The 72089-nt window shown below is 42.2% G+C and overlaps 1 protein-coding gene across 3 annotated transcripts; it reads right to left on the reverse strand.

Moving 5' to 3' along the window:
- Positions 1–10366: 10366 nt before the first annotated feature.
- On the reverse strand, positions 10367–37293 carry RBPJ (recombination signal binding protein for immunoglobulin kappa J region). Of its 3 annotated transcripts, none has more exons than XM_026699873.2 (11): positions 37240–37293; positions 23257–23295; positions 22503–22598; positions 20081–20246; positions 17917–18091; positions 17350–17487; positions 17099–17211; positions 15699–15839; positions 15112–15267; positions 13913–14016; positions 10367–10820 (listed from the first exon to the last, which is right to left on the reverse strand). In XM_026699873.2, the coding sequence occupies exons 3-11, from the start codon at positions 22589–22591 to the stop codon at positions 10505–10507; spliced, it is 1398 nt and encodes a 465-aa protein (XP_026555658.1). In that variant the 5' UTR covers positions 22592–22598; positions 23257–23295; positions 37240–37293; the 3' UTR covers positions 10367–10504. The 3 variants fall into 3 exon arrangements, with proteins under 3 accessions (XP_026555658.1, XP_026555659.1, XP_087792718.1); XM_026699874.2 differs by lacking the exon at positions 37240–37293 and adding an exon at positions 36934–37013; XM_087936592.1 differs by lacking the exon at positions 37240–37293 and adding an exon at positions 36666–36925.
- Positions 37294–72089: the final 34796 nt, after the last annotated feature.

The raw sequence follows: 72089 nt of genomic DNA on the forward strand, positions 1-72089 counted from the left end.
TGGGAGGGGCACAAGGCCAATTTTTGCAAAATGATAACCTGAAGATGCTACCTTACTATGATAAGTGAAGACAAAAGACAGACAAGCTGTGAAAAAGCTTTGTGATAAATCTACAGCATTAGAATTGGATAAATGTTTAGAATTTTTTTAAAAAAAACAATCCATTTATTTATTTATTTTATGTGAACAATTTAATGCAGAGGTCTCCAAACTTAGCGACTTTAAGACTTGTGGACTTCAACTCCCAGAATTCCCCAGCCAGCATGGGGAATTCAACATGGCTGGTTGGGGAATTGTGGGAGTTGAAGTCCACAAGTCTTAAAGTTGCCAAGTTTGGAAACTCCTGAATGTGTCCCAACATACATAACACTCCTTCCTCTTCCTCTTTTCCCTAGAGCAACAACCCTGAGTTGAATTGAGCTTAGGGAAGAAGATTGGCCCAAAGTCATCCAACCAGCTTTCATGCTTAATGCAGAACTGGAACTCACAGCGTCTCGATGATTAGTGCAAAGTCACCCATCTGCTTTCATATCTAAAGTGTCTCCTGTTTTTTAGCCTGGTGCCTTCGCTATCAGACTAAGCTGACGTTAGAAGGAAATTCAGCAAAAATCTTCGAAATTAACTTGGTTTGCTAAACACATCATGCCTTAGCAGAATACCCTTTTAATCTATCTATCTATCTATCTATCTATCTATCTATCTATCTATCTATCTATCTATCTATCTATCATCTATAATCTAATCACCTATCCTATCATATCTATATGTCTGTATATCATCTTATCATATATCATATCTTTCTATCAATCATCCATATCTATCTATCTATCTATCTATCTATCTATCTATCTATCTATCTATCTATCATCTATAATCTAATCACCTATCCTATCATATCTATATGTCTGTATATCATCTTATCATATATCATATCTTTCTATCAATCATCCATATCTATCTATCTATCTATCTATCTATCTATCTATCTATCTATCTATCTATCTATCTATCTATCTATCTATCTATCTATCTATCTTCCATATCCCTATATCTATCTTAATATCTATCCATCCATCCTTCTATCATCCATCCATCCATCCATCCATCCATCCATCCATCCATCCATCTCTATCTATCTATCTATCTATCTATCTATCTATCTATCTATCACAGATAGTCCTCAACTCCCAAGTTCATTTAGTGACTGTTTGAGCTTACAATATGTGACTTGTGACCATTCCTAACACTTATGACCGTTGCAGCATCCCCCCCACCCCCAATGGTCACTTGATCAAATCCAAACTCTTGGCAACGGACTCGTATTTATGACGGTTGATCTCATTTTGCGACCTTCTGACAGGCGGAGTCCAATAGGGGAAGCCAGATCCGCTGAACAACCATCTTACTAACTTCACATCTGCAGGGATTCTCTTAAACAACGGTGGTGAGAAAGGTCATAAAATGGGGCAACATTTATTTTAACCGGCTGCCTCACTTAGCAACAGAAACACTGGGCTCTACTGTGGCTGTAAGTCAAGGATTACCCATATTTGGTCTTTTGTAATGTTCTCTGAGAAAAACCAGGCATTTGCGTACAAGGAGTGAACTCCTGCTATGTGCCAATTAAGGAAAGACACACTGCCCCCTTGTGGCTAAGCAATGGATGAGCACTCTTATCAAATCTATTCTATAAGCCCAGAGCCGCATGGAAAATAGCTTGACGTTAGCCTGATGCTTCTAGCTACCGTGTTTCTCATATAATAAGGCCAGGTCTTATTTTTTTTTGAGCCCCGAATAACCGGCTAGGCCGTCTTTTCAGGGGTAACTTAATTTCCCTCCCCCCTTGCATCCTCGGGCAAGTGGGCGGCGACGGCTTGGATGTTGACCTCGGCCGTTGGTGGGGCACTTTGTATCGGGAGACCTTCCGCAACCGTTGCTTTGCCTTCTCCCCGTGCTGCCGCGGCATTTAGAGCAACGCTGTGGTGTTTGGCGCAGCCACGCAGCATTTGGCGCAGCCACGCGGGGCCGGCCAAGGGTCCTTCCTGCAAATGGAGCCCAGCGGAGACACTCGGCTTCAGGCGCTCCTGTTGCCGCCTTCCCGGGCATCGTTCGAAGGCAAAGCCCATTCTTTTAAAAATGACACCCTACTACCGGTATGACAAAGCCTGCCCTGCCAAAGAGGGCAGCCCAACCCCACATGGGGAGGTGAATCTCCCGAGGCCACAGCGCAGGATCAGCCCACCCCGCTGGGCAGAGCATGAAGAGCTTTGCCTGGGGCGCCCAGCGCAGCTGACAGGCGGGCCCTCCTGCCCGGCGGTGAAGCTCTGGCCAAAACAGTGAGCGCCTCCCCACCGGACCCTCCATTCATCCCGCCAGGAGCCGGGCGGGGTTGGCAGAGCCAGGAAAGCGAGCCACTGGTGCACACCCGCCTGCCAAGCGAAAGAACTGGGCTGACTTGAGCTTGGCTTCCTTCCCAAGTCCGTCCAGCCCGACCCGGAAGGGGCTACTGGGAGAGGCCGCCCGAGGCAGTGATAGTGCTCACCCATCTGTGGACAGGGAGGCAAGGCGACAGCCAGCTGAGCCCCGCCGAGTGAGCGCCTCTGCGCGATGCCCATGCCGCTGCAGCATTTGGAGCTGCCGGTGAGTTTGGAGGTGCGTGGGGACAGGGACAGGCTGGGTGAGGGGTGGAAAGGATGGGCGGCTTCGAGCTCTCTCCGCTGGACCTGCCGGCCAGGGAAGCAGCACCTGAAGCTGAGTGTCTTCACCAGGCTCGCAGGGAGGAGCCCTGGCTGGCCGCGAATGGCTATGCCAAACACCGCGTGGCTGTGCCAAACTCCGCAAGCCCCCCGCCATTCCCCCCCATTTCGCATGTTTTAATATAGGTCTTAATTTGGGGGGAGGGGCTTAATTTCATTTCATGCCAAGAAAACATGCTGGGACTTCCTACCGGGGGGGTGGGGTATTGCTGGAGAAACAGGGTAGCATACTAAAACAGGGGCAGTTTTGACCTGTAATGGACTCTCAACAAACTCCTAAGAATCAGAATCCAATCTTACTTAATTTTGAAGCGTGCTTAAGCAGCCTCCGTTACCTCTCACTGGTCTTTTGTCATCCCCACCTTCAGTGATGGAGAGACCTGATTAAACAGTTTTCTATCTTTTCTGAAGTTCAGCAGAACATTGTAAATAAAAGCTGGCAGAGAGCTCTGTCAAATGAAGTGTTTTTTCCAACTGCATCTCGGATCCTCTTCTCAGTTATGAAGGGGATGTTTTATTCAGTGGTGGGATTCATTTTTTTTTACTACCAGTTCTGTGGGCATGGCTTGGTGGGCATGGCAGGGAAAGGCTACCGCAAAATCCCCATTCCCTCCCCACTCCAGGGGAAGGATATTCCATTTCCACCTCACTTCTGGGAGGAGGTTACTGCAAAATCCCATTCCCTCCCCACCCAACTAACCTGCTTTCCAGCTCTGTTCTCCTGTGCAGGGCAACCAAAGAAGACCCAGCCAATCAACCAATGGAACAGAAGTTGCCTTTGGAAGTTGTGGGAGCGCCATCACTTGAGGCTTTCAAGATGAGATTGGACTGCCATTTGTCAGAAATGGTGTAGGGTCTCCCGCTTGGGCGGGGGGTTGGACTAGATGACCTACAAGGTCCCTTCCAACTCTGATTATCTGTTAAATCTGTTAAATGAGATTAAAAGCAATTCTTTCTTTTTATCTTATTTAATAATACCAAAAAAGGAGGGGGAGGGGAAGAGGATAAGAAGATGGGGAGGGGAGAGGGAGGAGGAAGAGGAGGAGGAGAAGAAGGAGAAGGAGGAGGAAGAGGAGGAGGAGGAGGAGGAGGAGGAGAAGGAGAAGGAGAAGGAGAAGGAGAAGAAGGACCCTGAACCTTATTTCTCGGACATGAAGCTGCCACTCAGCCCTGTTTACAGTCTGCTGAAGAAAAAAGTAAAATATCTGAACTAGGCTGCCAATTCAAACTTCGGCCTACCATTTCACACAAAACTAACTGCACTGGATTTAAATGAGATTAAAAGCACTTCTTTCTTTTTTTTTCTTATTTAATAAATAATATCAAAAAAGTGAACTAGTTCATATTTACAATATAGGAATTAAAAACAATTTTGTCTAGCGTATGCATGTTTCTCTTTACAAGTGGGAGGGGGGTTTTCAGATCCAGTTTACTGAAGCCCAGATCTTCAGGGACCGTTCTTGAATTCTGGCATAGATTTCATCTCTTCTCTTCTGCTTTTGCACCTGGATTGACTTGTTCCCTGTCAGGAAAAAGCAACTGGCTCCTTATACGGAGAATAATACAACAACATTTCAGCAAGTTTGCATCATTTCAAAACCACTTTTTCCCCCCCTTTTCTTTTTGACGAATCAAGTCACAGGAAGAGTAACAGAACATTTAATTCATTCTTAACAAACTTCAGTGAATCTTATTTTTTTTCCTTTAAAAACAATCAAGTATTCAATGTGCTGATTACACACTGTACACGTGACAAACACACATCTTGGTTTACATTTCATTTTTATTCATTGCTTGCAAACCGCTCTCAGGTTGCGAACTTTTTAATTTTTATTTTTTGAGGAAACAGGTCACCGAGTAGATTGGTTTTGCGTTTTTTTTTTTTTTTTTGTATAAAAATTACGGCCTTCTTCGGTCTTCTTATTGCTACGAAACTTTACAGGTTTGCAAAATAAAACTCTTTTTTTTTTTTTTTAAAGGACTGAATGACCATGGACACGGACGAAATATGGAATAATTGGAGCCTGCGAAGGATAGCAAAACGACAGGCGATTTCCTAACTGTCCCCGGTTACGTTACGGTTGCTTGGAAGTACATCCTATGGAGCTCAGCAAGGCCTACTGCCATTTATACCGCAGCCTATTTACCTACGCAAGCGCGCGCGCACACACACACACACACACACACACACACACACACACCCATCCATTACTAGCCATAAGGGAAAAATCCTCTCCTTCATCATGTCTGGAGCTCTACAGAGCAGCTGTATGCCCACCAAATCAGACAGCAGCCAACTGAATGGAAAGTTTTTCCGGGATTACTGATAGCTATCCATGCCCAATTGGCCAGGACAGTTAGCATCACTGGGATAAAGAATGGAGGGTTATCAGCAACAGCTTTTTTCTTTTTTTTGGCTTCCGAGAGCACAGGTATGTAATAAAATCACTGTGAATATATCCCTCCATGCTGCATGTGAATATTTCCAAGTTAGCACTCAAGAGACAGGGCTATAGATATTTCTCTCTTCCTCCTCCTTCTCCTCTATACCCAGACCCCGGGACTCATTATTACTGGAAACATACTGGGAGGGCCCAGACACGACGATGAAGCAGTTGTGCCTATTGCAGTTTCAATGGAACGGGAAAAAAACTGTGTTCCAGAGAAGAGGAGGGAGGAGGAGGAGGAGGGAGGAGAAGGAAAAGAAGAGGAGGAGGAGGAAGAGGATGAAGAAGAGAAGAGGAAGGAGGAGGAGAGAGGAGGGGAAGAAAGAAGAAAAGGAGGAGGAGGAGGAGGGGGGAGAAGGAAAAGAGGAGGAGGAGGAGGAAGAGGATGAAGAAGAGAAGAGGAAGGAGGAGGAGAGAGGAGGGGAAGAAAGAAGAAAAGGAGGAGGAGAGAGGAAGGGAAGAAAGAAGAAGAGGAGGAGGAGGAGGAGGAGGAGGAGGAGGAGGAGGAGGAGGAAGAGGAGGAGGAGGAAGAAGAGGAAGAAGAGGAAGAAGAAGAGGAGGAGAAAAAGATGAAGAAGGCAAAGAGGAAGAGGAGGAGGAGGAGAAAAAGACGAAGACAAAGAAGATGAAGACGAAGGAGGAGGAGGAGGAGGAGGAGGAGGAGATGAAGAAGATGAAGAAGAAGAAGAAGAAGAAGAAGAAGAAGAAGAAGAAGAAGAAGAAGAAGAAGAAGAAGAAGAAGAAGAAGAAGAAGAAGAAGAAGAAGAAACAACAACAACAACAACAACAACAACAAAAATCCCGAATCTTATTTCTAGGACACAAAGCTGCCCCTCCCTCAACCCTATATTTAGTGTCTGCAGAAGAAAAAGGTAAAAACAAAAGAAACAAGCAAACGCTGGACGCAAAGAAGAACACAATTCTCAGTGCCATCATATACACAGCTTTCCAAAAGTGGAAGTAAACAGCAAGGTTGATCCATGGAACGGGTTATTTCATTCTGCAATGAAGGACACCACCCCCCTCAAGCTCTTTGGTCCGAACTGGACTGCACCGCATGATAAGGGTGCGTATTTGAAGGCTTATTTGAAAAACCTTGACAAGTAGAGGGCTATCAACTGGGGAAAAAAATATTCAGGCTTTTCTCAAAATGTAACTGCCATGCTCAGAGTTTTGCCGTTCCCAGGCAGAATGAAGCAAGCTCGCTTGTTTTTAGGTTATCAAGAAAAAAAAACATGCTTCAAACAACAATCCCAGTCAATTCCTCACTCGGCGACCATGGAAACATCTGGACCGCAAGTTAGAAGGATTGATTCAAGGGGTCACAAGACTGGGCTGTTAAAAGGTGAGCGGGGAGATTCTTGAGCCACGGTAGAGAAAAGTGGGGCCTCTTCATCAGACATGCGGCTTCATTATGGGCCTGATGGATTTAATATCCACAGCCATACTCTCCCCCCACCACCAGGAAAACAGGACTGAATGGGTGCTGCAAAATTTGACTGCCGATTCCAAGCAGGAAGTGATAGTTCTGCCTTTATTCCGAGATAGCTCGCGAGTTTGCCAGCTGACTCATAAGGGAACAGAGGATGGCAGTTTTATTCTTATACAAATAATGGTGGAGGAACAAAATGCAACACTGGCTTATTTGACCGTTTGCTGATCTAAGAACTGAACAAATACTCCAGTGATGTCAAAATGCAGCTGATAAAGAGATAAGACTGACTCGGAAAGTAAAAACTGGGCCACGTAAGTTCTTCTCGGCTCTGGAGACTCTTCCCAAATCTACAGTATCAACAAGGACAAATTATTCCTCCATCCAGCCCCTCCGATAAATCTGTAAAAGCCAAGGTTAAAAGATGCTGTGAAAAATACACTAATCTTCCCTCCCTCTCCAATAATCTCACAGTTATTACAGGTAGATTAAAAAAAAAGAGAGAGAACATTAAGTTTGTCTTCTGCCAGTCTTTCAAGGATGCAAAATACCAAATATATTCTGTTCAACGAGGGCTGAACAGAACTAAACAGATCAGCTGGCAAGCAAGTTGGAAAGAGGTTAATGCTGAACTATGGTAGAGGTCTGAATGTTTGCCAAAACTTCAGTCTGTGAAGGCCGAGAAGCTTATAGCAGTTTTAATCAACTCTGTATGAGACAATTAAGTCAGGAAAACCTAAGATGCCACCAGTTTTTGATCCTCAAAACAGTTTGCTAAAGATTGTAGCCTATTCCATAAAAAGTGCAGCATTGAACTCTGTAGAACTCTTAACCTATACTACACAGGGATGTCCTGTCACATCACAACAAGGAACAACGAAACAGAAAAAATATAAAGGCTCCTGGGAGGAGGTTCAGCAAGTGATAAGGCCACAATAAATCCTTGCCTTTGGTCATTGCCGAGAATGAGATGAGGCAAGGTAGAAATTGGTTATGATTAAGAACCAAAAATTAGCAAGCATATTATTTGGAAATGATTAAATGGCATGAAAAAAAACAGCATGCCGGGAAATCTGGGTTGGAGATAAAGGCCTATTTTTTTCGATAGTGGCACTGAGTTGATCAACTGTGCTTAGCAGCTGCAGTTTTCAACTCAACAACTAAAACTGTACATTATGTGGAAATGGTTCGTGTTGTTTGCCTTTGCACACAACGGCTGCTTTTGAAGAAGTTCAACATTGGCTACTGTACTTCAGTTTTCCGTTTATGGAACAATGAAGAATTATAATGAACGAAGGATGCCACCTTTACGACAGGGGGAAAAAATAAATCCCATTGGGATTAAACTACGATAATCCTAATTCTTTGCTTGCAAATAAATTTACAATTTATTTAAAGTCAATTATCTAAAGGAGGGAAGGATAAAGACAGCACGTGGCAAATTCCTAATTAAGTACCAAAACTGACGCATCGTAAGTGCAAGACAAGGCGCAATTAATGACTCTCCCTCCCCGTTATGGTGTTTCGAGAATCCGCCAATACATTAGATAGGATCCATGTAACTAGGTCAGTACGTGAACATCTGGATCACCGACTTATCCATCAAACCCAAACCACTAGATTTCTAAAACACAGAGTTTCAGGAGACTCCACTCAATGGAACCTAAACCAACCTAATCCTTGATCCATGTTTTGGAATTCTTCAGATACTCGTTCCAACAGCTTCAGTCCCCGGAAAAGAACCTTTAGAGTACCAAGGAATCCTCCTTAACCATATTCTGAAACGATACAAGCCATTACACCGAGATTGGAAATTAACTGCCTTCTCCGCACGAATGCACAGGTTTTAAATATGGCAGTCGCACTGGGCCCATTCGCAGCACGCCTCTCTGCTGTTTTAACCTCAATGACGGTAGAAGAAAAGGGTGGCGTAATTGGCACTTATTTAACATGCAACTGAGAGACGATTTGCAAAACAGAACGACAATCTCTTTACATGACAGGAAGTAGAAATATATATATGCAGGTCTTGGCGTGTTCGGGTCTTTTCCCATGTAAGATTGAGAGCATCTTGGCAACGTTTCGATGAGATCCCACTCGCCATCTTCAGGCTGGTGCTTTTGGCTTCGTGCTTGTGCGCATGTTTATTGGTCTTGGAGTTCGCTGTGTTCTGCTTGATTGGCACCAGCCAATCAAGACAAAAAAATGCTACAAAACAGACAGAAGATATTAGAAACACCAATCAAGCAGAACACAGCAAACTCCAAGACCAATAAACACAGACCAAGACTCCCAACCAATCAGGATGAAGAAAAAACCATTCTGGCACAGCAGTAGGCTAGCCCCAAATTTAAAACAGAAACGGCTGTGAAAGTCTGACTCACAGACGAACACAATATAGAAGCCTGATGATGGCAGATGAGATTCTGCCGAAACGTTGCTACAACTTTAAAAGCACAACTACTATGACGTGGGAAAATACCCGAGCAAAGCTGAATACCACACACACACACACACACAGTTTTGACAGACACTAGTTCATTAAAATGATGTAACATGGGAGGACAGCGAGGGTCATTTCTCACAATTCCCAATATAAAATAAAGAGGAGTATCCAACAATTGTGACCCATGTTTGAAGTAAATGCTGACATTTGCGTATGACAGAAAACATGCAGCCAGACGTTATTGGGAGCAGATTGGGTGTTTTTTTTTTTTTTTAAAAAAAATCAAATTATGCATACGCATACACACACACACATACACACACTTAACTTACAATTAATAGCAAATTATGTACAGGGGTAGCCAAATAAAAATAAAAATAAAGCCACCCTGACAAAATCCTGAAAATATATTTTTTTTCTGAGGCATGTATTGATGGTGAAAGGGAAGAACAATTCCTTTTAAAACACGTACATTAAACACAAGGGGCAGTTCAAATAACTGCACAAGAGGCCACATTTCTAATGTTAAAAACCTCAGGAATCAACATTATAAATATTTTTTTAAAAACAAATTAAGAACGATGCACAACGATGGGAAAAGGGAGCTGTAGAGTCAACATACGTTGCGTGTATGTATATTGCAGGCAAGGCAGAGGCATTGTTTTTAAAGCTTTTTGCACAAACTTCATATAACTCTTAAAAAAAATATGCTGGCCTTTACAAGGTTCTACTTGCTGAAAAAAAAAAATTCAGAATTCAGTTCATAAAAAGTCACAAGACTTCAGTTTTAAAAAAATGCAACGGTTCCAGCCACAGACCGCGCAAATATATGGAAGAATATGGTAATTAGATTATACGAGCATGGTCAGGCTTGGAACCTGAATATACTTCAGAGCAAATGCTCAGAGGAGGAACAATAATAATAATAATAATAATAATATATAAACTATTTGGTAACAAAAGCGTACTATATGTTGTGATACAAAAGGCATGGTGAAAATGTACCTTTTCTCTACTAAAATGTTCCTTGGTCCATTAAAAACCATGTTTTGTCCACGTTTTAACTAGTTCAATTTTAATCCCAGCCACTTTTTGTTTTGAACTGCAGTTGCGTGTCCATTTTGAAAGAGACAATTAAAAATAGACTTTTTTTTTCCCATAAAAGGGGGTGCTGCTCCCCCTCCCACCAAATGCATTTCAGTTTTATCGTGGCTTCGAATTGAGATCAGCACTTGTGGGTGATAAAAGTTCATACGGCGGCAAGGAGGGGTTTTTTTAAAAATTATTATTATTTTTCTTTTCTTTTCTTTTTTTTCCTTTCCCTCGCGAAACCACAAAAGTTGTTCGGTTCCATTGTTTGAAGCACTTTTTCGAAAAGTATTTAAAAAGAAAGGAAGAAGTTCCGCCCGGAAGAGAGCAGTGGTTAGGAAACCACGGTGGCCGCTGATGACGTGACGCTGGTGGGGTTCGTGCTGACATTTGTGTAACTTCCCTCACTGTTTGTGTTCGATTCGCTGGAGGCCAGGAGGCTGGAGTTGGCTCGGAGGATGGCCCCGGCGGCGCTGCAGTGCGGCCGGGGGCCAGGCTCTGGGGTGTAGGTGAAGGTAAGGCTGGTGGAGTAAATGATGCCATCATTGCGCACTAACGTGACCGGAACCTGGACCGGCTGACGAACCCACCGCCACCCTTCCCGGAAGGCAGAGATGTCCGGGACGACGCACAGCATGCTCTCGGCACATCTAAGAGAGAAGCAGAAGACGACATTAACTTCCTCCAGGAAAACCACGTGCCCTAACATTTTCAAATCCGTATTTGTATTATTTTCTTCGTTCGTTATTTGATTGTTTTCTTCCATTCATTTTATTTCTTATATAGCAGTGGTGGCTAACCTATTTGGGCTCCTGTGCCAAAAATTGTGCGCATTGCACACTCACGTGCCAGCACCCAGAAGACAATGCACGCCCCCATTCCCCCTATGCATACACACACAATCCCCATCCACCCACCCCTTACCTGAAACTGCACCTCACAGCTGATTTTTGGCTGGTTTGAGGACTTTTTTGGACTCTCAGAGGCTTGAGGAAGGCTTCTGCAGGCCGAAAACTAGGCCCATTTCATTACTTCCAGTATTTCCAGAAAAAACAGTAAGTGATGAAACAGGCCTAGTTTTCATCCTGGAAAGCCTGCAGAAGTCTTCCTCAAGCCTCAGGGAGGCCAAAAAAGGCCTCAAACCGCCCAAAAATCAGTTGTGAGGCATGTGCATGCGCAGTGAGATAAGTTTGCCTGCAGCTGGTGTGCCAACACAAATGGCTCTGCGTACCACCTGTGGCACGCATGACATAAGTTCGCCATCACGGTTATATAGGATGTTTTTATATCCCTGTAAGCCCACCTTGAGTTGCCGTGCACGAAAGGCGGCAATATAAATTCAATTGATCAATCAATATTTTCAAACATTAAAGAAAAACAGAAGAATCTGAATGTTACATGGTATGGGACTTGTTTTATAAATGGCTAGAAAATAAAATTAATTAAAAGGGATCAGATGTATTTATAAATAAGAGAAGCTAGTGTAATAGACATACTGAATATTACATATATTACATATGTATGTATGTATGTATGTATGTATGTTTTCTTAAGTTTTCGCAGGTATTTATATGTATGGTATTCAGCTTTGTTCTGGTATTTTCCCACGTCATTATAGTTGTGCTTTTAAAGTTATAGCAACGTTTCGGCAGAATCTCATCTGCCATCAGGCTTCTGCATAGTGTTCGTCTGTGAGTCAGACTGTGAGTCAGCAGTAGGCTAGCACCAAATTTAAAACAGAAACGGCTGTGAAAGTCTGAAACTGATGATGGCAGATGAGATTCTGCCAAAACGTTGCTACAACTTTAAAAGCACAACTATAATGACGTGGGAAAATACCTGAATAAACCTGAATACCATACATATAAATACCTGCGAAAACTTAAGAAAACAAATGTATGTACGTATGTATGTATGGTATTCAGCTTTGTTCGGGTATTTTCCCACGTCATTGTAGTTTTGCTTTTAAAGTTGTAGCAACGTTTCGGCAGAATCTCATCTGCCATCATCAGGCTTCTGTATTAAGTTTTAAGAAATAATATATATATATATGTTTTCTTAAGTTTTCGCGGGTACTTACATGTATGGCATTCGGCTTTGTTCGGGTATTTTCCCACGTCATTGTAGTTGTGCTTTTAAAGTTGTAGCGACGTTTCAGCAGAATCTCATCTGCCATCATCAGGCTTCTGTATAGTGTTCATCTGTGAGTCAGGCTTTTATAGTGGTTTCAGATTTAAATTTGGGGCAGCCTATTGCTGTGCCAGAATGGTTTTTTCTTCACCCTGATTGGTTGGGAGTCTTGGTCTGTGTTTATTGGTCTCTATTGGCTATGAAGCCACAGGTCACAGCATTAACTTCAATGGCACCCAAACCCTAGCCACTATAGAAAACCCCAGCCACAGAATTATCAGAGAAGCCATAGAGATTGAAAAAAGACCAGAAAGCATGAATAGAAGAGATGATTCCACCAGACTGTCAATCATTTGGAAGCCTGCACTCACAAACAAAAAAATCTCCAAACCACAAGCCAGGCAAACACCTGGGCACAGACAGATCCCCCCTGATACCTCCAGCTCAAACACACCCCAACCAGGCACCCAGATGAAACCTAGCTTCCTAACTAATGATAGCCATCCATTTACCCAGAGCCAAGCTGCACCAAAGGCCTCCAATAAAGTAACACAATGTTGCCAGCCAATCAAGAGACAAAAAGAGTCAAAAAACAGACAGGAGATATTAGAAACACCAATCAAGCAGAACACAGTGAACTCCAAGACCAATAAACACAGACCAAGACTCCCAACCAATCAGGGTGAAGAAAAAACCATTCTGGCACAGCAACAGGCTGCCCCAAATTTAAATCTGAAACCACTATAAAAGCCTGACTCACAGATGAACACTATACAGAAGCCTGATGATGGCAGATGAGATTCTGCTGAAACGTCGCTACAAATTGTTAAGCACATGAAATATGTACCTAATCGACACACAATTGAAATGGAATGGATTTATTGCATGTTTTTAAAAAGTTTTAATTAAAAATAAATATTTCTAAATAAATAAATAAATTCAACCACAAAATTTTTTTTTTTAAAATTATCCCACACTGGCATGAATTGCAGAATAAATTTGCAGGGGTTTTAGCACTTAAGACTTCTATACTGCTTCATGGTGCTTTACAGCCCTTTCTAAGCGGTTTACAGAGTCAGCCTCTTGCCCCCAACAATCTGGGTCCTCATTTTACCGACCTCGGAAGGACGGAAGCTGAGTCAACCTTGAGCCCTGTCAGGATCAAACTCCAGGCTGTGGGCAGACTTAGCCTGCAATTCTGCATTCTAACTACTGTGCCACTAAGGCTCCTTTGTAAATACATTATTTTGTTTACAATTTCTAACTATGCAGAAGCTGCAGAATTATTTTGCATGATTGTCCTGCATTTTGCTGCCATAAGGACAGATATTTAGATTTCTTGTTGAAAACTGCAAAATGCTTACTGCAGACAATGAATTTGCTTGATCACTAAGATATTTGCTTAATGAGCGCTGGGGAAAAAAAAGAACGGATATAAAATCCTGCTTAATGACAAATACAACTTAACTACCATAATTCCAGGCTCACTAGTGGCCGTAGCAAATTTATTATTTTAGCTAGGTGAATGAATCATTGATAAATGCCTTTCCTTTACAGAGTCCCAAACAAGCATCCAAGAGTTACATTTAACATTGCAAAGGTTATATCACACCTGTACATCGTTTCAGCTTCCACATCCCCAAACCAGACACGCAAATTTGGAGTGAAGTTTTGCCCGGTTAGTTCCAGCATTGCTACATCGCCACCACCATTGAGCTTGTGAAAATGAAAGGAAAGATAATGCATTACACTTTTATCATGGGAGACAGGCACAAAAATGCAGTGATTTCAGGGAAGCCTATTTGAATAGAGCTTTTTTTGTGGGGATAGGAGGAACAGCTGAATCATCAGAAGGGAAATTTTTATCCTTACCAGTTGAATATGTGAAAAGGCTACCAGTTTCTACCAGCCGTCCTAGGTAGACCAGACAGGGAACACAACCAAATGAGCTAACGGTACTTTTTTTTTGTAAGGCTACATTGGGGGTGGGTGGGTGGGTGGGTTTACAACAATTCGATGGTTAAGACATGGGCTTGTCAGCTGAAAAGGTAGCAGCACAGGTTTGAGACCCGAGCACCACATGACGGGTGAGTTCCCATTCTCGCCCCAGCTGTGCCAACCCAGCAATTTGAAAGCATGCAAATGCGAGTTGATTAATAGGTATCATTTTGGTGGGAAGGTAACAGCGCTTTAGACATCATGCTGGCCACAGGACTATGGAAATGTCTTCAGACGGCACTGACTCAATAAGCCTTGAAATGGAAATGAGGGCCTCCCTGGAGAGTTGGTAACAACTAGTGGAGTAAAATACGCAGGGACTCCTTTACCTTTTTTACTTTTACATTAATAGCATCTTGTCAGTCTGAGCATATAAATCTCCTGCTATCCTTTTCACAGCTTGAGTAGTTGAGATCTCCTTTCCGAGTCTTTTTCTCTGCCCATTATTTAGCTAAAGGCTAAGCCCTTTCTTATCTGATTGTTCCCTAGCCAGCATCTCTTCCCGGTCCACCCTTCACTTCCAGGTGACTCTCGTGTACTTACCTTTGAAACAAGAAATAAGACTATTTTTTTCTTTAACTGGAATGACTGCAATACCCAAATAAAATTTTGCGTGCGAGAGAGAGAAATGTTTAGCAAATATCACGTCACAGATTCAGTTCTCCCTGCTTATATTTCTGAATTCCTACAGCCGCAAGTTCCCCTAAATATTTTCAAAACACAGGTGACAACCAACCAAATGGCTTGTTCACTATAATCTCTATTATACACCATGTTCAAGCAGGAATAGCTAGAAATAAAATTCTGGCTTACCTGAAGACTTTCTACAACAGGCACAGGTGTTACAGGAGCATGGACAGGTCCCATGCCCTCATAAAATGTATATTCTGCTTTATCTGTGCTAATGATTGTCCATGAAGCTCCATCATTAATCATCTCTTTATTTGGTTCTTTGGGGCATGGAGTGGCCTTTAAAGAAATAATTGCCAGACACTTGAGAGAGCATAAATAATACAACAACAGAGGCTTTCAATAAGACACCAGGTCCAAAATGCAGGCCACAGCTCTATATATTCTCTTCAGACTTGCCTTTTTCTGAACTTGGTGGTCTCATCTCTTCTATCAAAACCCTGCAACTTCCTTTCCAAGATTACCCTTTATCCAACTTGCAGTTTTCAATGCTAAATATATCTCACATTAAGGTGCCATCTGCAAGTAAAATATGCACTACTACAGTGTTGGAAATATAAACCCTATTGCCATGCCATGTCATTTTAAGAGGAGGAGTTATCAAAAGGCCGGAGTAAGTGCTGAAGTCCTCATGGTGCTAGCTTTTAGACATGCCCACTGTCAAAAGATCAGAAACAACATATACTCTACTAGTATGTCAAACAACTTACTTGAAATTGGATAATTCGCTCTTGGGAAAGGCACAAGTACATTCGCTCAGTATCTTTAAGGTAGAACGCACACTTATGGAGCTGGGAGACTGGATCATCTGCATCTAGCAAAGCGGTTTGTTTGTCCACTTTCCGTATTATCTGTCAATAAATACAGTTGAATATTTAGAAAGTTTTTAAACAGCATCATCATCATCTTCAATATCATGAATGTATCACTTCAGATGGCTATTTCCCAATGTACAATGGATTTCAAAACTGTTGCTAAGGAAGTGTGGTTATTATTATTATTATCTCTTTTATTCATTAAACAGGAAGCTCAGTCAACTGAACATTTCAAAATATATCACAAATATCACTGACAGTGCTGATGGTTGATACGGGTTGCTACATCCTAGGTATCAACCAAGTATCTTCTTAAAATGTATGATGTTCCAAGTAATGCAGTTTTTTGCACTTCCGCTAGTGTTATTGTCTATAAGTCCCACAAGATCTTCACTTTCTCATTTTCAACAACTTTTTCCACTTTATGTTCCCATGGCTTTTCAGATACAGGTAAGTCGTATTTTTTAAATAATGCCCAGTGGATTAATTTAGCAACTTGGACCTAGCTTTGTAATCAGTTTGCGCAATTTTGCTGTACTCGCATATTATTACTGTTATTGCTATTATTGTATCGGTGATGTTACATTAGATAGGCACTACAATGCTATTGCAGAATAGTAGTTTGGCAGAATAGTAGTTTGCCAACTCTGATAGGTACGTGCTTATGCGCTTCCCAAGATACACCCTGAATGGGGCAAGCTGGCTTTGCACCAGAAAGAAAGACACGTGGTTCTTCTTGCAGCAGCATCCAAGGCCTCTCTTTCCCTCGGAGCCCTCTCTCAAGTGGGCGTTACAACTGGGAAGGTTCAGAACTGGCAGGAATCCAGAACACCAACTCGTATCCCCACCGAATTGATCCCCATTTATCTACTCCCACAGAATTTGCTTTACACTGCAAGATGAGCAGATGCTGAGGCCAGTGACGGGAGTTCACCCAGTTCAGACCAAAAATAAATAAAAATATGCTGCATACAATAAAAAATAAAGTAATAAAATAATATAAAATAAAATAAAATACACATGTGCTAGAGAATCAGAAAAACAGAGACAAGAAATGGACTCTGTCTCACAACTGAGATCCAGGCTTTGGGACAGAATACCTGGAATCAGGTTTTCAAAGCTTAATGAAAAACCAGCAGGATGTGGGACAAACTAATCTCAAGAGGGATGATGTTGCCGAGTGGACAGCACAGTTATTTTCCCTCAAACGCTGTTCTAAATCCTCTACATTTTAATAAAATAGGGTTTTTTTTTAATGGATTCAGGAGCAGATACACTGAAAATGTAAAATGTACCAATCTTGGGAGTGCCATGCCAGTAACTGAACAAACGAGCTTGACTGTCTGGCCATAATGGATATAGCCATCTCGGACCGTGAATTCTTCTCCTTCGGATTCATCATCGTCCACTGCGGAGGAAAGAGACATATATCAGCATGCCAGGCAAAATTTGAGTCCGTTCCCCAAAAAAGCATAATGCTACTATTTTCCCAAACTCAGGAAAGATTAAACAAAAACACCCACAGAGAGGTTTCAGTTTTACTCACGGAGATGAATGTAAAATGCTCCCCATTGTTGTGAGCTGGCATGAAAATTCCCTCCTTCTACGTGCAAATATCTGGTGCTAACTGTTTGGGACCGAAGTCTATTAAACAGTGCCACTTTTGTCCCTGATGCGATACATACTGCAGGAGAAAAACAGGAAACGTTAAAACCTAGACTTCAATTCCCAGAATTCTCCCAGAAGTCCCCTGTGGGATTTCAACTTCCAGAATTCCCTGTACTGGCTGGGGAATTCTTGGAGTTGAAGCTGACAGGTCTTAAAAAGTTGCTAAGGTTGGACAACCCCGTTTTAAAATATTGTTACCTCTTTAATCAGGTAATCTCAAAAACACGACACATACAATCGTTGCCCCCTTTTCTCTCTCTAACTACTGAGATTGTTGGAAGCTTGTAATCAAATACTTCCTTGCTGTAATAACTGGAAATTATTTGATAATGGGATTGCTCTATCAAAGGCCACATTCTTAAGAGATGAATGGAAAACTCACAACCTCATAGCACGTATGTGAAACGTAGACCACAGTCAATGAAGCTTGCCTATCAATACTTACAGTCTGCATTTTTGAGCGATTGTTTCTTTTTCGAAGGCTTGGAAATGACTTTGATCCGTTTACTAAGGAAAACACCAATATCGTCACTATTGCCATAGAACATTTTTACGGATAACATGAAGTGCTTTCGCTTATCAGAGTCTGATATGTACAAAGTTTTAGCTGTGCAATAGTTCTGTGGATAAAAAGAGACGGTAATTTAGTATTTTCCAATGAAGCCATGTTAAAGGTAATTATGCCAAGATATACCACTCAGAAGTTTTTGGAAGATAATTATGCCTAAATATACATATATGTGAAACCCAATATTTGGAGTATTATATTTACTTTGGGCCTGCTTGATATACTAATTTTAGGTATCCCATCTACTCCCATACTTGTCTTCAGAGGGGGTGATTGGTAGGATAACAGTGCATGTATGCATGTGTGTATGCTTGGGGGGAGGGGTGCACTTATATATATGTAATTGGAAGGCCTGTGTGTATTTGGCTTCAAATGTGTTGTAAAATTTCTGTAATTTCCCCCAAAGCAAAACAATCAACTAGAACAAAGAGCTAGTTTGTAAAAATTGTAACAATTGGCTTTTAGATCTAAGATTCAACAAGCAACTTAGTTTTGTAAATAAGTAAAATTTTGTCTCTCACTAAAAGGGACATTTTCGGTGCTTGGAAAATTCCTGCTAAGGATTATTTACAGATGTTCTTGCCATTTTTTTTTAATGCACATCCCTGGATAGCCAAATGAAGGTCTTGGATGATGGCTTCTTAAACATGCAGAAGTCAAAGTGGACTGACAAAATTTGTAAATACCAAAGGATACTAGAAAGTAGCAATGAGCAGGGTATGCCAGGTTTGCTCAGTCTGGTGTTTTCCAAATTTGTTAGAAGTTACTTCATATAATCCCAGCCAATATGGCCAAATCGGAAGTTTTCAGTAGTATTGCAAAATTATAACAAGTTTGAAAATTCAGTATATGGCTCCAGTCTTTTGCATTTCAGAGAAAAGTTAACAGCATAGTGAGAATTACAAGTATATATCTGTTCCCAGCTTCACAAAAAGAAAACGAATGAGTCAGATCAGAATCAAGTATTTGTAAGATAAATGAGTCTGCTGTAAGTAGTCAATACACACATTCCTGCTTTACTCTTTTTCTGTAAAAGGGAAAATTAAAGGGCAGAAAGGTGGAGGAAAAGGGCTATAAGATTTGTCCTTTTACTGGGCTTCCTGGTGAGTTGAGTTTTAAAACCTTCTCCACCGTTTGGACTCACCCAGATGTTTGGGGCGATATCTTGAGCCGTGGTGGGGCAGTGGTTCGAATGCAACATTGCAGGCTAACTCTGCATTCAACAGCCAGCACTTCACTTCTTCAGCAGGCTGAAAGGTTGACTCAGCCTTCCATCCTTCCAAGGTCGGTCAAATGAGGACCCAAGATTGTTGGGAGCAATATGCTGGCTGTCAGGGCTCTGGTAGTTACCCCCATTTAAATCATGAGTCTCTAGCCAGATTCTCAAAACTCAAAGAAGATGAGAAGATGTGCTGGTGCTGCCTGGGTGTAGCCGACTCTGAGACACGAAATTCATTGTCACCCTTGACCCTGGTTTTCGCTCCACCCCCTGGGTGTTATCATAATTCATATCCTCCAATGGGACACATCCGTAGCCAAGAGTCCTCAATCATACTCTTTAGTTAGAATTTTGGGCAGCAGAAACTTTGGTCCCCTAGTTACTATCTTTGAAAACATTTATGGAATGCAAGCTGCCCAATGTTTCCCCCTCCCTTTCTGTTGGAAAAGACCATAGAAATATTTTATGAGTTGACACAGACTCTGTAAACCGCTTAGACAGGGATGTAAAGTGGTATACAAGTCTGTGCTATTGCTAGCCTCCTGATGCTGCAAAGCATAGGAAAGCTAAAGTAAAATCGGAACGGCAGTTGGGATCGCTTGATTTTTCACTCAGAAACCATTATACTTAAAAAATTGAGATGCTGGTACAATTGTAGTCGCTAAAGAAGTATGAAAACAAGATATTTTTTTAAAAAATCTATGAGGCCATCTAATTATTAATTTTTGCAGCGCATTCGCCCCTCGAACCGATTTATTACTCACACTGACCATGATATATCAGTAACCAGATTTGCAAACTCTAAAGTTACATTCCACCCACCTTTCCTTCCAAGTTTAACTGCTGCATCTCTTGGTCGCTATTTCCAATCCCAATAAAGGCGCATGGTTGAGATTCTTGCTCAGAACAGCCATCTCGCTCCATTTGTTCTTTTTTTTTCTTCCATCCGCTACCCATAAGGTAGACACACGGGGGAGGGCAGAAAAATCTGCAGACAAAAGAGCAGAATGCTAGGTTCATCTGGAACACGTTTCCCTTTCAGTATCCAGTCATTTGCTTCTAGCGCAAAGTGCCATTTTGGGAGGAAAAGGCGCCAAGGGAAAAGAATTATACATAATCTGAGCAAGGGATAATTGTTTTAGATTTTTTATATATATATGTAAAATACCACTCACGGATTTATCACAAAATTTCCAGAACTGTAAAGCTTACAAACTTGAAATTTGGCACGTATGTTCCTCTTGGCTTCTAGGTACTCACTAAGAAAGGATTTTTCGAAATGACCATCAGAGCATTAGTGTTTCCTATATTATTATTAATATGCACACTCTGATGCTAAGGAGTTCTATTACCCCTCCCCCCACCTGAAAAGAATTATCTTCCAAATGCAAAACACAAGCAGAGGACAGGAGCTTCAGTTTTACTTTCACAGCACCCAGCAGCTTTAGTATAGAACAGCTGAGCTAAGCCACGCCCAGACTCCTTGCTGTCTCCTTCTTGCTCACACAGCAAATACTGTTTCAGTTTCCAAACAGCCTTCAACTCTCTCACACACTGACAGGACTAGCCAGATGAATACCAATGGATGCTGGTAGGCAGAGGCAATTCCCCCACCTTATTTTCCTCCCCCAAAAAGTAAGCCCGACCACATCGTTTCTTTTCCCCACCTCAACCACCCTGTGAGGTGGGTTGGATGAGAGAAAATGACTGACTCAAAGTCATTCAATTGGCTTTCCTGCCTAAGATGGGACTGGAATTCATGATCTGATGGTTTCAAGCCTAGTGCCTCAATCAGTAGCTCGATTTTGTCGCTGAGCTATTTAAATCCAAAAAAGGGAAAATGGAAGATGGAACTTAATTGGATTCCCAAAGTCAGAAATATACTTACAAACTTCTCCAAATCCTTATTTTGCTCCCAAATCCCATCAAATGTAGGATTTGATTTTGTTTGTTATTTCTGCTGGCTTCTCTAATAAATGAAAAGATTTCTCTTGTGGTAGACTCGGAAGTCCTGGGAAGATAGTGCCTCCGCATGAATCTTTACCAACTAGGCCTTCAAGGCAATGGTGGTATGCTACCGGTTCGGACTGGTTCAACTGAACCGGTAGTAAAATAACTACCAGGACGGCCAAACCGGTTTTTCCAATGATCAGCTGAGAGGATAAAAGAAGAGACAAGTGCATGCATGGGTGGGAGAGTCGCTCCTAGTTTTTCGTTTCTTCATCCTCTCAGCTGATTGGCATGTTAGGAGTGCGTGCATGCGTGCTAGGGGCGGGTGCACATGCAATCACCCACCAAACCGGAAGTGACCAAGATAGGAACCCACTACTGCTTCAAGGGTAGACATGTGCTATTTTAAAAAAATTAAAATATTTGGCTCATACCTAATAGCTGTATTTAGAACATGTATTTCCCAAGAACGTTTGTATAAAAATTCCATTATTATTATATACCTTCGATTTATAGATTTTTAAGCCATAAAAATGTGGGGAGACAATTTGAAAAAATGTCAGTAAGAATTTTAATCAAAAGCACTACAACTGAAGTGGTTTCCCCAGTTCCTCTAACCCTGTTTTGCTTAGGGGGACAAAAATCAAGAAAGACCAAGACAAGACTTTATTGTCACTTTTTCCTGTGAACACAATGGCATACATTAAAAAATGAAATTCTGAGACATATACACCCACTCTGTTTCTTTTTTTAAATGTATTTTGTTGTAATTTATTTGATTGACAGAAATGCATGCTTGCTGAGAACTTATTTTAAACGGTCACTAGATGGCGTTCCACACAAGAGGTGAATGTAAGGAAGACCATTTAAAATAATTCAGAGCAAACTTAACAGTGCAAAAATCTTAAGGATCCTGAACAGATACTTTTCAGGATTTTTTTTGTTTGCTTGTTTGTTTAGCTACAGTTTGTCAACCAATACTTCAGAAATGAAAAAGAATCTGATAATCAGGTAGTGTATTTTAAATGTCTACAACAAAAAATCGAGGAATTTTGCACCATTCTTTCTAATCTCCTAACCCCCTTATATGAAACTTGCCCCGCAGGCATCTGAGCCAGGAATTCTAGGAGTTACAACCCATGATAGCCAAATAGCAAACGATCGTTGAAAGCTGCATATATATATATATATATATATATATATATATATATATATATATATATATATATATATATATATATAAAAATTCAATTGCAAAATAGCCCAGTGCATAGTTTGAGATACCCGGCGTTACCTTTTTTCGTTTCCGTAGGATTTCTGAGCCACTTTTGCATGAAGTATTAGGACTGTTTGATCGCCACGCTCCTTTAAATAGTTCCTCATAGCTTCCCTAAGAATTGAAAAACAAAGGGAATCAAGGTAACAGGATAACCAATTTATGCGTGTATTTTTAAAGCACCCCGAAGGCTGACATTGCTATGTGTCTGAACTGCGTGCAGCTGCATTTCTCTTATGGGGTCTGCCAAAGCTATTAGGGTTCCCTTTGTTTTAAATTCTCATGGCCATCTTCTCATCCCACCCCACCCCTTACGACCATAATTTTGGGCTCAATTACAGTTGCCAGCGAGTCAAGGGCTACCTTTACCAAACAGGTGGATTCCCACCAATGTCAGTGAACTGGGTACAGTTGAAGGATGTTAATATTAAGGAAGGGATGTTCCACACCTATGTATTTCGGGGGAGGGGGGAAGAACCCTTTCCCTTTGTTGTAACAGAGAGGAAGATGCTGGTCTCCACATTTTCCATAAAGGATTGAAGGAAGGAGTAATTGTTAGCAGCTCTGTGAAAGTGCAGGTGAAGCTGCCTACTCCTGTACGGAGAATGACAAAACGGAGCTCAGAAGCCAGGAGAACAGACCGCCTGCTGTCATAGCTCTGACAGCTTCAGTGATCCCTCTTGCCTTTCCAGAGAGGCAAACCGATATTATAATTAAATATTAAACGCCACTGGGGAAGACCCCCATTCTGAACACAAGACCTGAACCTTACCTGGTGAGCCGCTTAGGTGGAGGTCGCTCACCGAATTTCCTGTAGGGAAGAAACACAAAAGCAAGTCATTAGTTACAAAATAGGCATGAGGTACAAGCGAAACGTTGCTAGTGCACGCCAACTTCAGCTGTGGACTTTCTCTTTTCTCCATTCCTGACCCGCTTTGCCTAAAACAAAGCCTGGAGGATGGACACTGAAATATTTTTTAAAAATTATTATTTCTGAGTGATGAATGACCTGATAATAATAAAAGCAAAGATAGTAGCAATAGGAATAGACACCCTTTATGGGGTGTGTGTATGTGTGTGTGTGTGTGAGACAATCACGAAATATCTAGAGCAGGGTTGTCAAACTAGATTTCATTGAGGGCTGCATCAGGTTGTGTCTGACCTGGGGAGGCAGAGTGGGCATGGCCAGGTTGATGTCACTCGTGTTGGGGGTGCCTGTAGGGGCCAGATAGCTTGCCAGCAAAAATGGGTTCACAAGCTCCATTTTTAGCTGGGACGACCTCCTGCAACTGTCTGCCAGTGTAAAAGGAGCTCAAGCCCCGTTTTCACTGGCAGAGGCACCGCGGGCCAGTCCTTTGCTGTTTCCAGGGGTGGCCCCTCAGGCCAGATCTAAGCACCCCATGGGCCGGATCTGGCCCGCAGGCCTTGAGTTTGACACCCCTGATCTAGAGCACCATTCAAACATCATCACCACTGACAAAATCCTCAATGACAAAAATCAGTTTTACTTGTCACGGTTTATGTCCAGCCCAAACCCAGGGACAAAACAGTGAGATCCAATCAAGAGCAGTTCTTTATTTGCTTATGTCTAATAGACCGAATCTTGACAGGCTACAGCTGTAACAACTAACTTAATAGATATATCCTGGGAGATCCTAGGGTGGGGCTATCCTGAATCTTTTCCACATTTCCTCATCCAGTTCAGGACCGTGCAGCCTCTTCTTTTGGGCCTTCTGTTGGTATGTGGCTGCTTCCTCCCTTGGAAGCCACAGAACTACTGTTGACATTAAACACCCCCTCCACACATTCACAATCCTCTCCTCCACCTGCATAGCTTCCATCCTGCGTCACTTAATAATATTAAGCAACGACATCTGCCTATCACAGGTCCATAGGAAGAGCTCGACCGACAGACAAAAAAATGCCAAATCTAAACATCTGGATGATTGTGTGATCAACCATAATAATAAGCTACTATGGTATAGAGGTTAACGTGTTGACCTAGAAACCAGGAGACTGTAAGTTCTAGTCCCATTTTAGGCATGAAAAACCAGCTGGGTGACTTTGGGCCAGTCCAACCCACCTCACAGGATTGTTGTTGTGTGGAAAACAGGAGGTGGAAGGATTATGAAAAAGAAACTTTATAGGGAAAAAGTGGGATAAAAATCTTTTTCTTAAAAAAATGAACTGAATTAAATCACAATTGGACTTGATTATTTTTAGAATGGGTCCAGGTTAAAAGAAATGGGGATGGTCAGTTACCTATCCCTGCTAGAACTCAAACACCATATCAGGTAGTTTCACGCCAAAAGTTCAGCCAAAGCACATTAGAGCTTGACACAACATACAGACAACTTCTTTATGGTTTGCCAACGTCTGAAATACATCATTATGGTTTTGAAGAGTAGATTACGCAGATGCTATTGCTAAAGGTAACTTGCAAGCAAACACGATCCATTTATCATGCATAAATAACAGATGATGATTAAAGAAGATAAATCAATCATTACTTCTACAGAAATAACACTCCAGATTTATGTTCCAAATATGATGCCTTATTGCCTGATGTCACATAACTACAACACAAGAAAATGACTGCAGGTAGTCCTTGACTTACAACAAGTCATTTAATATAACTATTAGAGCGGCCCTGAAAAGGAGGACTTATGTCCATTTTCTACCCTTATGACCATCGCAGCATCCTCACAATCATGCTTGGCTCATATTTATGACAGTTGTAGTGTCCTGGGATCACTTTTTGTGGCCATCAGGCAAGCCAAGTTAATGGGGAAGCCAGACTCACTTAATAACCATGTTGCTAACTTAACTGCACTGATTCACTTAAAAACTGGGGCAAGAAAGGCTGTAAAACGGGGCACAAGTCATTTAACAATTGTCTTGTTTTGCAGTAGCAATTTTGGGCTCAATTGTGGTCGTAAGTCAAGGACTACTTTATTCCATGAAAAAAAAAATCCCCTAATTTGTAAAATTTTCATTAAACCCTACAACTCTACCATACCATTTAAAATATTTTGGTTAACTCAGTGTGGTGTTTGGATGTCAAGTGGATATAGTAGTTCCTGCCTAAATAAAAGGCTTCCCTGCCTAGGAAAGCAACACTTACTTTATACAGGAATTCAAATAAGGAATCATGTGCAAGGAAATGATCATCTCTTTAACATTCCTGTATATTAATAAATTAATATGCTTCTAATTTAGCTCAAGTTTGAAAAAAAAAGTTTGGTAGATGTTTAAAAAGTAATCAAAATGTGCTTTATTAATTACTGACTTATTCAGAATGGTTTTTCTTGCGTAAATGTACTTTTTTCACCACTGAATTTCATTTTGTTCAATAAGCACCCAACGTTCAAGTCTGTCAAGATCCTTCTGTCTATCTTCTGGAGTGTTGACTATTCCTGCCAGCTTGGTGTCGCCTGCAAATTTAATGAGTTCCCCACCTATCCCCTCATCCAAATCATTGATGGACATGTTGAAGAATACTGGGCCTAAAACAGAGCTGTGGGGCACCCCCACTGCATGTAGATGTAGTTCCATTGAAGGCTAATGGAATCGTGCTCTGGCGAGAGAACAGCGGCAGCGCCAGCAGGAACTGTGGAAGCTACACAGGCAGCTCCCCCATCCGAGAAGCGGCTGAAACGCTGCCGGTGGAGGAATGCGAAGGGAAAGCAAGAACGGTGGAGGAAGTAGCAACGGCAGGCACCGAAGTTCTCGCGATTTAAAGTGTCCTGCCGAGGCCGACATCCACACTGCCGCCGCCCGCCCGCTGACCCGGCCTGCAACCAACACCATACCCGGGTCTACAGCAAAGGCGCTTGGCAGGGGTAGGGAGCACTCTACGCTCCGCCATGATCGGCCATTAGGAGTGGCTGGTGACGAGGTGTGGCTGCCTGCGGGGCACTCCTAAAGGCAAGTTCCCCCCGCCCTCTCCCCCAATTTCGCATGTTTTAAAATAGGCCTAAATTTGGGGGGAGGGGCTTAATTTCATTTTATCCCTACAAAACATGCTGGGTCTTCCTATGGAGGGGGCTTATTGTTGAGAAATACGGTAGTTCAGAAACTAATCAGAGATTAACCCAACTTGTGGTGAAGTTTGTGGAGCAACACAGGTAAGTGCCTCAGACTATCCTCAAAGAGGAACTTCTGAGACAGTAGCACCTAACTATTACTCATCCTAATTGAAACTTAAACAGTAAAGACACTTCTGTGAAAATTCATCTGCTCGTTGCATTTATTCAGTGTCCAGCCTTATTGGATGCCCCCCACCCACCCCCTAGCATTCTAAGTAACAATCTGGAACGTGTCAGGCATTACCACGTTCAAAAACTAACCAAGGTCAGGATTAATTAGCATTCAGGTTTAGTCAAGATAAATTAGGTGCTTGCATATACCGAGCCTATCGAAGAGTAGTAGATATCTAAAAATCAGCAGAGATTTCACAATTCTATCATTTTTAAGGCATCAGACAGTTAAAAAACAAGTCTGGTTACTTAGAGAAACCAAAGGAATAGTTTATCCTCTTCAGCTCTATGGTAGGATCAGAATGCAAGTGACTTTTAGATTGCTATATTTCAGAGGCACCTTGGATGCCCAGCCAGGTATAAACTTGATGCATCTAAGTATACAGCAGAGCAAAATGGTACTTCTTAACAATTCAAATGTGTACAAGTATTCCTTGACTTATAACCACAGCTGAGCCCAAAATTTCTGTTGCTAAGTGAGATATTTGTTAAGCAGGTTTTGCCACATTTTACGACCTTTCTTGCCACAAATATTAAGTGAATTACTGCAGGATATTCATCCACCACATGGATAGTCTCCTCTCCTCTCCTCTCCCCTCCCCTCCCTTCCCAAATTTAGAAACTGCCAATCTTCCTTGCAGAGGGGCTTTGAGCATTGTAGACATAAAATGTTTCCTGCTCAAGGAGCAGGCGACAGTCATATCTTTAATGGAAGTAACTCCCGGACATAAAACCACCGAAGAAGACAGAATACTTAACATGTACTGGGAAGATCAGGTTTCCTAGTTTCTCTTAAATCACAAGGAAACCTAATGACCTGGGATCAGTCACTCATTTTCAGATTAGAAGACATCACATTAGCATTATTCTTGTAGAACCTATGAATCTAACACATTCTGCCCTGAAGTCTTTAGGAAGTTTAGCAATCAAGGGAAAAATGTGCTTGCACCATTTTTCTATCAGCATTCTTCGGATACAAATGTAGTAAAAATCTTAACATTTTTGCTAGGTGTCGGTGAGAAAAGAATACGGGTACAAAATTCAATATGTATTTCTACGTGTGTGTGTGTATATGAAAAAAATACATATATACTTATATATGATATCTACCTGCACACATACACACACAGCTACAGTCTGGTGCTTTTTCCATTAAACTATGATAACCTGGTATAACCATGTCAACTCAGTCATTCCATGTAAGTTCAAGGACAGGCAAAACTGCACTTCACAGAACTTTTAAAGGAAAAGACGTTCCAGCAAACTTTTGCCCCCATTTTAGAACAAACAACTTAAAAGGTTCAAGGTTCCATTTACAACAATGGCTTTAGATCATTAATACAGTATTACTAACTTTAGCTGATTTTTTTTTTTAAAAAAAAAAGCTTATTTCATAGTAGGAAAGTTTTCAGGCTTTTCCCCAAAGTCCAATAATTTCCAGTGGTATGTTATCAAAAGTAACCATATCTTCTACGCAATTAATATGAGCTGCTTGTTCCTTGGTATTCATTGCTCAAATGTACAGGCTAGAATCAAGCCTATTGTAATAAATTTACAAGTTTACTGGCTGGAATGAGAGTCACAATGCACAATGGAATATTTCCAGGGGACCTGAGGTTGCACCAAAGTTATTTCAGGAAAAAGATCAAATGTTTCTGTACCAATCACCCCAAGATTAGAAGGATGTCCCGTCCTCCCCAAACTAAAGTAAGCACCCACCAACTAACTCCCTTGAACTGCAAGGGCTTATTGGAAACTATTTCATCCAGCACGGTTGAACAGAAGGAGCGTCAGCAATTATAAAACTATGCAAGCATATTTGTTTAGATGTAAGGCTTTCCTTTCCATATATAAAGATATAGCAAATACATATTAAAAGTATTTCTTTCTTTCAACATGCGGATATAATTTTTTTTCTCTTTCTGCATGCGCGAGAGAGAACTACTAGCACAGGCAGAGGGAGGATCAATTTTAAAAATGTGACACTTCCTTTCACAGGAATCTTTAATCAGTAGTTTTTTATGAATTCAATTACAGTGTCTTTTTCCTTACCTTGGCTCTATTCTATTTTGAAGGCTGGCTTTTCAGGAAGATACTACCCACTCCCAAACCAAAGGGGGCATCTCCAATTTGACAAAATGAGAAACTGAGGTCTGCAAGAGTGTTTGTTCTACCTTCACTTTCTCTACCTTCTGCCCATCTACCCTTTCAAAGGAAGAAGAGAAAGATAATATGCAGGACTAACTTCCTCTCAGGTAAATACAGTAGATTTGGTAAAGATGTTGGCGAGTATTTAACTCAATGATCAAAGCAGCTCTAGAATGCAAGGAGCGACTGGAACTGTCTTCCAACATTTGGGACCAATCCTAAGTATCAGGTGAATAAAAAAGACAAGCACTACACTCCAAGTGGTTGAGTTTCAGATCCAAATACACAATGACTAAATATTCTAGCTGGAAACTTATACAAAAAGTTTTGCAATGCTCACAGAAATCTCTTAATATAAACTCACCAAAAAACAGCACAAAAATTCCAATGCAAACAACAGATATTTAATGAATGCTACACCGCACTTATTGTCCCTCTCTTAATCTAACGTCTGCTTTAAACATTTCTTTTTAGCAAAAAAATAGTCTATCGTGCATTCCATTCAAGAGGAATGGAAGCTTCTAAGGATCTATTGCTAAAACAACTTCCTTGAAATTCCATTCCTTAGTTCAAGGCCTTCCCTGCGCATGCAAGGGGGGGCACCCGTTCAGTATTTGAAGATCATTATTTTTCCTCTCTTTATGTTTCTACTCACAGCTAAATACACTGAATCATATCATTTCAAAAGTTTCTCCAAAAACTTGCTTACAAGACCGTTGGCTTTCATTGGCTTCTCCTCTCTATATAAATTTCAAGTTCTCAGTATCGTTCTCAAAAAGCAGTGCCAACGTTTCAAATATAGGTTAAGACAAAAAACAATGGTACTAGGGCACTATGTGAGGGGACATCCTCTTCTAATCAATTTAAAATGTGCAACTACTGTAAGCTCACATCTCTATCTCCAAATTTCAGAAGATGGAGAAGATAATTCTCCTAATGAATCAGAGCCATTATAAGGAGTGGAGAGAACAGCCTGGATTTAATTTGCAAACTCTTTTAATATTTTGGGTCGATCATCAAGACTCAAAACAATTTCAAGGAGCTAGAATGATGCTCTCCTACATCTTCTTTATTCTGGCCTACTTTTTTTTATTCTCCTTTGTACAGACTGAACTGCACTTACAGGAAAAAAATGAGACAAAACCTTTATTCCTTTTCCCTGGTAATATTTCACATCTACTTCTTCATCCTCCTCTCCCAACACAAACAGCATATGCTTCTATTACAGTTAAGTGGCCAGGGGATATTTTTCCCCTGAGCATTACTTAGGAAATAAAAATAGCATTTCCAATTCAAATAAATGTTTGGACAGCCATACTTATTTTTTTCATTGATTTGGAACAACACATTCACAACATTCACAAACTCGCCATTAGCATGGTTTAAAAACAACTAGCAAGATCCAACATAAGCCACACAAAATCAGCACAGAACTAATCAAAAATTACATAGATAAAAAACATTTGCTTAGATAAATGGGTTGGGACAAGGGGACACATTTTCTTGCCTATCTCTGCGGCTGTACAGCCTGCTGGGTTTTTTTCATCTTCTCAATCAGAATCACAGCTGGGAGATTAGCTAAATCAAGGTAGTCCTCAATTCACAACAGTTCATTCAATGACCATTCAAAGTTACAACATCTGAAAAAAGCGACATGACCATTTTTCACAGATACAACCTTTGCAAGCATCTCTATGATCATGTGATCAAAATCCAGATGCTTGACAACTGGCTCATACATACTTGTGTCCTAAGATCATGTGGTCCCCTTTTGCGACCTTCTGACAAGCACAGTCAATGGGGAAGCTGGATTCACTTAACTGGGTTACTAACTTATCAATTGCAGGGATTCACTTAACAACGGTGGCAAGAAAGGTAATAAAAATCAGGCAAAACTCACTGAACAAATGTGTCAGTTAACAACAGAAATGTTGGAATCGATTGCGGTCATGAGTTGAGGATTACCTGTATTTATTCATTCACTTTTTCAGTCATTCATCCATTTTGTTTAGTTTCAATTCTAGCATACAGGTATTTTTAAGAGTTAGGAAATCACATTGTGGTATGATAGATTTATTGAAGACAGATATACAGAGAATATGATGGGACGACGGTAGGTAACATCTTCAGCGCACAATGCAAAATGCAGTTTATTGCCACATGGAGGAGCTTATACACCAAAGGAAGAGAGCATGCCAACAAAGCCAACTCTTTTGACATATAGAACAGAAATACAAATATGTCCTTAACTGCAGAAAATCTCACTAAGCTCAACTAATTGTCCAGTGCTCTCAGGATAGGAATGACAAGAATCTTATTTTCCAAATGCTTTCAGATGTGCATTTTGGTGGTATCTTATAGAGTAGGCTGGTTGCTTTTGAGAGCTTCCTGTTGCCTCTATCTAGCAGCAAGTTCTTCAAAATGATATACGATTCACTGGTATATTACCATCGTGCAATTATTTAATCTGCAGTCCAACATTGGAAACTACATGCCTAATACTACTTTGTCCTATTTTTCTCACAATAATCTTGTGAGGTGCATGGGCTGAGAGAGAGAGAGAGAGAGAGAGAGACACTGGACCGAAGTCACCCACCCGAGTTTTATGCCTCTGGCGGGACTAGAATTCAGCACCTCCTGGTTTCTTAACCATTAGACGAAACTGATTCTCCAATATAAATAATATATCTTATATTGAACTAAGTTTCTTGCATTCACTTAACTTTCTTTTTTCAGCATTGATTTTTAGTTGCCTTCTTCTAAGATGTTTTTTTTTTTTGCCACTTGTCAGTCTAGCTTTTCAGCCTGGGAGTAAATGCCATTCAAGTCCTAACCAAGTCCTAGTCCCTGCTTAGTTTCAGAGATTCGAACCAAGTCTTCAAGATGTCTCCACCGCTTAAATCCTGGTAGCCAATCAGAGAGGTAGCTGTTGTATGAGAGAGCTATTAATAGAGAGCTATTAGAACAAGCTTTTCACACACATAATAAATGATAGACAGAAACAACTTTATAATTTCAAACTTTGAAGAGAATATATTTCTTGTTTTGGATTATCTCTAACCTCTTGAACCCTCGAGTTTCTATCTAAATATCACCCACAAATCAATACACCCCCCCAAAAAAAAAATTATAGTAAAATTGACAAAGTGACAGAGCTGGTTTGGTTTAGTAAAGCAGGGAGGACCAGGGAGATATTTATTAATTGATTAGATTTGTGTGTTGCCCATCATCTAGAGGTGACTCTGGGAAGCTTACAAACATTAAAAGTTGATGAACATTAAAACAAAATATAATAAGGAGGGAGATTTAAGTCAACTCTCCATTATTGAAGCTCACTCAAATCAACCTCTTTCACTTTCTCAGCCCCACTTACTTCACAGGGTTGTTATTGGAACTGAAGTGGGGAGCACAATGTAAACTGCCCTGAATTGTAAATAAAGAAATCACATGTATGAAATACTGCACTCCTATCTAAGTGTCCAATATAATACAAAGTATAACATTTCACTGACAAAATATCAGTGAAGTAATGAAAGCCCATACTCATCAAAAATAAAAATAAGTCTTAAATAAATTTGTGTCCTTTTCATCTTAGTTTCTTCAGTGAGGTTATCTAGGAGGTTGCAGCATTCAGTGCCACCAATAGTCTGAAAATTCATGGAAGAAACCATATGTAAGGGTGACTAAATCTGCAATGATCTTTAAAGTGAAGCCATATCACACAATTACAAGTTTAAAGAACATTACAAAAATGACATTGAGTATTTTTCTTTAAGCTGAAATGCTTGTTTCAGAAAATATTTTACCAAAAAATGTTCATTCTAGTCCTTTTGAATAAGTCTGTTTGTAATGCTAAATTTTAAATATAATCAATAATCAATTTCCTAACCATTTCTAATACTTTTATTTAGATGTTTAGTTTGTCCCATCAAAATGTCAATGAGTAACCAGTGTACTTCACAGATGATCGTTACTGACATGCAAATATTACAACTAATGAGGGTAATTTAAAATATTTGTAAGAAAATTCAGCTTGAATGCTAGTAGTGTCTAGGACAGTGGACAGTGTCTACTCTTGATATCCAAGACAAGAATGAATCTCAATTTTATGAGCAAGCGAAGGCCCTAAGTTAAGGAAAGTTTTTGATATAAGAGTACAAGGCTATACCACAAACCCAGGCACTTCCAACTCTTTCAGGTAATTTCCCCTTTGGAGGAATTCATCTCCAAAATCATCTCTAACATTCACTTCATGTTAACTTGCCATGTTACGGTGCAAGTTCTTGTCAATGGGGTTCTTTTTGGAAATAATGAAAATGCTGCCTGGTAAACCCCTAGATTTTCTTTTCTAAGTACAATCTCCTCTCACAAAAACACAGACCCAAGCTGTTAACAAAACTACCTCATTTCTTTGCTGCTACAGCCCTGGAAACAGCAAAGCTGCCTACCCCTGCAATAAAACATTGCAAAAAAATTCTGAGAGATTTGTAAGTTCTTTTGCAAGTTTGTACAACCATGTTTACATAGTATCTAGAATGACTACCAAAAATAAGCTTATCTATGTGTTGTTTTAAAAGCTTTCTTGGCTGTTCACCTGAGGGAAACTGATATGGCTCATGTAAGCAATTACTTACATCTACAAATTAATACTTAGAAACTAAAATGTTGTAAAATAAAGAGTGCAGTTTTTAAAAATGCTACATTTTAAAAAAAAAATACATGAAACCTGTTTCAATTATTTCTCAGAAAAGTGCAAGGAACCTTTAACCTCTATGGAGAAACAATTTATTTTTCAGATTTAATCTGACAGGCACGTACCTTTTTGTTTACAAATCTGAAGTTACAATGCACTGGCAGAAAGTAATTAATAGTTGGCTTTGCATTTCAACATAAGGGAACGTAGGTAGCAGAAAATAAGCATTCTTTTTGTTTTCCTTGTAACTTACTAATAAAACTAAAGAGGATGTAAACACCCCCCCCCCTGGTTATGTCACTGTACCATAATGCCTTGAATGCTAAATAGAGAGAAACCTCACATTAAAATCTCAGTTCAGCTGAAGGCTTAGGCTCTGAGCAAACTCAGCTCACGTCATAAGACTGTCATGATTCTGAACTGTTTTGCTGAAAGGTTAGATATAAAGATAGTATTCTGAATAATTCACATGGCACTTTAAGGTTAATCCTTTCCTACACTATATTTCTACACTATTCTGCCTACAATGTTTCTAGCAGAATTAAATCATGAGCGTAAACTGGTTAATAAAATGGGTGCAGGTGTTCAACACTGTCACCCAATACACAGCAAATTCCACAACTTATTACAAATTTTGCAACACTACTAGTCTAATTGTGACATGTTATAATCCTATAGGATATGGCTTTCAATCAGAATCCTGAAGATTCTGAGCTTTAAAAAAAACATATAACTTAATAAAATATTCAGATTTACTATGAGATTGGCAATATGTAGATTATCTGTGACATATTGGCAATTTGTGTCCTAATATCTCATTTGCAGAATAAAAGATGTACTTAAAGAATTAAAAGATGCCAAAAACATTGTGTTTTGAAAACAGCGAATGAAGTCCAATCCACAACTGAAAAAACAAGGAAAGGAACAAGTATAAATTTAATACAAATGTGTTTGCAAAGATGACTAATCTTTGATTGGAAAATTCTGTAAATTTATTTTAAAGTGCTTAATTTGGAAAGGACTGCTTTATCCCATCGTAATAAGGCAGTATTCTAAATTCCCATCTTTTCTGCAAAGCTAAGCCTTTCTCCACAATCCCTGTAAATGTTCAGGAATAACGTCCAAACAACCATTTCATAAGAACCTTAGAAAGCACTAGAACAAAACAAAACAGATTTATTTTAAAAAAACATCAATACTTAAGCCAGGAATATGTTTTAATTTAACCATCATATTTATGGCAACAAATATGGGATTTCCCCAACCCCAATATATAATCTATTTAAAGCGTGAAAATTATACATTTAGTTGAGATAACAGTAATTAACAAAACAGCCAGTAGTTTATGTTATCCCAGAAAATTTGAAACATTTGGTTATCCTAACTTTGGGTACCCAAGGACATGATTTCAGATTAGGAAAAAAAAATCCTGTTTTTTTAAAGAGGAAAGCACACTACCAATGGACAACCATAAATAAAAGAGATAAGAATTCTCTTTAAGGAAAATATTACAAGTAACAAAACTGAACAAGCAGCTATTATTACTGTGGACAACACAGAATCAGCAAATGATGACAGTTCTAATAAGCAACCACAGCATACTAATATATTAACATAAGAAGTTAATATATCACAGAGGCAACTTCACATATTTTGAAATGGTTTGTGATAAAGAGAACTTCTATAAGCACCAAATCATGCTCTCCATCCTTGAAAATCAAATACTTTCAGTTGATAGATGCTGATTGAACCACTCTTTATTTATAACAAGCAATGTGAGCTCTAAATAGAAAAACAAAAATTGAGGACCAATCCCAAGCCTCATTTCAATATATTTTAAGGCTCCAAAGGTTATATACTACTGGTATTTGCAGAAGCAATAATATTTAGAGAGACCAGGTTGGGGTGAAACACCAAACAAGAGGAAGGCATCCATTTCTGCTTGATACAAGAGAACCCCTACATTTCACAGTGGGACATGTATGTGGCCCCCAAACTGTCCTTGCTGAGCAATCTCCCATTATTACTAAATCTGCCAAATTTGTTTGAAACCCAATTTTAGGGAAGCAGCTCAGCCCTTAAAACAGGTTACCAACCTGCTGCCAGAAAGATGGGGAAATGAAGCACGTTACGCAACCAACCTGACCCATTACAGCCAGATAATTATAGGGCTGAGATGACAGCTCTCTCCCTTAGGAAAAGCCCAGTTTTCCTAGAGGAAGTCACACCATCCAAAGTGAGTCACCCCTCCCCTAAACTTTCATTATTGATGGTTGATAAAAGTTTATGATGGTTCACATGCTCGTTATAGAATAGAACGGGAGTGGGAAGGGAACTTGTAGGTCATCTCGGCCGACCCCACCCCACCCCTGGAGACCTTGCCTACACCATCCAAAATGAGTCACCCTTCTCATAAACTTTCATTATTGATGGTTAATAACGTTTATGACAGTCCGCATGCCCATTATAGAACAGAAGAAAGTGGGAAGGGTCCTTGAAGGTCATCTAGTCCAACCCCCAGCACCACCCAAGCAGGAGACCCTACACCATTGCTGACAGATGGCAATCCGGTCTCTTCTTGAAAAGCTTCCAGCGCAAGGAAATCGAGGCACCCAACTCTCCATAAACAACACACGAAGAGACACGAGCAGAGAGGAGCCAAACAAACGTCCCATCTCCACCCCCGAAGGGGAAAGAAATATTGTAGGACACACGGCGCTTTTTGAATGCAAAGACAAACACAACAACAACAACAATAACAGGCGATACAGGTGACAGGGTGCAAGGGATGCTCCAAGTCTAAACCTCCCGGGGGAAGGGGTGTGTGTGGACGGCTGCCCCGCCGGTCCCGCATGCCGGCCTCCCTCACAGGGTTGGCGTTTGGCATGAGGAAAAGGCTACCTCTATAAAGCCCAGGGAGGGGACTCCTCCGGGGGAAAGCGGAATCCCCTCAGGCGAAATAAAACAACGTTTTAAAAAAGGCGGTTTCACGTGTCTACGCCTTCCCACGTTCTCTTCGCCCGCCCGTGAGGAGAAGCTCTGGCCGCCCAGACCTCCCGGTTCCCGGGATAGGACACCCACCCATCCCGAACTCCTCCTCAGCCTCCGCGAGCCCGAGACGCGGCCTCCCGCCCGGACGGTCCTCTATGAGGGAAGGAACCCCCCGGAGGAGAGGAGGGACGGGAAGGAGGGGGGTTGTCCCGAAACAAGGAAGGCCTCGCGCGTCCCAGGCCGCCGCCGGCCAAGGAGAGGCCGGCGGGAGGGCAAAGCCCGGGGGGGTCTCGCGGCAGGGCAGGACGAGGCGATCCCCAGAGGAACCGTCCCGCGCAGCCACCTCCCCCGTACTTACCCTGTCACAACAGGCGCCATCTTCCACAAACTCTCGCCAAAACTCCTACTCTCGCGAGAGGCGGCCCAGGGGGCCTGCCGCGCGCGCGCCTGCGTGAGGGCATACGAGTGCGCGAGTTGCCGCGCGAGCGGGAGCATTCTACTTTCTCTCCCCGCTCCACGAAAAGTGGCCGGGCGGCAATGCGCACGCGCGAACTTTTATTATTATTATTTTTTTAAAAAAAAAAGGAAAAAAAAGGGCGGGGCTAAGAGTAAAAAAAAAAAAGAGGGGAACGCCGAGTTCGTTCCCGCCCACTGCTTTACTTACAGGGCTTTGCTCCGCGGCTGACTCTCTCCCTCTCCGTCTCCCCTTCAGGCTGAGGCGCAACAGGCGTGGGAACTGGGCTCCCATGTCTCGCGAGACGAAGGGACCAACCGGGCGGGAGAGCCAAAGGGATTCCCCGGCTCGTCTACCCGGCGCGTAATTAGACCGGTCGGGGTTGGGGGGGGTGGCGAGAGGGGGGGCGGCGGGACGAACCACTTGCCGCGATTGGAAGAGGGGGGGCTCAACTGTGTGCTTAAGGAATTTGTGCCGAAAGAAAACGGAGTGCAGCGAGGCGGGACCATTTCGGATAGGGGGAGAGGAGGAGGGGGGGGGAAGTTCGCGACTGAGTGTGATTTGAGGAAAAAGGAGACGGTAAAAATAAAGAGAAGTTGAGAAATAAAAATAAGAAGAATAACCTCTTGAGGACTGAATCAAAATAAAGAGAATATGGAAAATAAAAACAGAATAACGATGAAAAGTTTCCACAAACATGAATAAAATGTCAAAGCAAAAAAATTGCCCAATAATTAATAACAATTTAATAATAATAATAATAATAATAATAATAATAATAATAATAATAATAATAATAATAATAATAATAATAAATACTTGGTTGATATATAGGATGTTGGCAGCAATCCATATCAGTCAATTATATTTGTGATACATTTTTAAATGTTTAGTTGACTGAACTTCATGCTTAATGAATAAAAATAATATAATAACAATAATATCAAGGCGAAAATAAAAGAATGAACCAGTCAGTTCAAAAGTCTGGGATCAGAAACGAAAGAAGCAAAATAAAAACAATAAATGAATAAACAATATAAAAGTGAAAAATATGAACACAAACAGAGAAAAAATAATTAAAAATGAAGGGAATGTGCAGAGTAGAGGGTTAAAAAAAAATATTTTTTTTGCATCCACGTTAAATTGGGGACATCCCCGAGAAGCGGACTTGTTAGTGGCTGGCTTTCAAAAGCATCAAAATGCAACTCTGAATTGAGTGTTCCTCTTTTAAAAAAAAGGTATTTTTCCCCCCTCAACACTTTCTGCCTCGTCTTCAATTCGTGCATTTCTTGGTGGTCTCCTTTTGAGTTCATCTCAGTCTCTACCTGGCTTTTGGAGACCAGCCGACATTAACTGCTGTGGACGGGGAAAATTAGTGCATTATATTTCCTAGAAGTAAGGAAGTCCTCAACTTATGACAGTTTGTTTGATGTCCATTTGAAGTTACAACAGCACTGAAAAAAAAAAGGGGACTTACGGCTGTTTTTCACACTTAACAACCGTTGCAGGGTCGCATGATCAAAATTCACAGACGCTTGGCAACTGGCATGTATTTATGATGGTTGCGGTGTCTCGGGGGGGGGGCAGTGTGATCCAGGGGCGGGTGTCAGAATTTTTTAACAACTGGTTCTCTGCCCAGTTGCTGGGTGGACGTGGCCTAGTCAGCTTCCCGCACCACGGTGGGGCATTTTCACCCTCCCCGGCTCCGGAGACTTTCCTCCAGCCTCCGGCAGAGCGAAAATTGCCTCCCCCGGGCTCCGGAGGTTGGAAACGGGCCCATTACTGGCCTTCCTGAAACTTCCAGGAACTTCCGTTTTTTGCCCTCCACAGGCTCCGGAGGCTTTCCTCAAGCCTCCGGGAGGGCGAAAGCAACCTCCCCAGGCTCCGGAGGCTCTCATTGGGCAAGTTTCCGGCCTCAGGAGCCTGGGAGGCTCATTTTTCGCCCTCCCTGAGCTTCCGTGCGGGCCCTGCACTTACCTAGGATCCATGCTTTTCCTCTTCTCATCCAGGGAAATACAATATTCTGCCTTTTTAATATTTTGTAAAATATTTCATTCTATTCACTCTATTTCATTGAGTGCTAACTTTCTTCAACAATAAAAGACAAAGGAGTGGAAATAGGTGCTATATTTACAGGTGGTCTCCAGCTTCCTTCTGTCTTCAGCTTAACTGCATTACCTACCTTTAGATTTCCTTTATTTTCTGGAACGTACTCCATTTTTTCCCCAAGGAGAGATGGCTGTTCCATGTGTTGGGTTGCCTATTTCCTTCTCCTATGCCAGTGCCCTTTCCCACATACATTTTTGTTGTTTTACTACCACCCAATCCACTTGTGATACTTTGTTTTTATTTTAGTATGACCACTATAGAGTAGACTTTCAAATGAAAACAGCCATCAACACACTCCAATCAACACCTAAAAAGCCACATACAACAGGCACCATATGAATACCACACACTAAACAGCATATATTCTGCTAGACAGAGGTTCCCCAAGGATGGGCTCCAGCACAAGTCTGAAAGCTCGTAAGACTAAACCTCTAGTCCCAGTGACCCAGCCAGATTAGATCCTGCAAGATTATCCTGGGCCACATATAGGGGTGGGCTGCTGGGGGTTCGCAGGAGTTCAGGAGAGCCCCTAGCTAAGATTCTGTGCAGTTCAGAGAACCCCCAAATTGTTCTGACCCAAACCCTTGTCCAATAAAACAAACACGAACCAAAGGGAGCAGAAACCTTTTAATGATTCTTACGATTCCCCGGTTAAAATGCTGTCAAAAATAACAGAAAAGGTTACCTAGAAATACTTTAATATTTTACATAAAAGTCTTCAAATACCAACTAAGATACTACAATGTCCATGAGGCTGATTTGCAAAATGTCTTTGCTTCCTGCAAAGAACGCTCGCTTCACAGCTGGATTTTACCTTCTTGAAGCAGGGGCCATTACCTTGCAGCATTACTCCTGAATCACCCGTGCTGTTGTAACCGCTCTTTCCTGCGAGCAATCCTGCATGCACGTGCACTTGGCACAGGCTCCTCGGGAACCTCCTCATCGCTGCTGCCAGCCCCCACAATCTCTGAAGGCAGCAGTCTACTCCCTAATGGTCCTGGCCCTTCATCTGAGTCCTCGCTCTCCTCAGCCATCCACACCTGCTGCCGGCTAACCACAACACAAATCCCACTCCTGGCTGGCCCCGCCCACCCCTCCCCTCCCAGGAGTCCCCATGTGGCCCATTTTGGATTCAGGTAAGTGCAGGGCACACACGGAGGCTTGAGGAGGGTGAAAAATGGGACACCTGGAAATTTGGGGAGGCTGGAAATGGGCCTATTTCCTGCTTCCAGAGAGCCTCCAGGGCCTGGGAAGACCATTTTTGCCCTCCCAGAGGCTTGAAAAAAGCCTCCGGAGCCCGGGGAGGGCAAAAACGCCCCCCTCCAATGGGACAGGAGGCTAATTAGGCCACACCCACCATGGCCACACCCACCCAGCAACTGGGCAGAGAACCCATTGCTAAAAAATTTTAAGCCCATCCCTTTCGCACATATATTCACCTTCAATTGTGAAAAAGAGTTTTATTAGTTTCTCCCAATTTTGCATTCATTACTGCAGTTACACGGCAGAATCTTCCCTGTAATGCTTATGCGCAAATTCCTTAAAGGAAACTCACTCTTGGCATATGATAGTATGTAGGCTTTTTCATCTCAGCTAACTTTGAATGATGTCTGGATGTGTGCCAAAAACTGTCTCTGGATGATAATTCCAATGTGTTTCAAATCCTGCTGTTGCAGCTCTAATTGTTATTTTGTTTTAAGTTGGAACAGCCCTCTTCTTGAACTTACAAATAATTGTAACACAGATCCATGTTCAAAACAGGATTTTATTAGTTTCAGCAGGTGTGTCAAGCTTATTTTTAAATCGGTAGAGTTATATTTACAAAACTATACATAGGATATCCAAGGATATCCTATATTTTTAAAAATGAACATCTTGTCCTATTTACCAACTATAAGCCTGTCTTTTTTTTTTCTTAAATGGTGTTTTTAGTAAGAAAAAGACACAGATGCAATATGAAAGACAAATTATACCATCATTTGTTGGAAGATCGGCTCCACCAAGGATTGTCATCTCAGGACATTCTCAATTTACCTTGCTAACTTGACTTGATTTATAGAGAATAACAGTGTTGGAAGGGACCTTGAAGGTCTTCTAGTCCAACCCCCAGCCTAGGCAGGAAACCCTACAATACTTCAGACAAATGGTTATCCAACATCTTTTTTTAAAACTTCCAATGTTGGAGCATTCACAACTTCTGGAGGCAAGTTGTTCCACTGATTAATTTCTCCTTAATTCTAGGTTGCTTCTCTGCTTGGTTAGTTTCCACCCATTGCTTCTTGTCCTGCCCTCAGGTGCTTTGGAGAAGAGCTTGACTCCCTCTTCTTTGGGGCGGCCCTTGAGATATTGGAACACTGCTATCATGTCTCCTCTAGTCCTTCTTTTCATCAGGCTAGACATACCCAGTTCCTGCAACCATTCTTCATATGTTTTAGCCTCCAGTCCCCTAACTTCTACACTTCTACGATAGTTGAGAGTCAAGAGGAAAGTGTTTATGAGTGGGGACAACTATTAGAAAAAAACCCCCCAACACTTTCTAATGAACTCAGAACAATGATAACTTAGTAAAAGGAGTAACTAATGGGGGGGGGGAAGCCCACCATGTATCTTTAACCTTTATGACGTTTTAAATTATAGCATTCTAGACTACTCTAAGTAGTATACAAAATCAGCATCCATTGGTCAGCATAATAATAAAACAGGCTCAAATACCTAAGAAAAAGATTTTAAAAACACAATGGAAAACAACTCTGCCAAGGGAAAAATGGAAGGCAAAAGAGAAACTACCGTCTTCAAATATGTTCAAAACAGAGAATTAAGACAGCAAAATGCTAACAAGATTGACAAAGGAAATGCAAAAGAAAGAACCTAGTTTTGAACAACAGGATGAAAGAGGCTTGAAGCTTGAGATGAAATAGGAGTACAATCAGGAAATAAAAATTGAAACCAATCTCCATAGAGAAATAAGCTAAGTGAAGTAGAATAATATTTTTCATTTAAACAACTTTTTCTTTCTAGAGAGAAGATTGCTTTTTTCATTCTAGCTTTAATTGTGGGTTGGCAGAGATTTCACATTTACCTGCTACCTGTAATTTACTAATTGTTCCATGTACTGATTAAGATGTCAATCCTATTGTTAGTTTCCTTGGAGTGAAGTTCTCTAGAGAGAATGAGACTTATTTCTGAACAACTAGATTTACAACAGTCACCCATATTTCCAACAGTATATGGGACTTGGAATCAGAAGAAAATCCAGGTTGAGGTAAAATAACTCTCACACAGGAAGACTGACAAGAATGCATTCACAAAGCTAATCTTATGTCTCTGGAGAAGAAAGGTGATTTATCAAAGGAAGGAGGTTTAAATCTATACCAGTAATTGGTAATTCTCTATTTGGGGTAATAGAGTGGTAAACTGGATGTAACGGGAAAGCTCATAAGCCTGGCCTGAAAGGCAAGAGCCTCTTTCTATCACTGTATGCAATTACCGATAGGTTAATCCTTCATAAATACGTTGAGTTCCATTTTAACACCATCAAACTTGGCTGCTATCACCACAATTGCTGGCAGTGAATTCAAGTGTTAAATTATGCAAAAAAGATGGTTACTGCTTAGCAAGCAGCAGGAGTTCAAGGACCAAGAATTAAAAATACCTAGGGGTTTCTTTGCCCTATGCAAGGGGAAAAACCTTCCCTTCAAAGACCAAAAATAAATTGATGTTCTGAAAGAAAGAGAGGTTTAGGCGGGGGAAAAAAACATCAATGCCCTCTCTAAAAGTACCCTAAAATAGAATAGAATAGATTTTTTTTATTGGCCAAGTGTGATTGGACACACAAGGAATTTGTCTTGGTGCAAATGCTCTCAGCATACATAAAAGAAAAGATATATCCGTCAAGAATCATAAGATACAACACTTAATAATAGTCATACGTACAATAAGCAATCAAATCATACTAGGAAACAGTCAATATAAATCGTAAGGATACAAATGACAAAGATACAGTCATAAGGTCACAAGTGGGAGGGGATGGGTGATAAGGAGTGATGAGAAGATTAAAAGTAATAATAGTGCAGTCTTAGTAAACAGTTGAACAGTGTTGAGGGAATCATTTATTTAGCAGAGTAATGGCGTATGGGAAAAAAACCTGTCCTTGTGTCTCGTTGTTCTGATATTATTGCTCTATTGCATCGTTTTGTGGGTAGGAGCTGAAACAGTTTATGTCCGGGATGTGAGGGGTCTGTAAATATTTTCACAGCCCTCTTTTTGACTCATGTAGTATACAGGTCCTCGATGGATATCCACTGTTTTTTCTGCAGTCCTAATTATCCTCGGAAATCTGTGTCTGTCCTGTTGGGTTGCAGAACCAAACCAGACAGTTATAGAGGTGCAGATGACAGACTCAATAATTCCTCTGTAGAAGGAATTATATTTAGGCAGCCTTTATCTTTAAAGAGCTCTACTGTAGAAAGGGTCAAGGACCTCCTAGAACAATGGTGGCTAACCTTTTTGGGCTCCTGTGCCAAAAATTGGGTGCACGCTTGCGTGCCACCACCCAGAAGGCAATACGCATGCGTCCCCCCATGCACCCTGGGCATGCACGTGCAATCCCCCCCACACTGCCCCGTACCTGCACTGCACCTCCCAGGTGATTTTTGGCCCGTTTGAGGCCTTTTTTTGGCCTCCCAGAGGCTTGAGGACAGCTTTTGCAGACTGAAAAATGGGCCCATTTCGTCACTTCCGGTACAGGAAGTGACGAAACGACCCTATTTTTCAGCTTGCAAATCCTGCAGAAGCTGTCCGCATGCCTCTGGGAGGCCGAAAACCAGCTGGGAGGCGCACGTATGCACAGTGAGGTAAGTTTGCCTGTGGCTCACGTGCCGGCACAAAAGGCTCTGCGTGCCAACCAGGTCCTAGAAGAAGCTTTCCGATTTTCATTGAGTGGATCCTTTCCCTAGATTGATGAGATGTCAGCCAGCACCTGTGATCTACAGCGTGCCAAAATTAAAGAAGTAGGCACTACTACAGAGAGGCTTTCTTAGGAAAGGCAAAGCCCTGCCTTCAATAAAATTTAAAATTAAAGACAATTGGGTAGTCTTGGATCTGACTCATTATTCTGCCCGTTGGAATTGTTTTCCCTGCATCTAAGCAGGACATTTTGTCATCTTTTGATCTGGTCAAGGGCATCTGTTTCTGCATAAATTATATTAATGCATCCGGAAGTGTTGCCCTCTCTGCTAAAACACCTGTGCATTGTGAAAGTCTGAGAAGCACCATGGCTCACACTTCGCAGGATACTGGATAGACAGACTCTTATATATGTCTGGTAATGACAAGGACATTCCAACCACATTTAGATCACGACCTCAAGTTAGAAAAGCTTTATCTTATTACCATTTCCTGAGAGAATTTTTCTGAAATTCCCCCTCCCCCGCCCTTGTTTGTAAGTTTCTATCTAATTCAGCACATTTCAACCTCAGCAGCTTGGCAGCTGTGCTTTCTCTCTTTTAGGATACCTGAAATATAGGTAGCCCCTGCCTGACAGTCGCTGAGCAAGCGTTCAAAATTATGATGGGGACCCCACAATAGGTAACCTGCAAACTGGATTTGAAGCCCTGACAGCTGCTCCTCCCCCTTTCCCTCCAAAACCAGAGCAGACACAACATCTGCAATCCATTTTCTCTCTTCCGGTTTATAATTTTTGCTTCCTTCCGAAACATCAGATCTGAACGCAGGCAAACCAGTGGCGGTATTCAGACGGTTCACACTGGATCGGGCGAACCGGTAGCAAGAATTTGGCGTGGGTCACCAAACCAGTAGTAAGTTCTGGCTGGCCACACCCCCTACCCAGTCACCCTCCCACCCGATGCTCGCTCACCCCACCCACCTGCCTGACATTCGCCTCAGGTATTTCTTTTTTTCACCTCCCGATAATCCGCTGTAGATAAGATCAGCTGTGCCGGGATTCCCCTTGCTGAGGCCCAGGAAGGCAAAGAATGGAGGGAGGAGCTCAGGGCCCTCTCCTCCATTTTTTGCCTTCCAGAGCCCCGGAGGAGCCTTGGGGGAGCAAAAATGCCCCCCCCAGAGGCTTCTCTGTGGCTAAGAAGCTCCCCCAAATGGGTGGGGAGCTGCAAAAAAAGCCACGCCCACCCAGCCACATGGACACGCCCACTAAGCCACGCCCACCGAACCGGTAGTAAACGTTTTTGAATCCCACCACCGAGGCAAAGCTGCCGATAAGCATCATAAACTCAGATCAGCACTGGATCCAGAAGGCAAGGGGGGAAAACCCAGGAAGGGGCTGCGCCCTCATTAAGATGGCTTCTTATTTCCAAATTGGTTTCTGGATCCCTTTCAAGTCAGGATGGGCGACTTTAAGTGGGCAACATTTTAAGCTCACGTAGAACCTGTCCTATTGTCCCCATGTTTATATGCTTATATGTTCATGTTCAAGTTTATTCTTATACCTATTATCTTGTAAGCGATTGACGAATCAAATAAATAAATAAATGATAAACCAAACTGCTCGAAAGTTTTCTGAATTTGGTTGCCTTTCCTAGGGCATGGTGCTCACAAGGCATAACCAATGCTTTACAAGTGTGTGTGAATAATCTGCTATTCTATTTGTTGTCCTGCTTTATTTTATCTGATTATTACCTGCCTTGATCTGTTTCAAAGGGATAGAGTAGAGTAGAGTAGAGTAGAATAGAGTAGGGTAGAGTAGAGTAGGATAGGGTAGGGTAGAGTAGAGTAGAGTAGGGTAGAGTAGAGTAGAGTAGAGTAGGGTAAAGTAGAGTAGGGTAGGGTAGAGTAGAGTAGAATGATGGAATGTAGAATGGAATAGAATAACAGAGTTGGAAGGGACCTTGGAGGTCTTCTAGTCCAGCCCCCTGCTTCGGCAGAAACCCTATACCAGTGATGACTAACTTTTTTGTTATCGCGTACCGAAAGTGTGTGCGTCCATGCGCGTGTGCACAAATGCGTGCCTGCACCCATGATGCAATGCACGCATGACACCTCGTACTCCCGCCCCCCCTGCATGCGTGTGCATCCCCCCCCACGCTACCTCCTCCCCCCCAGCGCATGCACACGTGTCTCCTGCATGCTTCCCGCCTCCCGTGCATGCATGGCAAAATGCCTGAAATGCCTCCGCTGGCTGGCGGGAGGTGCGCGCACATGCGCAGTGGAACTGAGCTGGGGCGATGGCTTGCATGCCGGCAGAGATGGCGCTGCGAGCTACTTCCAGCACGCATGTCATAGGTTCGCCATCATGGCCCTATACCATTTCCGATAAATGGTTATCCAATCTCTTCTTAAAATTTTCCAGTTTTGGAGCTTTTACAACTTTTGGAGGCAAGTTGTTCCACTAATGAAATGTTCTCAGTGTCAGTAAGTTTCTTCTTACTCCTCAGTTGCTTCTCACCTGGATTAGTTTCCAATATTGTTCCGTTGATGGGATTCAAAATTTTTTACTACCGGTTCTGTGAATGTGGCTTGGTGGGCGTGGCAGGGGAAGGTTACTGCAAGATCCCATTCCCTCCCCACCCCACTAACCTGCTTTCCAGCTCCCTTCTCTTGTGCAGGGCAACCAAAGAAGACCCAGCCAATCAGCTGGGACTCGGGAGGCGGAGAAGAGATGGGGGTGGGGCCAGTCAGAGGCGGTATTTGCCAGTTCTCCAAACTACTCAAAATTTCCGCTACCAATTCTCCAGAACTGGTCAGAACCTTCTGGATAACACCTCTGTATTGCTTCTTGACGTATCCTCAAGTGCCTTGGAAAATAGCTTGACTCCCTCTACTATATGGCAGCCTCTGAGATATTGGGACACTACTATCATGTCACCCCCTAGTCCTTTTCATCCAACTTGACAGCAACCATTCCAGCAACCATTCTTCATATGCTTTTGCCTCCAGTCCCCTAATTCTCTTTGTTGCTCTTCTCTGCAGAAAACTGCAATGGTTTTAAACAGATACCCAGAATGGGCAAAAGGAACTGCAACATACAATTTAAATTATTTTAAGGAATATTTTACCTTGATGAGATTTATTCTTAACGCAATAGAGTTATCCGGTATATTAAACATTCAGCTTCATTGAAATGTATGTATGTAGAGGCTTAGAAACTATTCGGTCTTCATCCACGGAGCCTACGCACAAGGAATCTCCTCAACTCAATGCACCTGCTTGGAATTAGGCAAGGGTCAATGGAATTCAATGCAGGTTGGACTTAATTTGCTTGTGACTATGTGGGGATTCTAGGCTGGTCTCTCTTTTGACTCCACCTTCTGGGTTCTGCCATTTTTTTCCTCCTACAGCAACTATTTTAAAAGTGCAAATGAAGAACAGTCCTGGAAGGTTCTGCATAGGACTGCTCAATTTTTCGCTTTTCTTTCCCCGCGGTGTAGCTGAACCAAAGACGGCTGAGTACACAGATGGAGGATCAGGCCTGAAAAACAAATCTGAGCTAAAGGTCTACGAGGAATGATATCACTTCCTTATATTTTCTCTAAGGGCAAAAGATTAGAGAATATGAGTCAGCCTGGGGTGGGGTCAGGGGGAAACCAAAAGCGGAACTGTGGAAGAGTTGAGTTGCTTTTTCGCTGTACACCTTTTTTGAAAAGACCGACTGCTGAATCTGTACAAGAGTGAAGGCATTCTTTTTCTGACCTTATTTTTTCCAAACCCCTCTTCCCTTATTTCTATTACTTGTTGCTATTAATCATGAATAAGTCTAATGATTAACCCCTGATGTATAAAAATGTGGCGGAGAATTTTAAGTGGAAAAGGTCTAAATATAATTGTGTGTTTTTATCACTTGGGCTTGGTTGAAACAGTGGACATTTCAAAAGAAGGAAGGGAGGAAGGGGAGGAGGAGGAGTAAGAAGAGGAGGAGGAGGAGGAGGAGGAGGAGGAGGAGGAGGAGGAGAAGAAGAAGAAGAAGAAGAAGAAGAAGAAGAAGAAGAAGAAGAAGAAGAAGAAGAAGAAGAAGAAGAAGAAGAAGAAGAAGAAGAAGAAGAAGAAGAAGAAGAAGAAGAAGAAGAAGAAGATTATTTTAAAGGTTGTTTTAGGAGGCCATCTAAAATCTCTTCCAATAAAGACAGACTAGTTGCAGGAAATACCAGCTGGGAAGGATTAGATCAGGGGGCTGCTTCAGTGTACAGCTCTAGTGATCTGGAATATTCCCATCATGGTTTGTTCAGTTATTCTCCATTTGAAAGAGGAGAATGAAGAAGATATACACAACAGCAGAAGATAGATAAAGTTATTCCTAACTAGGGACAACTAGACTTTGACTGCAAATCCCATTTGATCACTAAAGTGGCCTAGACAAAGATCCCCTTGATCTGGAGCACTGATCTGGTGGTCTTACCACAATCTCAACATCAATGCTTTCATCCCAGAAAGAGGAATTAAAGTTATCGGCTGGCTTTAAGGGATGATCTTTAGGAAAAAGCAAAGAGCTAAAACCAATCAAGTTTGGGATTAAAATATGTTGCCTGATTGACCCAGGCAGAAAGAAATTGCCACAAGCCATGATCAGATAAGGAGGAAGAAGTGGTAGAGTTAAGCCCTGGAATTTAGTTTACTTGCAGAGCTCTTGATGGCTTGATAGTGCTTCCTTATCTGAAATAAAAGCCGTTTCTTTATTGGACCCACTTTCTGGATTCTTCATTGTTCATGAGTAAAAATGTGAGTTCAAGGTTTATTACTGAACCTTGGCTGAAGTTCTCAACATAGTTTTGCAGATGCCTCCCATGGACTAAATTTCTTGACAAATCGAGGCTAGCTATCACCACTTGCTCTTACATGTGCCGTCATTGCAGGAATATAATGCTCATCCATGACGGTAAAGGCAGGATTTGTTTCCAGATTTTTTTTAATTAATCAAGGAAGATGGGGAAGGTTTTCTTGATAGTTTAGCTGCCCTGTCCTGAAAAGAGAGAACGAAAGATGACTAATAGAATTTCTAAAATATGGACAGCCTATATTTTATGCATCCTTTGATTCAGTTTGACTGGCATTAAGCAGGGAGATTTTGGCCGCTCAAGAAGTTGGCGATGTGATAACCTCAATTATATTTTCCAGTAAGATGTTGTTTAATTGGGGTCCCCCCCCCCCATTATTTAATATATTTTCTGTGCACAGCCAGAAATGTGGACATTCACATGTCTGCAGTTTTCACTTTTTCTGTTCTAGAAGCGTTTACATTTTCTCCTGTTCTTTTTCCTTGTGGCTAAGTATTGGAGGGGGGTAGGATAGATTGCTCAATTCACGTCTCCAGCCTGAGACTCAAAATACTCTTTTTTTTTTCCCCTGGCTAAAACTGGCTTTCTTGCAAGTGTGATTCTGAAGCAAGAAAATTTAGCCACCCTTCCGGGATGACGGTCTACTCACCAAGCAACCCTTGCAAACTGGAAGTGCAATAGGTCAGGGGGTGAATTCAGCTGGGGAGTAGAGGAGAGTGGATTGCATTAACAGCAGAAACCTAACTGGCCCTCAGTCAGAAATGCAGACATCAGCCCAAAAACTGATTTTTAGACAGAGGAATTGATTTTCCCTGAAGAGCCTTTCTTTATACCAGTGGTTGTCGAATGGTGGACCGGGGACCATTGGTGGTCCCTGAGAAAATGTTGACGGTTCACAGAGAAATGTCCCACCCCAAAAGCAATTAATCCAAGTTGCGCGGGAACAAAAGGCTGCACCACACACATGGCCCGCCCACCCACTGCCCCCCCACCCTTCAGCCAAATGCAAACCTTACTTTGAGTAGAGCCACGCGAGGTGGAACTGGAAGGTAAGATCAACAGCAGGGGAGGGAAATCCGCTCCGGGGTAGCTTGCTGACGTTGGTGGGAAAGTCAGTCCCATATTCCAGAGATGCCGTAGCCACAAGACTGGTCATCCCGGAGCAGCTCCTCCAGTCAATGGCAGGCCGGTGGACCCGGGTGGAGGAACAACTGCTCCGGGATAACCAAAGGGCCAATCCTGTGACTCCTGCAGCTCTGGAATATGGGACTGATTTTCCCACCAATGTCAGCAAGCCACCGTCAGTCAAAATTCATATTAGTGGTCCGTGGGATTTGAAATTATGAGTTTGGTGGTCCCTGAGGTCCAAAAGGTTGGCGACCTCTGCTTTAAACCAAAGGCTAAACTACTCTGTGAATATGGGTTCAAAAAGATAATAAGGGCAAATTAGGGTTGCAACTCCAAAATATTAAGAGAACATTCGTGGTATTCTCTTCCCGTATCAAGGACTAGCTCAATACCCATGCTTCACCACAAAACGATGTGATCGGGCTTAGTTTTTGGGGAGGAAAATAAGGGGGGGGGAATTGTGCCTCTGCCTACCAGCATTAATCGGTATTCATCTGGTTAGCGTCCTATCAGTGTGTGAGAGAGTTGAGGGCTGTTTGGAACCGTGGTGCATTTCAAAAATTGTTACTACTGGTTCGGTGGGTGTGGCTTGATGGATGTGCTTTGCAAGTGTGCACACACTTTGCGCGTGCAGCAAATGCGCATTTTGCACAGGCGCAGAGGCGTTTTGGCCCGCCTCCTGCAATCCTGCACTCTCCCGGTTGCTTCAGCAGCTGCCGCACAGCAATTGCTGTGCCGCGCAAAGCAGCTGCGCTTCAAAAGCAGGACATAGAGCCCAGGCAGGCAGGTGGGCCCAACAGCAGAGCAGCGGAGAGAACCGGATCAGTCTCCGCTGCTCATCATCAGCGCTACCAGCTCGGCAGAACCAGGCCGAACTGGTAGAATACTACCATTGGTTTGGAAACAGAAATAGTATTTGCTGCGTGAGCAAGAAGGAGACAGCAAGGAGCCCGGGGGTGGCTTAGCTCAACTGTTCTGTACTAAAGCTGCTTGGCGCTGTGAAAATAAAACTGAAACTGAAACTCCTCTCCACTGCTTGTGTTTTGCATTTGGAAGAGATTTCTTTTCAGGTGGGGAGGGGGAGTATTTTAAGTCCAGGTGTGTTATGTGAGAGAAAGAGGGTGAAGACACAGACCCTCCCTAATAGTTCAGAGAGTACAGGTAGTTCTTGACTTACAACAGTTCACTTAGTGACCATTCAAATTTACAACGGCACTGAAAAAAAGTGACTTATGATCACTTTTCACACTTCTGACCATTGCAGCATCTCCATGGTCACGTGATTTAAATACAGATGCTGGGCAAGTGGTTCATATTTATGACGATTGCAGTATCCCCTGGTTTTGTGATCTTCTGACAAGCAAAGTCATTGGGGAAGCCAGATTCACCTAACAACTGTGTTAGTGTTTTCACAACTGCAGTGATTCACTTAAGAAATGTGGTAAGAAAAGTGATAAATTGACTAATGATGTTTTGAAACTCCAGCCTCGTGGACATTCAAGTATCCTGAGTTTGTATTTGAAGATTATTGTATTGCAAATTATTTATTGTCTGTTATCTTTTGGAAAGTCTCACACAGTTTCTCAAGACTTGTGCTTATCACAGGTAATTATTTTGTAAAAGCATTACAAGCAGTGGTGGGATTCCAATAATTTAACAACCGGTTCTCTGCCCTAATGATTTCTTCCAACAACCAGTTCACCAAACTGCTCAGAAAGTTAACAACTAGTTCTTGCGAACTGGTGCGTACTGGCTGAATCCCACCACTGATTACAAGGTTTCTGTTTTGTTTGGATTGTGTTTGATTTGTTGGAAAGGAGCGTCGGTCAGAACATAAAGCAATATAAATTTTGGGCTCAACTGTGGTCAGACTACCTGTTTATTGTAGATGCAGATAGTAGAGTGCTTTAGTTTGGCAAGATTCTGTCTATAGGTGTGGAACGATAGATACTTCAGCGTGGAAGATTTACCGCATATCCTTTTTCCCCCAGTTTTTGTGCCTGACCTCCTCCTTCCAATTAGGGAAAATGCATCTGCCAGTGTTTGCAAAACTCAGCTTAAATAAATTTAAGGTACATTTCGGTTGTGATATAGTACATACTTCTCCAAGAATTTATCCCTGAGTGCGAGATAAATAAGGAGCAACGTCTGCACCGCTCAAAGTGTGTTTGCTTATGCATAATTTTCCTAAGTTTCAATTTTATACTCAAAAGAAACTGCAGGGGAATGTGGTGAGCCTTACCCTGTAGAACATAATGGTGCATTGTTTTGTTGAGTTATCTGTTACTCAGGCACCTTTACATGCACCATCGCTGGAGGCCTTCAAGAAAAGATTGGACATTTTGACTGGGATGGTGTAAGGTCTTCTTTTGATCGGGGGTTAGACTAGAAGACCTCTAAGGTCACTTCCAGCCCTCTGATTCTATGATTAACAATCATTGGTATCTATTGCACCTTTCTCCTTGTTTTGGGGTATCATTACTTCTTTAAGTAGGCTATCCCTATCACACAAAATGAAATTCAATGTGGATAAAAGTAAAGTCTTACACTTACGCAACAACACTTAGACTGTGTGGAGACTCCTGGGAGGGGTGGGGCAGGTGGGAGGGGCAGGTGGGGGCCAGCCAGGGGAGGGATTTGGTGGTTTGCCGAACCGGCCATAACAGTAGCTGGGGGTTCACCCGAACCCGTAGCAGCCCACCCCTGATTCCGACAGAGAAGGGTTGGAGTGAGCTTCAAAAATTTTAGCAACGGGTTCTCTGCCCAGTTGCTGGGTAGGCGTGGCCATTGTGGGTGTGGCCTAATAGCCCTCCTGCACCACGGCGGGAGGGGGGCATTTTTGCCCTCCCTGGGCTCCAGACGCTTTCTTTGAGCCTCCGGGAGGGCGAAAACAGCCTCCCCGGGCTCTAGAGGCTCCGTGGAAGCTGAAAAGAGGCCCATGTCCAGCCTTCCTGAACTTCCCGGAGGCCCATTTTTCGCCCTCCCCAAGCCTACGTGCGCACCCTGCACTTACCTGCATCCAAAATGGGCCACGTGAGGACTCCTGGGAGGGGAGGGGCAGGGCGGGCGGGGCCAGCCAGGCGTGGGATTTGGAGCTGCGCAGAATTTTAGCTAGGGGCTCTCCCGAACCTCCGAGAACCCCCAGCAGCCCACCCCTAACTTAATGTATGAAAAATCTGCTCGTTTTGTTACCCATCACTTTGGAGAGACGTCAGGGAGAACAACCCAGACTGAAATACAAAGTACTAAACGAAAGAGATCCCTTGCCCAGAGGGAGATTAAGGTTCATGCTGCTGGTTTTGGGATAACTCAAAGAACCCACAGCAAGGAGAAAGACCCGAAGGAAGGCTAAATAACTGACAAACCCAGCAAAGCTCTGAAAGAAAGATGGCTCTGCAGGGAAGATTATACGTCTTGCACAAACCAGAGTCTTGAAACCAAGCAAGAAGCCAAGCCGCTGCTGCTGCTTCTTCTCCTTCTTCTTCTTCTTCTTCTTCTTCTTCTTCTTCTTCTTCTTCTTCTTCTTCTTCTTCTTCTTCTTCTTCTTCTTCTTCTTCTTCTTCTTCTTCTTCTTCTTCTTCTTCTTCTTCTTCTTCTTCTTCTCCTTCTCCTTCTCCTTCTCCTTCTCCTTCTCCTTCTCCTTCTCCTTCTTCTTCTTCTTCTTCTTCTTCTTCTTCTTTTTGGTGCAAAAAAAAAATGGGTCTTTCATCTAGCTGCAAAATAGTGAGCATCTCATTCACCCTATATATTATCCTTGACGTTCAGGACTTTTGGAGGCAGGAATGGAAATTCCTGGGCCTGACCTACTCAGCTAGACTTCAGATTTATGAGCGAGTTCCATGTGATCCTTTTGGAAAAAACTGTCTGGATTTAGAGAACATTGTGCATACTGTCTACTGGGTTGTCTAATGATGATTTGACTGGGCAGCTAGGGTGAAGATTGGCATCTTGGCTTTCATCCTGAGCCATCTGAAGTGGGTGGAGCTCCTTTTTCTCTGTCATAATTCACATTTGCATATGGGTCGTCAACTTTTTTTTTTTATCTTGGCTCAATTGCTGTCTCAGGGTAAAAATCTAAAGGTTTATAGCTCTAATTTAGTCCGTCCTCTTGCATTAAGGGGGTGCATTTGGGCTATGCAGAATAAGGAGAAGGGAACTATTTAATGCCAATTCAAGAAAGGTGAACTTTAGCCTGCCTTACCCTCAGGGCCCAGACTGGAGAAAATGACAGCAATGTCATGGGACCTCAGCAGAAAGCAGAAGTTTCTGCACGTGTGGAAAAGGCCCTTAGCTCTTCTTTGAACCCAGTCTTGAGAAAGAACCTTGGAGAGGTTTCTAATTTGGTGAATGACACTAGTCCAAGACATCAGTTTTAAGAGATGACTTATGTGTTCGTAACGGATATGCTTAATCTTTTTCCTAGTCTCATCACTCGGTGATCCTTTCATCCTTTCAGTAAATCAGGGTTTTAAAAAAAAATTCTTGCAAGAGAGGTACTAGCCAGTTGCAAAGCAGTAGGATATCTGGGAATGAGTAAAAGTGGTGAAGTTTTGGGACAAAACATAATTAACTAAAAGCAAAACAAACAACATCATGAATTACGGATGTTGAAATTAAATCGTTTCTAGGATAACTGAAGAACAACAATTACCAATCCTATAAAACAAAGATAACATGACTGATTAAAAGATCACCATTGGCCAACTTGGTTCAACCAAGAAGGAAGAGGCAATGCATTAAACCTGCCATGGCAAAAGCACACACTTATATTTAACAGAGGGAATTTGATAGCACCTTGTCAAACACAACTAATTAAAAGGCACAAGATTTTGTGAGTTGAACATGATGAGGTAAGTTGCAGCTCATATACAGGTCAGGCATGAATAACCAGGTGCCTCTGTTGAGATCAAAGATTGAAAGAGTTGACTATTGCTGCTTCTAATAGGTAGAAGAATCTAATCAACTAATAGTCAAAGCTAAATTGCTGCTTCATAAGGGTCACATATACATACATAAAGCTACATATGGCAAATCTAGACAGCATACTACAAAGCAGAGGCATCACCCTGCCAACAAAAGTGTGTATAGTCAAGGCTATGGTTTTCCCAGTTGCAATGTATGGCTGTGAAAGTTGGAGCACCAAAGAATGGAGGCCTTTGAACTATGGTGCTGGAGAAGACTCCTGCGAGTCCCTTGGACTGCAAGCCAATCCAACTGGTCAGTCCTAGAGGAGATCAACGCTGACTGCTCTTTAGAAAGCCAGTTCCTGAAGATGAAACTCAAATACTTTGGCCACCTAATGAGAAGGAAGGACTCACAGGAGAAGAGCCGGAAAATGCTGGGAAAGATTGAGGCAATAGAAGAAGGGGACAGAAGAGATGAAGGTGGCTGAATGGAGTCACTGAAGCAGTAGGCGTGAACTTAAATGGACTCCAGAAGATGGTAGAGGACAGGAAGGCCTGGAGGAACATTGTCCATGGGGCCGTGATGGGTTGGATACGACTTTGCAACTAACAACAGCAACAACAAACAGATAAGTAAAAGAATCTAGTCAACTAATGGTCAAAGTTAAATTGGCGCTACATAAGGGTCAGTAGAATTCAGGAGGGGCTGGATTTAGGTCTCTTGTGGCAAGATAATGACTCCAAATTTATGACCTGTTTAACTCCGCCTTCCAGCTCAGTTTATACTGGAAGTTTATACTGTTTAAGAAACTTGGTTAGCCACTAAAGGTGCCACCCAGTGGTGGGATTCAAAATTTATTACTGGTTCTGTGGGCATGGCTTGGTAGGCATGGCATGGCTTGATGGGCATGGTGTGACTTGGTAGGCGTGGCTTGGTGGCCTTGGCAGGGGAAGGTTACTACCAAATCCCCATTCCCTCCCCACCCCACTAACCTGCTTTCCAGCTCCGTTCTCCTGTGCAGGGCACATGGGGGCGGGGCCAGTCAGAGGTGGTATTTGTCAGTTCTCCAAACTACTCAAAATTGCCGCTACCGGTTCTCCAGAACTGGTCAGAACCTGCTGAATACCCACCTCTGGTGCCACCACATTCTTCCTGATTGTTTGCTATCATAGGCTAAATAAGACAACTTTCCTCCTAACCATGACATTTAATAGGTGGTTGCTTAAAAATGATGAGGAAAGGCTAGAAATGAACTCTCTTCTACCATTTAACAAATCAGTTTATAAATGCCTCTGATAGTAATTTCATCATGAAGTCCAGCAGTTCTGCAGAACTTCAGATGGTTTCTGCACGATCGCCAAGGAGGAAGGGTGGAATTTTTTACATTTCTTTCTTGCCATCTGATGGTAATTTCGTGTCCCAGTCTAGATCTGCTTGTCCACCATAATGTGTAGTAATCGTGTCTTATTCATTGAAAGCATTTTTACCCAGCTTTTCCGTCCAAAAATAGTCTCTTTCCAACCTCCAGAAACCAATGGAGATTATTTATTGCCATCGAGTCCTGTAAAACACTCTGGCATGCTTTAAACTCATTTTTTTCCCCCTTCACTTTTCTATATTATTTGAGCTTCTCAGTTTTGGAGCTGGTTTGCTTGAGATCAAGCAACAGACTTCAACCACTCATTTCCACCACAGGCTTGATATATAGGACACACTAAGTCGTAACAAACTGCATTGTATCTTGTTTTCAACAGGATCACTCGTTCTCAACAATTGCTGCCATGAGAAAAGTTATGAGGTTTAACACTCACAAGTTTTGGTGGAAACCACGTGTTACAACTTCGTGTTCTACTTCATGCAGTGTGCATCTGTCTGTTGAATTTGTTGGCCACGGAAAAGATGCTATGACGTTAATCTTCCCTAGATGCATATTTTACAGTGAGAAAGGGCTGCATACTGTATATTAGGAATAAGAATCTAAATTACATGCCTGCCGTGCTCTGTAGGCATCTGGCAAAGAAACAGCTCAAGGAGTTTGGTTGTGCTACAAACACTGAGACATCAAAAAACGAAACAAAACAGAGAAGAGAAGAGAAAACCAAAGCCAGGAACCATTAGATCAACTTACAGGAAAAGACTTTTGTTTACACCTCTGGGAAATAGAAGGATACAAGAATAAGCAGAAAAGAAAGGCCAAGCCAAACGTTCGTGATGCATACTGCTAAAATGTCATTGCGGGAGTAACAAATTGCCAATTAAAGACTCCATGGTTGGCAAGGGGGTTTCTGAAGTTTGTCAGCTTCCATACCCGTTGCAGTTTTGTTTTTTAATTTGGGGGGGAGGGGAATTGGGGAAGAACTAGCAGCAGAATTAGAATGAACATATCCCTGCCTGTGAAGGGGTCTTAGCAAGCATGGTTGAACACCCTTTGCCAAACGAGAGAACGATAGGAAAGATGAAGGGTGTGTGGGAAAGTTTTAGCTCTTATTCCAAAAATAAAAAATAAAAAATTGGGAATGTCTTTTCTGAAAGCTTGTGCTTTTGGGATATAAAATTTGTGCATTGGGAAAAGTGTTTCTCGACTCCTTCTAAATTTTGTTCTTTTACCATAGCCAGCTAGCACTGCTCTCCCTCTTGCTGATTCAGCCAGATAAACAGATAGATAACAAATAACCAGAGTTGGAAGGGATCTTGTAGGTCATCTAGTCCAACCCCTGCCCAAGCGGGAGACCCTACACCGTTTCTGACAAATGGGAGTCCAATCTCTTCTTGAAAGTCTCAAGGGATGACGCTCCCACAACTTCCGAAGGGTTCCATGGGTTGATTGTTCTCACTGTCAGAAAGTTTCTCCTTATTTCCAGGTTGAATCTCTCCTTGACCAGTTTCCACCCATTGCTTCTTGTCCTGCCCTCATGTGCTTTGGAGAATAGCTTGACTCCCTCTTTTTTGTGGGAGCCCCTCAAATATTGGAAGACTGTTATCCTGTCTCCCCTGGTGCGTCTCTTCACTAGACTAGCCAAGCCCAGTTCCTGTAACCGTTCTTCATATGCCTTAGCCTCCAGTCCCCTCATCATCCTGGTTGCTCTTCTCTGTATTTTTTCTAGAGTCTCAACATCTTTTTTACAGTGTGGTGGCCAAAACTGGATGCAGTACTCTAGGTGTGGCCTTACTAAGGCTTTAAAGAGTGGTATTAGTACCTCCCTTGATCTCAATTGTATCCCTCTGTTAATGCCAGAAGCTGCAAAAGAAATGTTGCCTATTGCATTGCCTATGTAAAGATGGGCTCTCTCTCCTTAGCTAGCTCCTGGTGATTTTTCTTCCAAAATCTCCTGAAAGTAAGAATAATTAACTGGTGGAACGGCTTGCCTTCAGAAGTTGTGAGTGCGCCAACGCTGGAAGATGTCAAGAAGAGATTGGACAGCCATTTGTCCACAATGGTATAGGATCTCCTGCTTGAGCAAGGGTTTGGATTAGAAGACTTTTGAAGTCCGTTCCAACTCTGCCATTGTGTTATTCCGTTTGTCACTCTCTCCTTCAAGGATATTTTCCGACTTCCCAGTCTGTCCTAGGACGCCAAGAGTCCCTAAATGGGGATTGGTTTAACTCACAACTCCCCAAGGCTGTGCTCGTTTGTGCACTGTGCAAAAATGCAGAAAGCAAGCCTCTTTAATTGTAATACTTGATGCTCTTTCGCACAAGCGTCACACCCATGGGGTGAGTCATGACAAGTTGCAACAAATAGGTTCTTTTGCAGGCAACCAGCTCTTCTGTCTACCCGCTCAGGTGAGGGTGTACCTTAAGGGCAGGTATAAGGTGGCGACACTTCTTTATGTTCCCTTTGTTGTTGTTGTTTTTAATGAACTTGCGAGGAGATATTATATATTGTCTCATGCTCATTTGCACTGGAAGGTCATCAGGGACTGTTTGGCTTGATTTAATTGTGATGTTTATTTGTGATGTTTCCTTTTCAAATCCAACTTGAATTCATAGATATAAACGTTCAGTTGGCTTTGTCAGCAATATGGAAGTGATTCCATACAGCCTTCCTACAGGATCCTAGATTCCCAGTAATCAATTTGAGATTCCATAGAAATCAACTTCCAACTTCCAACCAGGGCTCCTTGGTGCTCTCTGAGCTTGGTTGTTTTCTTCCAGATGTTTCATTGCCCAAACTAAACAACACCATCAGTGCACTTTGAATAATGTTGGAAAGCCACCAAGCTCAGAGAGAACCAAGGACCTCTCATTTCAACCCTGAGTTGCAAATATTCTCTTTATTGGAACTACCAGTCCTGCCTGACTAGTTAATTTCCCATCACAGGCAAGATCATGTCTCATGTGTACATGATGTTTATGTTTACAGATTAACAGAGTTGGAAGGGACCATGTACATCAGGGGTCACCAATCTTTTGGACCTCAGGGACCACCAAACTCATAATTTTAAATCCCGGGGACCACTAATATGAATTTTGACTGATGGTGGTTTGCTGACATTGGTAGGAGAGAGAGAGAGGGAGAGAGAGAGATCTGATATAACCTCCCTCCCTCCCTCCCTCCCTCTCTCTCTCTCTTTCTCTCTCTCTCACACACACACACAAACACACAGAGGCAGGAGTGGGATTCAAATTTCTTAACAACCCTGTGGGCATGGCCTAATTTGTGGGTGTGGCTTGGTGGTCATGTGACTGGCTGGGCATGGCTTGTATGTAAATATTATAAATATTTATGTAAATATTGAATTTTTTATTTAAAAAAGAGCAACTTTTACCCAAAATCAGGCAAAGCAGGCAGGCAGATTGAGTTTCTCACAGAATCACAGATTCACTCAGAGATCTATCTTTCTGGCATCGGCTACCTGAGTATGTCACATAAAATTTGCTTGCAAAAAAACTCGTAACATTTGCTAGCAAGCAACCTCACAAAATTAACTCACAACATACTATGTATGTAAATATTGAATTTTTTAACAAAAAAAGAGCAACTTTTACCCCAAATCAAGCAAAGCAGGCAGGCAGATTGAGTTGCTCACAGAATCACATTCAGAGATCTGTCTATCTGCCATTGGCTACCTGAGTCTGCACTGACAAATAGAAGCTTCAGTCCTAAGGAAGGTTCGGCTCTGCAGAGTCGGAGATCTAAAGATTAGCTAGAAAGCATGAAATCCAATGATTTCCTGCTTCCTAGCTAATTTAAATCTCCTGGCACAGCAGAACAGCTGATGGTCAGGAAAAAAAAAAAGGAAAAATAGCAACTTAGCAGGCAAGTTTACCGGGTAAGGAGTGAGTGGGCGGGAAGGGTTCCCGCAAGCCATGTGGGTGGCGCAGCCTTGTGTTCCTGTGCAGCCTGGATTAATTGCTTTGGGCGGGGTACTCTGGGGGGTGACATTTCTCTGTGGCCCACCAAAATTTTCTCGCAGACCACCAGTGGGCTGTGGTCCACCAATTGGTGACTACTGATGTAGAGCATCTAATCCAACTCCCTGCCCAAGCAGACCCTACACCATTGCTGACAGATGGCAGTCCAGTCTCTTCTTGAAAGCTTCCAGTGATGAAGCTCCCACAACTTCCAAAGGCAACTTCTGTTCCATTGGTTGATGGTTCTCACTGTCAGAAAACTATTCCTTATTTCTGGGTTGAATCTCTCCTTGTTCGGTTTCCTTCCATTATTCCTTAATCGTTCGTCAGACCCTTCCCCAGATGCCAGGACTGGCTCATGTTCCTCCCTGACCTCCTCACTGTCCGAGTCGGTTGCCAGCTCTGCTGGCAGGCCACAGCAGCCCTGCTGTAGACCATCCTGACCCATGGATAATCCTTGTTGCTCTTGATGATGGCATCCACATTTTATGCTTCTTTGTGGCTTGTTGGAAGATCGCGAAAGGTGACCCCTCGTGACCCCGCAAACATCATAACTACACGCCAGTGGCCAAGCACCTGAATTTCAATCACGTGTCCACGTGGGTGCTGCGATGCTTGTAAGTGTGCAAAATGACTGAGCTACTCTGAGCGGTTTACAACAGCAAGCAGAAAAAAAAAAGATAAAAATGTAAACGTAACAATAGTAAAGGGACGAAACAATAAAAATAAACAATAGCAGTAGCACTTAGACTTATACACACTTCACAGCCCTCTCTAATTGGTTTACAGAGTCAGCCTATTGCCCCCAATAATTTGGGTCCTCATTTTACCCAAATCGGAAGGATGGAAGGCTGAGTCAACCTTGAGCCTGGTGTGATTTGAACTGCCAAATTGCGGGCAGCCAGAAGTCAGCAGAAGTAAGGCTACTTCTGTTAGTACAGCACTCTACCGTGGTGCATATGAAAGTACAACAATGTGATTTAAAAGATTGAAAGGTATTCTGTTAGTCTAATCTTTGACAGCGGTGTTCTAATTTTTCTTGTGGTGTCTTGTTTCCTGACTGGCCCACCTTAAAGCATTCACAATCACAAATCTCACATAAACATATAAGTCACCGTTCACTTTATAAATCAGGAAAAGGAAAATGTGGCTTTTCAGATGATTTTGGATTAAAAAATCCCATCTTCAATTATTACTGACCACGGTCAAAGGAGCCGTGGTGGCACAGTGATTAGAATGCAGTATTGCAGGCTGACTCGGCTGACTGCCAGCAGTTCGATCCTGACCGGCTCAAGGTTGACTCAGCCTTCTATCCTTCCAAGGTTGGTCAAATGAGGACCCTGATGGTTGGAGGCCGATAAACTCCTTAGAGAGGGCTGTAAACTGTGATGGGATGCTGCCGGTGTAACAACTGGTTCGCTAATCGTGTGCTTCGTGCGCTTACACTTGTGCACAGCTTTCAAAACTACTAACCTTCAATATTACTTTGGGGAAGTAACATAGCTGAGGCACAGCAATCAGCTCTGCCATGCGAATCAGATGGCAAACTTATGGCACGCGTGCCACAGATGGCATGCAGACCCATTTGTACAGGCACATGAGCCCAGCCAAGCTTACCTGCACTGCGCATGAGTGCACATCCCAACTGATTTTGGGCCCTTTTGAGGCTGTTTTCACCCTCCCAGAGGCTCAAGAGAAGCCTCTGCGGCTTTGGGAGGTCGAAAAATGGGCCTTCCGGAAATACCAGGAGTGCCCGTTTTCAGCCTCCGGAGAGGCTCTGGAGCCTGTGGGAGGTCATTTTCGCCCTCCCGGAAGCTTGAGGGAAGCCTCTGCAGCCTTGGGAGGCCGAAAAGCAGGCCTTCCGGAAATACCAGAAGTGCCAAAACGGGCCCATTTTTTGGCCAGCTGATCATCGGACTAGGGGTTCACCTGAACCGGTCCGAACCAACAGAATCCCACCCCTGGCTGTAAAGCACTGTGAAATGGTGTATAAGTCTAAGTACTATTGCTAAAAATTTCCAAACATGAAGGACCTCAAAACAATCTGAAGAATAGAGGAATGCCTTTGTTTCATGCAGGTTTTGTCTTATGACCGGGGGAAAAAAAAAACCCTCCAAATGTTCAGGAAGAAAACAATTCTTTCCTTTTGCCTCTTGCTCTGATCTCTTACTTTCTTCCTCTTTTTTTCCAAGCAGCCGTCACTAAGGAATGCCTCATCTCTGGTCCCGCTAAAGAGCTTTCCTGGATTGGATCTGTCCTCAGAAGGGTGCCGTTTTCCATGGAGGTATCTCTACATGAATCATTGAGCTTGTGGTCTTTGGAAAAGCAACTGAAAGAAACACTGCAACTTGCTTTGCTAAAGATAGATTTTTTGTGTGTGTCAGAATTTTTTTTTTTTAAGTACAGGGATCAATGTACCAATTTTTCACAAAGAACAGTGTGGTAACGGGCACCCTTCAAAGATCAACTGAACATTCTCGCCAGTGTAAAGATTATCTTTGAATTATTAACAGAGGAAATAGGAAAAACAATTTAAAGAGCTCATGTGGAAAACGAACGGTTTCTCGTCAGCTTCATGACAGGGCCTTAATTCAAACCCATCAAATTTCAAGGCTGGATGCAAATCTGGCTGGAAATTATTGTACATGTTTTCTTGCCATGACCTACCCTACCCTCTGTGAGGGAAAGCAGACCGTAGTTCCTCTGGAAAACTAAGCCATCTCTGACTTATAATTTTGAAACTCCTTGGAGATTTCCTTTGAACTTCAACCAAGAAAAACCCTGCCTTATAAATAATGGAAATTGTTGATTGGCTGACAGATTGGGTCAATGTTAGTTTTGGCGAAACAGCCTGGATGCGTTTGCTTGAAAATAATCAGCTGGCCACAGCGCTAAAAAGTTCTGTCGGCGTAATTTCTTTTTGTTGGAGCAATGCTAAAAGAAAAGAATCATTTCCAAAGTTACTTCCAGAATTTAACCTAACATTTGGCCTGCTTTGGTTAAATGTTATTTTATATATTCCTTTCTGGAACATGCTACCTTTCTTGCATGTTCTCTCATGCCTTCCTATTTACCCAAGGTTGAATCCATCTAGTGGTGGGATTAAACCGGTGTAACAACCGGTTCGTTGAGCATGCGTGCAGTTCATTTGAAAACACCTCTAAAACTCACCTTCAACTGCAGCCCCTATCAGTAAAACAGCTGAGGCATGGCAATCCGCTCTGCCACGCCTATCAGCTGGGTGTGATGACCAGGGACGTGGCACTAAGGCAACACAGTCAGATAAGCAATAAGAGTCCCTTTATTGTCTCCAACTTTGTCCCCAGTGTCCAGGTTACCTCCTGGCTGGAGAAAAACTCCCCCAGGAACAGCCTTTGACTGCAGAAAATTAAGTCCAAAACATGAGCAACACAAACTGTAAAGTGCAAGCAAACCAAACTGAAGTAATTAGTTTGGCAGGGCAGAAGCAAGAATTTCAGACTTGAAGGCATGGCAAAACTCACATGGTTCGGAAAATGCCAGGAACACAGATATACCACAAGAACGCAGGATAAAGTCACATTTGCTCCCAGAAGCCTGCCGCATGCAGCCTGCCTTTCTTATCAAAGGTCTTCCCAACTGTAGCTAATGAAGGGAATCAGGGCCCTCTCCTTCCTCGTAAGCCACGCAACCCACATTGCTCTCTTCTCCGTTCCTCTCTGCATGCCCTAGGATGAAGAGGGGATGGGCCTGGTTCTTCCTCTGAATTCCCCTCATTTTTCTATCTCATCCCTGTTCTGCCCAGCCGGACTTTGCCCTTCTCCAACCTCCTCCACAGCCAACAGAGCCACACTCCCACTCCCTGTCAGCTGTTCGGCTTCCTCCTTGGATTCAGACTCCGACAGGGACATGACGCTGGGCTTCAAACAAAGGAAATATAGGAGAGACTAGCGCTGGGGTGGGCAGGCCGTACCAGCTGAATCCCACCCCTGAATCCATCTTTTGCAATTTAGAATGTAACAATAGGCAATTTTCATTCAATGCCAGTTGAAATGGTAAACGGATTGGATCGCTTCTATTAAAGCCTCAAGAGATGAAGAATCTTACCCACAAACATACTTCCACCCAAGCAGAAAACCAACTGAAAGGAATGGAGGGAATTTAGATTTTTCTAAAATGGAGGGCAATGTAGGTTGAATGAATATTTAATCACAAAAGCATCAATTTGCTGCTCAACTGGTAAACTCCAAAGCACGCTCCCAATTCTATCTACGATTCCTGAGAGCTAAGTTAAGACACCACAACAAAAGCAGCCGTGTGGAATATCATATTTGTCCTTTATGCGATGAAACATCTCCATGGCTGCACCATTCTTTTCTCTTATATTTCCCAAAGCTTGAGGTTATCTCCTTGGTGCTCAGTCCTTGGCATCAGCCCTATGTTCATTACAATGGTTTGGCTCTGATGAACAGTAAATAAAATTGGGAAAGATTTCTGGATTATGGTATATGTATTAATTTTTTTTTTAGCAAATGCAGCATTTGGCTAGGCTAGTGGAGGGAATGAGTGGCAGAACCTGAGGGTAGAGTTAAGAGAGAGAACAGCCTACAATCTCTACGTAGCCACAAATGGATTAAGTCCAACTCCCCCTTGAATTTCATTCATTTTGAAACCCACCCCTGCCCTGCTGTCAGTGGGAACACAAAGACACATCCACACAAGGCAAAAAAAACCCTTTAGTATTGAAGTGGCTTTGAACAGTCCCTCCTTTGGAGACCTGCAAGTCTAAAATCTCTGCCCAAACCGATTATTCTTGTTTGAGAAAGAGTAAAATGGCCAAGTGGTAGGTAGAAGGATGAAGTCTTCTGAATGACTTCATCTACAGTAGCTGTGAAATTACCCATAATGAACAACGCATGTTGCTCATCAAAAATCTAATGGTAATTTACCCTTCTCTTGTAAATTAAAATGGAGCTATAATTTCATGCCCATGTAGAGCAGGTGAAACCTGTTTCCTCAATTTAATTCCCTCTACATGTAATTAAACCACCCATGAAGATGGCTTCTGGTGGAGATCTCGAATCTGGCTCCCAGTTTGTGATAAAAAATAGTTCCCGTTGGTGAATTTTGGACTTTTTTTTTTTTCTGAGGGAACCTCTATCTTTGGCCATGGTAGAGAAACAAGATCAAAGTTTTTGACAAGATAATAATACATCAGAATTAGAGCTTTCCCTCATTTAGGCCTACTCTGTCAGGGGCAAAAAATCAGGATCGTATCTTAAGTTGCAGCTCAGAAGATTTATTGTTCAAGCCTATACAGAAGAATCGACTAGTATTGCACAAGTTCAATATTAAATCGGCAGTAGATAAGGGTCGCCAGAAGTCAGGACGGATTAGACTTACATCATTTGTGGAAACATCATGAGTCTAGGCTAATGACACATTTAACTCCGCCTGCTTCACACATACACCCATAAAAGATTTATTTCCCCCCACAAAGGTATCTTTGCACTGTAGCCTTTATCCCAAGGAGGAGCTTAAATCACTCTTAGCTGCACCCCTATTAAAATAGCATCTCCGTCTTCCTTCTAACACTGCCCAACAGCAGCCTCAAGGGATGTAAAATCTGTTAAGCTTAGCAACCAATTACCTTGGTGAGCAGTCAGGTAATTGGCAAGGACTTGAAACAGAAGGCGGCCGGGGATGCCAGGAGGGAAAGCAAATGGCATGTCAGCACAGTTTGCTGCTGACTCAAGATGGGCGGATAGAGTTTGATTCAGCGGTGGGGGAAGGTCCTACGTTATCCCAGTGAAAGGTCATCTCTCTGAAATTAACATCCTTGGTTGGAGAAAAAGGGAAGCTAGAAAATAACCCTAAGAATAGCATCCACACAGGATAGGAGAAGGGACACAAGAGAAGTTCCTTGGGCCATGAAGATTTGTACTGTGGGTCTCCCACAGGAAGTTCAGAAAAATTCTTCAGCACTGAAGAAGCTTCTTGGATTAGAAGCAAAATGCCTTCAAAGAAAAAACAAACAAACCAGAAAGTCCAGTTGCCTCCTGAGGGAAAAAAAAAAAAAGCACCTTTGGGACAACCATGGCCTGGAGGACTGAGAATCTCCACAGACATTCAGCTCATAGCTGCTTTCAACACAGGGTGCGCCGACGAGCAGGGAAAGGGAGTTTTTAGCTTGTGGTTTCCCAGGATCTCTTTTGAAAGAGTTCGGCTTTCCAGTCCTTATTGGAATCAGTTGGGGAAATTCTGTGATGTCCCGTAGCAAGAGGGAAAGTGTTCTGACCCAGGCTTCCTGAGACAGTAACAATCGCATGTTGTTTCCAAAACCCTTTTTTTAAAATTTCAACGGCTGTGAATTATATGCATTCACAGCCCATAATGAGTCCCAAACAGTTTGTGAATAGTCCAACAGAAGTCTGGTACAGTCTTTCAGGATAAGGCTGATAAGCACCCACCTTTATCCCCCTTGAAATGCTGCCAATGACTAAATTGCCAATTAGCTGTACAAGGCCAAATGGAGCACAAAGTCAACATGGAGCTTCAGATTTTAAACCGACCAGAATGAACAAAGTTGCTTCCTGCAAAGTCTCATGTCCCTTTGCTCCTCTTTTATGTCTTATGGGAGGGGCCAAATATCTCCAAGCCTTATTCTCAAGTTTCCCTTTTTGTCTTAATTGTTCTTGCCTTCTGGCAGCTCTGCGCAAGTGTGCGCTGGGAACAGACTCCCCTTGTTCCTCTGCCTTGCTGATGTCAGATTCTGGAGGCTCCGGAGTCAGCACATAACTCTCAGTTGGCCCTGGCCCCATCTCTGTGTCGAATGCAGATCCTTCGTCCGAGCCCTCCCCAGACTCCAGGACTGGCCCATATTCCTCCCCACTGTCCGACTCTGCTGCCAGCTCTGCAGGCCGCTGGCAGACCACAACAGAAAGCAACTACCAAGCTGAAAACCACATCATCATCAACACTGTACTTTATATAAACAGGGAGTTCTACGTAGTTATTATATACAAACACACTCACTAGCACAGATGATGTTACCTAATTGGATAATGAAACATCTGCAAGCAAACAGCCAAGTTCAGAGTGCACCAAGAGCTTCACAACCACAGTGTAAAGATTGTAACAGCTATTGTGTAGAACAAACAGAAGATCAATGATGCACATCCCTGAATGCCAAAGAGAACACACAACGAAAACTCCTTGATCCCATAAAACTGTATATGGACAGACTCAACAATAGTTTCAACTGGGAAACGGGAAGCATCCAAGACCAAGATAAATCCAAAAATGCTAGGTAATTCCTCAAAGCCTGGTGTTCAGACAAATCAGCCATCAACAGATACACAGAAATACATTACATTTACACACCATTCAAAAGAAACATCAAAAAAGCTAAGAAGGAAACAAAATGACCAGACTGCATCCTCTCGAGCAACCTACACAAGGTAAGTGTCATGCCCCTGGTGGAGACTGACTCTGAGGAAGAGGAGGAACAGCCAACAGGGAGTGGAAGTGTGGCTCCGGAGGTTGTGGAGGAGGCTGGGGAAGGGCAGAGGCCAGCTGGGCAGTCAGGGGAGGACCCAAGCCCTTCCCCTCTCCATCCTAGGGCACGCAGGGAGGAGAGGATAAGGGAGAGACGTGGTCTACTTTATCATTGCTGCTATGTTGTAATTTTAGTGAGTGATCTCGTCGATTTATCTGTAGAGTAAACCCCCAAGAGTCAGTTCTGATTATGGCCATGAACAAACCTAATAAGTAAACATTGCCTGTGTTTTATGCAACACCTTGATTTCCTGGGCTTGATTTAAAGGACGGTGCCACAAACGCCAAGCTACATCCCTACTCCCTCAAGCCATCCCTGGTTAAAACCAATCAAGTTTAGCATGCTGTGCAAATGCTGTGGCTAGGGCTTTAACCTACTCTGATTAAGCATGGTAGGATTTCCTAAATGTGGGAACTATTTCTGAATGGGAGAGAAAATGAGTCAATCCACTGGAGTTCCTTTGTGGTCCTTTTGGCCAGGAAGGTCCAGTTGTGACGACTTTAAGACGTGTGGATGTCAACTTTCAGAATTCCCCATGGCTGAAGGAGGAATTCTGGGAGTTGAAATTCACAGGTCTTAAAGTTGCTAAGGTTGGATTGCCCTGGCCAAAAGGACCATACAGGGAAATCCAGTTGATTGACTAGTTTTCTTCACCATAACCCTTCAAAAGACCTACAAAAGTATTGTTGTTTAAAAGGTGAAGGTTCCCCTCACGCATATGTGCTACTCGTTCCCGGCTCTAGGGGGCAGTGCTCATCTCCATTACAAAGCCAAGAGCCAGCGCTCTCCGAAGACGTCTCCATGGTCATGTGGCAGGCATGACTGAAGGTGCACGGAATGCTGCTCCCTTCCCACCAAAGTGGTCCCTATTTTTCTACTTGCATTTTTTACATGCTTTCCAACTGCTAGGTTGGCAAAAGCTGGGACAAGTAACGGGAGCTCACTCCGTTACATGGTGCTAGGGATTTGAACCGCTGAACTGCCAACCTTTCTGATTGACAAGCTCAGTGTCTTAACCACTGAGAGAGACACTAAGAAATAAGGATTTAGGAAATGCACAGGTGAGGTAAGAGATTCGTTCTCCGTGCTTGTGGATTGCCACTGATACTGACATCCTCTAAACTCTGCTATGGATGTTATGTAGGCTGGTAATGAAATGTTTGGAAACCAACCCACAAACTTGGAGAAGGAACCTTCACCCACATACTACACCCGAGACATTCTGCCACTTTGGCAAATGCATATGAGTATGTAAACAGGTTTGTATGTAAAAAAAAATGCTACCATTACCTGTTTGCATAAAAAAACAAGTTATTAGGTTACATAACTATGCATTTAGGCCAATCTTATTACTCATAGTTTATTTGCTTTTTTTTGCTAACTGGGAAATCTCAGAAGAGACCCATAGGAACGACTTCCACATTATTGCTACAAAAATTTTATTAGATGAGAGGGAAGAAAGAAACGAAAAGAAGTTATACAGAAGCAAAATATAGAGAAATAGGGCCTATTTAGAGATAATGGGTGAAAACTTAATGGAAAAAGGGATTCTGCAAAGGTGCATAAGATAGTATGGTTATATTAGAAGCAGAATTAATTTTAGAAAATATGAAACAATGTATGATTAAAATGTCTGATAAAATAGCTATTGTAATTCAGTGGAATGCTTGTCAATAAATAAATGCAACAAAAGATATATTTAATTATTTATAAAACATATGTGAAGAGAAATAAGAGAAAAATTAATTATGGAGATTATATGTGTTTTTAAGGAAGTACGATATTTAATTGAAAAGGAACGTTAAAGATGTTTTAATGATTATTAATGATAGAACTGAACTGGAATGGAATGAGGGTTTATAATTACATATATTTACAATCTTTCTTTTTTAAAAAAAGAATATAGTGTGTATTATAAGAATGTGCCAAGCAGAATTCGATTGGAAGTTATGTATTATGTATTATATTGAAGGTCATAAACTTAAGGTATATATTGAAGTTTAAATAAGAGTTGAATGGATGTAATTAAAAGATATAAAGGTGTCATACTCCAATTAGTAACTACAGGAGAAAATTTGTTTAATGAGAAAAGATAATATGAAATTGAAACAGAACAGACAAAAGTATAAATATAATGATTTGAATTGAGATGAGAGAATCAAAATAAAATTGAGAAAATTAAAAGAGGGGAAAAACTATATAGAAAATGTAAAATAGTATAAGATATGGAATAGAATACAAAAAGGAGCATGAAATTGAGTTTTGTGTCTGTATAAAGAAGTTCAACCCAGGACCATGCTATTTTTAAAAAAGGTGTTTTACTTGTATTTTGTGTGTGAAAACCCAAATAAAACTTTATTAAGAAAAAAAAAATCATTAGTCATCAGAAATCAAGCTTTCCTTTGAAGAAGTTTCATCTTTTTTTAAAAAAATCTAATTCTCTCCCTATCAGATTCCAGTTTTATGGCAGATGCCGTATTAAATTTATATACTCAAACAGGAAAGGTTGCACAGACTTTTTAGTGTAAAGCAGGGTTTTTCAACCTCGGCAACCTTCAAGTTGTATGTTCTTCTACTCCCAGAATACTCCAGCTGTGAAGTTCTGAGAATTGAAGTCCTGATGTTGCCAAGCTTGACAAAGACTGGTGTAAACACACAAGTGAAACTGAAAGAAAACTGAGGTACGGTTTTTAAATTGTTCCCCCACAGTCCATAATGATTGAAGGATCAGAGAGATCAAAGTTGAGAGGAAAGGCAATATGGAAAAATCTCAAAGCAAGGATTGTGATAGCCCAGAAATCTGTAGAATGAAAATCAACCATATGAGTAAAAGAGAGAGCAACGAAATTGAAAATGTGTAATGACAAAGATAGCTTTTGCCATGAGAAGGGGATGCATTTATGAGGATGCGGTTGAAGAAATCCATGTGACGTTTACTAGAATCAACTTTTTTAGATTCCCTGGTCACTGGATCATAAGCTAACTGCAAAAGTTGGTCTCAGATTAGAAAGGGGTCCAAAATGTTCCTGTCATGCCCTTGTTAGAGTCTGGATCCTAGGAGGAAGACAAACAGCTGATAGGGAGTGAGAGTGTGGCTCCGTTGGCTGTGGAGGAAACTGGGGAAGGGCAAAGTCTGGCAGGGCAGAACAGAGGAGAGATAGAACAAGGGAGAGAGAGTTCAGAGGAAGACCCAGGCCCACCCCCTCTTCATCCTAGGGCATGCAGGGAGGAACGGAGAAGAGAGCAACATGGGTTGCATGGCTTACGGGGGAGGAAAGGGCCCTGATTCCTTTCATTAGTCACAGCTGGGAAGAGAGTTTAAAAGAAATTCATTGCTGGGAGCAAACATAAGTTATCTTGTATTGACTTTACTTATCGGTGTTCCTGACGTCTTTCCAACCGAATTGAGTTATTGCTGCACCTTCACATCTGGAATTCTTGCTCCTGCCCTGCCGAACTAATTACCTTATTTTGCCTTCATTGGACTTATCGTTACAGTTTTTGTTGACCACGTTTTGGACTTGATTCTCTATAGTCAAAGGCTATTCCTGGGAGAGTTTTTCTCCAGCCCAGAAGGTAACCAGGACTTTGGAGGCAAATTTGGAGCTAATAAAGGGACTCCTGATTATCTGTCTGTGTTGCCTTTGTGCCACACCCCAGGTCATCACAGTTCCATCAAAGAACATTCAGATCTCAAAATAAGGCCTTCCAAGGGCTTGATTTCAACATGGGTCATTCCAAGGTTGTAATATCCAGATGGAGAACATCACATCCCCACAACCCATTAGAGCAACGTTTGCTTTTCAAACAGAACATGAGAAAAGATGAGCCAGTTTTGGAAAGATATGGGGATAGGCACAATGCATTTTCAGGACTTCCTCTTTTCAGTCTTCACTGAAACTACTATTCCTTCACCCATTTCTGAAGCAGTCATTTCCTTTTACATAAAGCATAAAAGCAGGAAACCTTCAATTACATTATTTTCATCTCTCCACCAGCTGAAAATGAGGGGGGTGGAAATAATGTTTCTTGTGCAACTGGGGCAGTGATCAAGAAAGGTTGCAGGAATTCTTCTGTCCTTCAAGAATTATCTGTCAAAAATGTTTCCCTAGCTGTTCTAATTTGTGCCCCCAGCCAACTTGAGCTTCCAAATTATAAATAAGCCAGATAGGCTGGGTGGAGATATAGGCCTTGGGGAATTCGTTCGGGAGAACAGCCAAGAATGGAAAGGCTGATGAAGGATTTTTTGATCTTACTAGCTAATTCCCCTGAAGGACCAAAGG

The sequence above is a fragment of the Pseudonaja textilis genome, chromosome 6, assembly GCF_049901715.1.
Source record: "Pseudonaja textilis isolate UNSWEBS1 chromosome 6, rPseTex1.2, whole genome shotgun sequence".
NCBI classification, from domain to species: domain Eukaryota; kingdom Metazoa; phylum Chordata; class Lepidosauria; order Squamata; family Elapidae; genus Pseudonaja; species Pseudonaja textilis.

Excerpts from the sequence above, each read along its gene's own strand:
- RBPJ (XM_026699874.2), bottom strand. The coding sequence starts at position 36,953 with ATGGCGCCTGTTGTGACAGG. Across the intron at positions 18,092-20,080 it reads AGTTAAACTTGGAAGGAAAG|AACTATTGCACAGCTAAAAC; the intron begins GTGGGTGGAATG and ends TTTTATCCACAG. Across the intron at positions 15,840-17,098 it reads GCATGGCACTCCCAAGATTG|ATAATACGGAAAGTGGACAA; the intron begins GTACATTTTACA and ends ATTTATTGACAG.